At 40.1% G+C, this 72,089-nt stretch overlaps 2 protein-coding genes across 6 annotated transcripts in view; both read left to right on the top strand.

Moving 5' to 3' along the window:
• The first annotated feature begins 7,729 nt into the window (after window positions 1–7,729).
• On the top strand, window positions 7,730–20,207 carry UCHL1 (ubiquitin C-terminal hydrolase L1). Its single transcript, XM_042470347.1, has 9 exons — window positions 7,730–7,878; window positions 8,172–8,183; window positions 11,497–11,625; window positions 13,042–13,192; window positions 15,436–15,521; window positions 15,618–15,665; window positions 16,555–16,624; window positions 19,226–19,284; window positions 19,764–20,207. Exons 1-9 carry the CDS (start codon window positions 7,846–7,848, stop codon window positions 19,848–19,850), a joined length of 675 nt encoding a protein of 224 aa, XP_042326281.1. The 5' UTR covers window positions 7,730–7,845; the 3' UTR covers window positions 19,851–20,207.
• A 28,670-nt stretch (window positions 20,208–48,877) lies between these two features.
• Window positions 48,878–72,089, top strand: part of LIMCH1 (LIM and calponin homology domains 1) — a 258,524-nt gene continuing 235,312 nt past the window's right edge. For 3 of the 5 annotated variants that reach the window (XM_042468171.1, XM_042468172.1, XM_042468173.1), the window contains exon 1: window positions 48,879–49,253. In XM_042468171.1, the coding sequence (XP_042324105.1) occupies window positions 49,146–49,253 (108 nt within the window). In that variant the 5' untranslated portion in view covers window positions 48,879–49,145. Of the gene's footprint in view, window positions 49,254–72,089 lie in introns of all 5 variants that reach the window. The other 2 variants (XM_042468174.1, XM_042468175.1) reach the window with 2 other exon arrangements.

Here is a 72,089-nt window from a genome sequence, read left to right on the forward strand (position 1 = left end):
CTTTTCCCTTCTCCCCACCTCTGCCACCAATGTAAAAAACCTCCGTATGTACTATTGCTGCAAGCACCAGCTCTGGGAACTTTCTATATAATTTGATTTATGTTTCCTATATTGCTGCGGACCCATCACAAACACCTTGCTTGAGTCCATGTATAGTATGTATACAAACAGAAATAACATTTTATTAACAGATATTGAACATAACAAACAGATTATGTAATACATGTAAGACACATCTCACATCTTCTGACACACTCCACTCCTAGCTAATTCAGACTCTTAAACACCATTAATTAATTCTCCAACCTGACTGACTCTCTTAACCCCGATTTTCCATTCAGTCCCTCACTTCTCTCCCATCAAATGACTATATCAACTGGCATTCACCAATCTTATTCCAATCCCTTCAGACATTCCACCATCAACATCCCATTCCCTCACCTCCTCCCCACAACTCCTTACTTTATTACCTCTAATACACAGATATCCACTCGTATCAAAAAAATTACCTTAATAATCTCACTCTAAGTCCCATAAACAAAATCCTCTTTTTCTCTTTCCCTATTTACACTTATTTTCTTTTATGTCAATCTTTCCCTCTCAATTTTCACCTTGTTCTCTTCCTAGCGTCCTCTTTTACCTCGTTACACCGTCTAAATTCTATTCCCTAGTGTTCCCTTCTTTTTCCTTCGTTGTCTCTTCCTCCGTCTTTCTACAGCTCTTTTTCTAATAACTTTTATGGTTTTGGAAAGTTACTTTTATATCAGTCATTCTTATCTCGTTGTCTCCTCCCCTGTCCTTTTTCCGACGCAATATTTCTTCTTTCCTTTGGACTTTTAAAGAATTACTTTTGGATGTCTATTGCTCTTTGTCTCGTTGTCTCCTCCCCTGTCCTCTTTCCGGTGCAATCTTTCTTGTTTCATTGACTTTAAAACAGTGACTTTTTCATATCTATTGCTCTTTGTCTCGTCGTCTCCTCCCCTGTCCTTTTTCCGACGCAATCTTTCTTGTATTATATTTAATCTTTAAAGTTGAGGATTTGATTCCTTCTCCCAGTAGGTCGCTGTCGCACTCAGTCTCTCGCTGTCTCGTCCTCCTGTCCTCTTTCTGGCGTGGTCTTTCTTGTTAATCTTGAGAGTAACTACTATACTTTCTCTTACTTTTTATTCTTGTATATGCTACATCCCAGCCCTAAACCTTCACCCTAACCCTAAACCTAACTGTATCCCTAACCTGCAACCCCTAACTCTAACTGAAAACCCTAACCCTAACCTAACCTATAAACCCTAACCCTAAACCCTAAACCTTAACACTAACCTTGACCATTACCCTAACCGTTACACTAAACTCTAAACTGAACCATAACCCTAACCTTTTCCCTTAGCCTAAACCCTAACCCAACCCTAACCCAAAAGCCTAACCCTGAGCCCTAACCTCTAAACTTAACCCTAAACCTTAACCGTGTACCATATACTCTATACCTTAAATCCAAACCCCTAACCTAACCCTAAACCCTAACCCCAACCATCACTCTAAATCTTAAACTGTAAACCCTAACCCTAAATCCTAAACCTACCCTTAAACCCAACCTAACACTAGCCTAACCCTAAACACAGTACCCTAACCGCTAACACTAACCCTAAGCCAAAGATTAGACCCTAAACATAAACATAACACCAACCCTAAACGTAACCCTAACCTAAAAACCTAATCTGAACTTAACCGTACCCTTACCCTAACCCTAAAACTACGACCCTAACCCTAACTCTAAACCCTAACCCTAAACCTTAACCCTAATCCTAACGCTACACCCTAAACCTAAATTCCTAACCCTAAGCCTGGCCCCAACCATATGCATAACCCTAACCCCTAACACCAAAACCAACTATAACCCTAACTGAACCCCTACAGCCTTATCCCGAACCCGAACCCTCAAACTTGACACTAATCCTAACCCATAACCTAACTCTAAAGCTCAACCCTAACTCTGACCCTCCCTAAAGCAAAGCCTAGACCTAAGCCTAAAACCCTAAAGACTACCCTAAACCTAAGCTTAACCCTAAACCCTACACCCTAAACCTTAACCCTAACTCTAACTCTAATGCTGAACCCTACACCCCACACAACTAACCCCTGAACCCCTAAACCCTAATCCTAAACCCCTACTCTAACCCTCACCCCCCAGCCATGACCCAAACCCGAAATCCTAACCTAAAAATGACCTACCCTAAACTGATATGAAACCCCAACCCTTACCTTAAACCTATGGTAACCCTAAACCAACCCTAATCCTAAACCGTAACCCAACCCGAAACTTAACCCTAACCCGAAATGCTAACCTAATGATAAACCCCAACACTAACCCACTAACCCTAACCAGAATCCTAACCAAAAATAACCTACTTAACCAACTATAACTAAAAAAAACCTAACCCTAACCCACTACTTATAAACCCTAACCCTAATCCCCAAACCCTAATGTTAATGCTAACGCTAACCCCTAACCCCTAATTCTAAACCCTAACCCTAAACCATAACCTTAACCCTATCCGGAACCTGAACTCTAATCCCTAACCATATCCCTAACCCTAAAATTTAACCCTTAATCCAAACCCTAACCCTTAATGCTACAACATAAACCTAAAACCTAACCCTAAACCTAAGCCTAACCATAAGCCCTAACCCTGGACTTGACCCTAAACTGTAATCCTAACCTCTAAACCCTAATTGTAACCCTAAACCCTAACCCTAACCTAACCTATAAACCTTAACCCTAAACACTAACACTAAAAATTAACCCTAACCTTAACATTTAACAATACACCCTAAACCCTAACCCTAAACCCAAAATGCTAAACGTAACTCTGGCGGGGTACAGACCGCCGCCGCCAGTAGGTCCGCGGGGGAGCCGGAGCCTTCACACGGCCCGACTCCCGCGCGGACCGAAAAAGAAGCTCCAAAATGGAGCTTCTTTTAAAGTCACGTTTGCGACGTAGCGAGGCGCCATGTAGAAGGGGCGCCGCCATCTTGTACGTATACAATACGTACTAGGGTTAGGGGGGTGCGGAAGCACCGCCCCTTCCTAACCCTAGTACGTATTGTATACGTACTAAATGGCGGTGTGTATCCCGCCTCTAACTCTAACCCAAACGCCTGAACCCTAACCCTTAATCCTAACCTTAACTCTATCATTAACCCTAAATGCTAACCCTAACCCAACCCTAACGCTAAAACCTAACCCTAACCCTAACCTAAACCCTAACCCTAAACCTTCACAATAATCCTAACCCTAACTGTAACCCCTAATCCTAAACATGACCCTAAAAATGGGAAAAAGCAAACCTTGATTTTGCAATTTTATATATGGGATGCCATTTTACTAGACCCTTGTAATTAGTAGGACTTGAGCTTCCACAGATTTTGGTATCCACTAGGGTCCTAGAACCAAAGCCTAGGGCCCACTGTAAAAGAAACAAACACCAAAGCTTATCTGTTCCTAAAACCTTCCTCTTAAAGCTGAACCTTCTAAAATAAAAATTGAAGATAAAGCCACCTTTTCTCTTTTTGCATCTAGCTAATCAGTTAAAGAAAAAAAAATACTGTACAGCTTATCATTTCAAACATAGTTTGATTCTGGAATAACAACAACAGGAAAGGAGAAAATGCTTCTGTATCCAATTTTGTTTGGAGACTGAATGAGTGCCATTCTTAAATTAATTTGATCCATCTAATTTTATGAAGGCAAAGAGCAAGAAAATAAATATATTTTGAAAACCATTTTTGAAAACAATGTTGAGACTTAGCAATATGGAAAATTAAAATGTTAGGCAGTTTCCAAGGGTGCATCTTCTCTGTAGAAATAATGCTGTTGGACACCATTTTAATTGTTTGCATCCTACAGCATCCTGGGAGTTGTAGTTTTGTGAGACCCGAGCACTCTTTGGCAGAGAAGGTGAAAGACCTTGTAAAATTACTAACCCAGGATTCCATTGGATGGAGGTACAGCACTTAAAGTGATGTCAAGCCACATTATTTCTACAGTGTAGATGCACCCCAAGATATATCGGAGGTGGGGAGGGGGCACAATTCTAACAATGAAGGTTATCTCATAACACAAATTTGCAGATGACAAGTACGCAAAGGAATATTGTAGCCCAGCAGTTCCCAAACTGTGCTTTTAAAGGGATTTTGGACTTCAGCTCCCAGAATTCTAGACTATTAGCTAACATGGCTGAGGCTTCTGGGAGTTGAAGTCCAACATCTCTTAAAGGGCACATTTTGGGGACCAGTGTGCCCCTTCAAGGTTCACTTAAAGGTGCTACAGGATCCCTTTGCATCCTTATTTTTCAGTCTATCTTTGAATTCTACCAAACTGATGACAAAATACTTGGCAACACATGCATACCTGTTAGGTACTTGTTAAAAGCACAGGAGCCTTGCTAAGAAAAATAGCTGGCACCGCTCCACTCCCCATTCTTCCCCCACAAAAAACAGTGAGCTTTGCTGAATTTTAACTGTTTGTCTGGAACAAATTTCAAAATGCCTTCCATTTTGAGCATGACTAAGAAGCATGGATTGACTTTTATATGAGTGTTTTGCAACTGTTATTTGGTCATGTCCTACATTCTTCTTGACTGGCCTACATTTTGGTGGTGCCTTGTCCTCCTTTGTGGTGAGGAGGGCATCCTGGTTTTACAGAGTTGGTTGGCCTGATGCTGCACATATCTGGGGGAGTGGGGAGGCTGTTTTTAGGCATCATACTCTTATGGGATTAAAAACAAGCTTATTCCAGAATACTGCACCGATTGCTAATATTTGCTGTTGTTGTTAATCCCCCTTGAGTTGATCTGGATCCATGGCGACCCCATAAGTGAGACATCTCCAAGACACCTGTCCTCCATTGCTATGCTCTAGTCCTGCAAACTCCTGCTTGTGATCTCTTTAATAGAGTCCATGCATCTGGAACGTAGCCTTCCTCTCTTTCTACTTCCCTCCACCTTTCCTAGCATTATTGTCTTTTCCAATGAGTCGTGCCTTATGATGAGTCCAAAGTATGACAGTCTCAGTTTTGTCATCTTGGCTTCTAGGGATATTTCTAGCTTGATCTGCTCTAGGGTCTGTTTGTTGGTCCTTTTGGCTGTCCATGGGATCCTCAGCACTCTTCCCCAGCACCACATCTCAAATGAACTGATTTTCTTCCTATCTTTTCTTAACCATCCACCTCTCACATCCATACACGGTAATACGGAATACAATGGCTTGTATGCTTCTAGCATTTGTGCTCGGTTGTATATCTTTGCATTTATTTATTTATTTGGAGTATTTATACCCCACTCTTCAGCAACAAAGGCTCTCAGAACAGTTTACAAACTGTTATTTTGACATACCTACCTACATCTCTACCTCCATATGATCCTGTGGCTTCACAAAGGAAGGAGGCATGCTGGATTCCAAGGAAACATCTACTTTGAATTGGCCATTAAATTTCCTTGACTTTAAAAATCTCTCAATGACTGCATGGCCAAAGGAAGAAGTGCCAGCCTACAGATAGCCGTCCTTACCATCTGAACTAAGACCAGAAACAGAAAATGCAGGCCTAGCACTAACATCTTCAATTTTTTTCTCCTGTTTGTCTGATGAAGAAGCCAGTGTGACTTTGAAAGCTTGCAACATATAATTGTGCATTTTGCTTGGTCCAATAAAGGTATCATTGTTTGGACTTTAAATTTCTTGGACTTTGAAAATCTCCCTATTGCTGCATGGCCAGGAGGAGGAGGAACTGGCTGCACAAAATATATCCTCCCCAGTATACCATCTTTACTAAGGACTGAAACAACGTGCAGGCATTTAACTAACATCTCCAGTTGTTTTTTCTTCTCCTCCTGTTTGGTTTGTAACATCTTGCCTGATGAAGAAGCCCATGGAGCTTTGAAAGCTTGCAACAAGAATATTGTGCATTTCGGTTGGCCAATAACTGATGGATTTTTTGTTTGTATTGTTTGGGTGTTGTATGTATTTATTTATTTGACAATAAGTCGGCGTCATGTATAAGGGCAGGTTTTAGGACCAAAATTATGGATTTTGATATGACTCGTGGATAAGTTGAGAGTAGGACTTAGGGTTGCATAAAGAAGGAACTAAAGGTTGAAGCAAGGGAAGACAATGCCAAAGAACTGACAAAACTGCAGGAGGCATAATTGTGTCAATGCTGAACGATGGATGGATGAACGAAAGAGTGGAGAAAGGTCAGTGCTTCCAGGAGAGATTACACTCTTGCTTTTCACCAGGGGATGGCTTCTATTTTTATGAGAGTTAAGGTACAGTTTTTAATGAGAGTACAGTGGGACCTTGTTATACGCTGGGGTTTGGTTCCAGGGTGCCTCCTGGATAACAAAACTGTGGATGCTCAAGTCCCATGAAATATGGCATAGCAAAATGGTGCCGCTTATATCAAATGGGCACAATCAGGGTTTGCTTTTTGGAATTTATATTTGTGGCTTTGATATTTGTGAGTTTGATTATTCACAGATTTGATTAATACGTTCTGTCTAGGAATATCTAGGTCCTCCAGTGTAACTCTATGGTCAACTTTAACTAAAAGTTGCACTGAAAGACCTAGAGATTTCTAGGGAGAATACTCTACTAGGCCTTTGTAGCTTCTCCAGTGCAGTTCTATGGTCAGCGTCTGTCGGATGTTGACCACAGAGTTGCCCTGGAGGACCTAGAGATTCCTAGAGAGGTATCATCTCAGGTAGAAACATTGTGTTTTTGTTATTTGTGGTTTTCCCATATTCACGGGTGTCTTGTGCCCCTAGCCCTAGCGAATACATAGGGACAAGTCTATTTTCAGGCCGTAGATGCTTGAACCCATGCATTAAAAATCTGTGGCTAAGGAGGGCCAGCTGTATTTACATTGCCCTGTGGATTATAAATCAGCTCAGATTTTTTGGAGTCATTTTTTTTACTAAAACTTCTAGACTTATCCATTGATTATAAATTGGGAGAAAGGTGGGATATAAGAAAATAATAATAATTTCTAGACTAATACATGAGTATAAGTTGGGAGAAAGGCAGGATATAAGATAATAATAATAATAATAATAATAACAATAATGAGTATATGCAGTAATTTAACAGTTCCTTGCCCTCAGGGCTACAACCTAGAAAGACATGGCACCAAAAGAGAAGGGAGTGTCAATAGAGAAGGGGATCAAGCCCCCCATTTTAGGCTCTTTTCTATCTCTTTAATGCCTTCCCTTCCCTATGCTTAACCTTCTTCTGATTTCCTGGCTGTAGCCTTGCCATCATACTAATTAATAAATAATAACAATGCATCCCAGCCCTCCCTTCTTCCTCGAGTGTTGCTCTCAGCAACAGCATCTCCCTCAGGTTCATTTGCTGGCAACTTCCATACAACAGATCAGGAGACCTGAGGACTGTGCTAATCCTAAATTGAGGGGGGACTCCAAAGCCTCCTCTCCCCCCCCTTTTCCTCTTAATGGAAGGGGCCATCCAAAGGCGTTCAGGACTCTGCTAACGTCAAACTGAGGGGGACTCCAAAGCCCCCATTCTCCTAATGGAAGGGGCCACCCAAAGGCGTTAAAGAGCGTGAGGAGAGATACCATTAACAAAAGACAGGGGGGTGTGGGGGTCAACTGATTCCTCTCAGAATGGTTTTGCCTGCTCGGTGGTTACCCCCCTCCTTTGCAGTGGTTCCGCCCGGTGTGGCCCTATAAAAGGGTGGGCGGGCGGCCCCTTCTCTTCAGAGCGGGCGGGATCGCGCAGGTGGAAGGAGTGGCAATCATAACTGTGGTGGTTTTTTTCTTCGCAACTGAGAGGGAAACAATGGCGTGGCAAGCGATGGAGATCAACCCCGAGGTGAAGTTGGGCTTTTATTTGGAGGGGGAGAAAGAAAGAGGGAGAGAGAGAAAAGGCTATTCATATCCACACTGGAGAGATAACCCGGTTTGGTACCGCTTTAACTCTTTGTCTGATTCAAGGCTATGGAATTCTGGGAGTTGGAGTTTGTTGTGCGGACCCCACAACAAACTCCAACTCCCAGAATTCCATAGACCTGAACCAAAGACTTAAAGCGGTACCAAACCGGGTTATCTCTCCAGTGTGGATGCAACCCAAATTGTTGCTGACTGTCTTTATTTTTCCCTCCGCAGATGCTGAACAAAGTGAGTGTCCCTCCCTCAGGAGTTGGAAGAAGGAGAAGAGCCAGCGGCTGGGCGTTTTCCCCATCACTCTTGCCATTCATTCATTCATTCAAGAAAGGGTCGAGGGAGGAGGAGGAGGGGGGCGGCGTTGTGGAGTTCTTAGTGCCGCCGGCAGGGGTCGCCCTCGGCTCGCGCTTTGTGCTGTGTCACACTCAAGGACCTGGGTGGGGCTGGGCCTCCAGTAGCAGCAGCAGCAGCAAGAGTGGCCCTCTGCTGTTCAGTAGGCAGAAGGCTTGGCGAGAGAGAGAAAGCTTTGTCATAGGCTGCCTTTGAATTTGGGATGAGCATGGCTTAGTGGTTAAGACACCAGTTGGGAAGATGGGAAGGTTTGGCACTTCAAGGCCCAGGCACTGCATGATGGGGCATCTGTTTTTGGTTTTTATTTTTATTTAAATTATATTACTACTAATAATAATTTGCATTATTAATAATAATAGTAATAATAATATTTATTTATTTATACCCAGCTTTTCAGCCAAAAGGCTATCCGAGGGCTTACAAATTGTTAATTATAATGTTTATAATAATAATATTTAGTTATACCCTGCTCTTCAGCCAGAAGGCTATCAGAATGGCTTACAAATTGACAATTATATTATGTATAATAGTAATACTTATTTATTTATACCCTGCTCTTCAGCCAGAAGGCTATCACAGTGCCTTACAAATGGACAATTACAATATGTATAATAATAATATTTATTTATACCCTGCTCTTCTGCTAGAAGGCTATCACAGTGCCTTACAAATGGACAATTATAACATGTATAATAGTAATATTTATTTATACCTCACTCTTCTGCTAGAAGGCTATCAGAGCGGCTTACAGATTGTTTATTAGACATTTCCTTGCCCTCAGGTTTACAATCTAAAAAGACAAGACACAAAAGAAGAAGGGAATGGGGGTGGGAAAAGGGGATCAGGTCCGGCAGTTCTTCTCTGAGGCATGGACCCCAAGGCAGATAGTATTATTTTCATTAAGGCAAATGTCGTAGGTTTCAGCTAGATAACAGCTCTGCCATCCCCCCTTCCGACAGTTCCAAGAAGGTATCAAAAATGATTGGGGAGAAGGTGGCTTGAAGGGCCGAAAGGGGACCTGTTTTGGGGGAGATGGTAGCCTGAAGGGCCAAAATGGGACCTGTTTTGGGGAGAGGGTGGCTTGAAGGACCAAAAATAGCAACTGTTTGCAGGATGAGGAATGGGATGGCTTAGTGGTTAAAGATACCAGTTCTGACGATCAGAAGGTTGGCAGTTCAAGACCTGAGTGCCATATGATGGGGTGAGCCCCTGTCACTAGTCCCAGCTTCTGCCAACCTAGCAGTTCAAAAGCATTCAAATGCGAGGTACCACTTTCTCGTGGGAAGGTAACAGCGTTTGTACAATCATGCTGGCCTCATGACCACCTGAGCAGTCCTCGGACAACACTGTTTTTTTGGCTTAGAAACAGATGAGCACTGCTCCCTACAGGTGGTTACAACTAGACATTCATGTCAAGGGACTACCTTTACCTTTGTTGACCCTTCATAGAATTGTAGAGTTGGAAGAGACATCAAGGGCCATCCAGTCCAGCCCGATTCTGCCATGCAGGAACTCACAATGAAAGCATCCCCGATAGATGGCCATCCAGCCTCTGTTTAAAAACATCCAAAGAATGAGACTCCACTACTCTAAGAGGGAGTGTATTCCACTGTCGAACAGCCCTTACTGTAAAGAAGTTCCTCCTAGTGTTGAGGTGGAATCTCTTTCCCTGTAGTTTGCATCCATTGTTCCATGTTCTAGTCTCTGGAGTAGCAGAAAACAAGTTTGCCCCATCCTTAATGTGATACCCCTTCAAAGAATAATAATAAAACTTAAATTTAATAATACTTAGACAAGATTGTCATATCACCTCTTAATTGTCTCTTCTCCAGGCTAAACATACCCAGCTCCTTCAGTCTTTCCTCATAAGGCATGGTTTCCAGACCCTTCACCATTTTGGTGGCCCTCCACTGGACATGTGCCAGTTTTCCAACATCCTTTTTGAATCATGGTGCCCAGATCTAGACACATTATTCCAGTTGAGGCCTGACCAAAGCAGAATAGAATGGCTAATCTTCAAGCTAATCTTCCCCAAACAGGTGCAATTTTGTTCCTTCAGGCTATCATCATCCCCAGACAGGTCCCATTTTGTTCCTTAAAGCCACCTTCTCCCCAATCATTTTTGATACTTTTTTTGAAATTGTAGGAGGGGTCAAAGCTGTTAGCTAGCTGAAAGCCATGACATTTGCCTTAATAAAAATACTATTAAAAATAACAAAATGCCAAATGAGGTACCTAAAGAGATGGTTGCTTAAAGGATGATATATGCTAATCTTTTCCCAATTCTGAGGCAGACTATGAAAAAGTTCAGTTGCCCTTTGGCATATTAGAATGGCAGAGGTTTACTGTTCTATGCTGGCTGGATATCCCAAGAATAGTAAAGCATAGCTGTGCCCATGCCTCATAGTTTTACCTAGGTATTTTGTAAATGGGGGAGAAACTGCAAAGTCTCTAATAATGGTGATGAAAATAAATAGCAGAAAAAAATTGGAATGGAAATTACGCATGCTATATTCTCCTTGTCTTTAGCTGTACCATATGTGCAGACACAGATCTAAAGAGTCTAGGTTTTCCTTCTTCACAGTTTGTAATGCCAGTCATGAATGGTGGTGAAGTCTTTCCAAAATGTAGTACAGTGGTACCCCGGGATACGAAAGCACCGCGTTACGAAATTTCCGGGATACGAAAAAATTCCATAGGAAAAAACTGTTCCGGGTTACGTTTTTTTTTTCCGGCTTACGAAAAAAATTTTTGGTGCTTTTCAGCGCTTTTTCGCACGAAATCGCGGCTTCCAGTGCTAGCGCCTATGGCTTTTTCGGGTTGCGAAAGATTTCGGGTTACGAAGGGCGCCGCGGAACGAATTAATTTCGTAACCCGGGGTACCACTGTATACAAATCTTAATAAAATAATTTTACATGATACAGAACAGGAGTAGAGAGCCAGTGTTGTGTGGAGCTAAGATTGTCTTACCCACTGAGCCATTAAACCGTTAGTCACTTTTTCTTAGGCTTGCTCACCTTACGGTTATTGTGAAGATAAAACTGGGCAGAGACCCACGTACACCACCTTGAGCCCATTGAAGGAACAGCATTTATATCTTACAAATAATCTATGCCAGATGGAGAAAGTGTACATCACAAGGATGTTGTAGTTGTTGATGTGCTGTTGAATATTGTTTGTCTCTGAACCATGCAGGTGCTGTCTCGTTTAGGAGTTGCCCCTGGCTGGAGGTTTGTGGATGTGCTGGGGTTTGAGGAGGATTCCTTAAACGCGGTACCCAGTCCAGCTTGTGCTCTACTCCTGCTGTTTCCCCTTACTGCTCAGGTGAACATTAAAGTTAAACAAGCATGCAAAATGGGGATATTTACAACTTGGGAGGTCAAGTTCTGGGGGAAAATATTGTCTGTGCTCTAGTCCTTTCTCTGTTAGAATATATCTGGAAACCTAAGAATCTTAAGCCATGTTTTCATTATGAAGTCGAACAGATAGAATTAGGAATAAAGATTTACTGTCCAAATACTATTACTCAACTTTGTGTAGAACACCAAGCCTGCTTCTCTCTTCCTTTGGCTAATTGCCATCCAAGGGCCACTAGCCAAATGGTTTTGGTCCAAATTTCTTGTGCACAATTGGCATGAACCTGTTAGAAGAACCTGTTAGCTGCTGATTGCTAATATCAAGCCAGGCGTCTTGGAAATAAGTAGTAATAATTAAGATCTCATGTCTGCACTTTCATAAAGCAGCTGCCAAAAAGACCTCTGGCTTCAAATGACATCATCATTTGAGTCTGTAATGCAGTAGTCTCCCTAAACAAAGAATGCCAGTACAGTAGTCTCAAAAAATATCATAAACTGACTACCGCAAACCTTGGCAAATATTTAAAACCAAGTATGAAATAATCTTTCTTAAAACAACTATCTAGAAACTGGAGCTGTAGATTTCTACTTCTGAGCAATGCTAAAAGTGTTAACTTGAGAAATTAAAAAAATTATACCTTGCAATCTTCCTTCTCTGCTTAGGTGCTGTACCTATTAGGTAAGGCTTTTACAGCATTACTGGATCCATCAGCATTAGTGAGCAAAAATATTTAATAGAATTTTAATGTAAAAATAAGGTAACCAAAGAAGTTGATGATAAACAGTGCCTTCAGTCTGCGATCTTAATTTTTCTCATAACAACAAACTAACTCACTTGTACACCAAACAAGTCAAAGAACAGATGGGTATAGAATGGAATGCTGTGGGATATTACCATAGTTCTAAAGAAGCCTGCTGTTTTTAGGGGGAGAGCATAGAGAAAAAGAGCCAGTGTGGTATAGTGTTTTAAGCATTGAACTGCCACTCTGGAGATCCCCACTCAGCCATGAAAACTGACCAGATGACCTTTGACAAGTCACAGTCTCTCAAGAGGAAGGCAAAGGCAAATCCCCTCTGAACAAATCTTGCAAACTCCAGACAAGTTGTGTTTGAATATGATGGTATGTATACTGGAAGAGAGTTTATAGAACAAGCAGAATTTGGACTTTGCAGCTAGCTTAATTTTTTAATTTCTTAAGTTGCTTCCTCTTTGTTTTACATGGCTAGCTTTTCTGTGGGTATGGGTTATACATTCATTCTTCACATGCAAATGTTTTCCTAAACAAAAAAAGTAGTTGTCTGTCTGGCCTAAGGGACTAGTTCAGCTTGGTATGAAACACTGGAGGATTGCTTCCATCTAATGAATACATTTATACATGTGTAGCATGAAAACTTCAGAAAAAAACAGACTGAAGAACTGAAGGGTCAAGAAGTAAGCTCAAAAGTCTATTTTCTGAAGCAGACTGCCAGTAATTCATGTGGAACAATTGGCCTTATACACGCAGTTGCTAACAACCAAGATAAAATACTGTTTGGTAAGTACATGGGAAGAGTGTTACTACTATTAAAAATGTTCCAGGCCTTGCATGACCACATTAAAAAAAATATTCCTAGCTAAGGAGTCTAGGTCTAATTCCTATGAAAAGCAACAGAAATGGCTGCAAAATTGCTAGCTGGAACATATCAGATATGGTTTTAGGTCTCAAAGAATAAATTCCTTTGAAATTTGTACCTAAAGATACATTTCTACTTGTCTTCACTCAGGCAGATTGTGCATTGTAAATATAAACTGGATGTTCATGACCATAATTTTAATTACTTGGGACTGCCATACAGCAAACATTTTGAGTTCTGTTACTTGGGATTCTTTCCCCTTCTTGTAATAACCAGTTTGTTTTATTTTTATCACATCTGTTATGGACTTCTTGCATAACTAACACATTCATATTCTCATGGTTGCAATGATGTTGTCACACTTTTGTCCATAATGGACTGTGTCACTAAATGTTCTTTTCCCTTTTTTGAACTACAATTGTTAGAATCCTCTGTGCTGTTTTGGGAATTTTGAAAGTTGCCCAGAAATCTTTTTAAATTCTGAGGATTTTTTTAAATTACTACATTTGAAATACAAATGCATACAGAAACATACAAATTTCAACTTCCTACCACTCAGCTGTTGCCTAAATTCCTTATACAGTTGGCCCTTTGTCTCCAAGGATTCAAGCATTCATGGCTTGAAAATTTTTTTTTTTTAAAGTATACATTCCAAATAGCACAACTTGATTTTGCCATTTTATATAAGGGACACCACTTTACTATGCCAGTACTATGTATGTATTGCAACTTGAGCATTTTGATACCACTGATTTTGGTATCCAAAGGAGATCTTGGCACCAAACTCCTGTATACCAAGGGACCACTGGAGTAGTACTAGAAGTTTAATAAATAGTGGGACTGTAAAGTCTATCAAGTAAGATTTCAAGCAAGTAAGCTTATTTACTCCCTACCCCCCCTCCCGAAATGTTAGGTCTTTGTAAGGAACTTCTATAAATAAGACTTGCTTCCTTAATTCTAGGTGTGCGGAGGGAAGTTGTTAATTGCTTAATGGTGTGGGAAGCATTTTGTAGATATTAAGCATCACTTACCTCATAACATAAAGGCTCTGAGATCACCATTATAGCAAGGCCAGCAGCAGTTTCACAAGTTACTTTTCAGTTTAACACCAATGAGGAAGATTTCATTCCCAGAGTGAAAATTAATGAATGATTAAACTGCCATTGCAGCATCTATCAGTAGAAACTTTATCCCAGTAGCCTTTTTTATTTTTTCAATTGTTTTTAACAAATGGATTACAATTACAGTGGTACCCCGGGTTACGAATTTAATTCGTTCCGCAGCGCCGTTCGTAACCCGAAAGATTTCGCAACCCGAAAAAAGGCTTTCTGCTAGTGCTGGAAAGCCGCGGCTTTTAAATTTTGTGCCAAAAAGCGCCGGAACACACCGAAAAAAATTTCATAACCCGAAAAATCTTTCGTTACCCGGAACAGTTTTTTCCAAGCTAACTTTTTCGTACCCCGGAAATTTCGTAACGCGATCAATTCGTATCCCGGGGTACCACTGTACCATGCAGTTATATTAAAATACAGACAAAAAGGCATGCTACAAAGGGACTAGGGCAGGGGGTGGGGCTGTGGCCACTGGTGTGAGGAAGCAGAGGCTGGGACAGAAGCAGCACCATCAGTTTTGCAGAGCTGTGTGATGATTATCTCCAACACAAGATGTTTGCATGTGCTTGACTAACGGGGTTGTGGCACCTTACATGCTTGATTACCAAGTGTGATCCGAAAAGAAATAACAAAAAGTTATGAGTTTTAAGTGGAAATGTCCTCACAGATTTTATAGAAACAGCATACAGATTGCAGCAAATGTAGAAGCACAGCTCATTTTCTAGGAAGTCGGTGGAAAGCCTCTTCTGACATGACATCTCTGTTTTGGGACACTAAATGGAACATGCTTGCACTCAGAGCATTTAAAATCAATAAAATTATTTAAGCCACTAGCAGCTTTATATGCCATGTTCACAAAGCTACATGAAATACAATATTAAAAGAGAAATATGATTGGAAATAATGAACGTGAACTGGATCAAAGTTGTGCAATTTCTGGCTTAATACTTGATAAAAATTGACTGCATAGAGACTTGCAAATATTGCTGGTAGAAGGTATTGCCACTCTGCACTTAACTGTTTTGTTAGATCTTCATTTTTATTTCTTGCAGATGAGGGGTCTGCACTGAAAGAGTTCCTTAATGCAACAGCTGACCTCTCTCCAGATGAGAGGGCAAAACGTCTTGAAAACCATAAGGTATATGTTTAGACAGTAGGTGGAGGGATCTTAAATGGTGTGTGCCATAGGGTTTTTCTTTTTAAATGACTTGTTTGTTTCTTTATTCTTCTTCAGGCGATTCAGGATGCCCACAATGCAGTAGCACAAGAAGGCCAATGTCGGGTAAATGCATATTACATTTTTAGTTTTCCAGGAGTATAATGAAGGAAACAGGGCAGGCATGCATTTAGATTCTATGCTTTCTACGTATGTGTGCACACATACACACTCTCTCCATATAGTAAGATAAGACAAACGTTGAGAACAAAAGGCAAAAGTTGAGAACGAGACTATGAGAGTGTGCTTTTCAAGACAGTGAACTCAATCTATCTCCTTTAGCATAGCCAGTTTCAAAGATGGTGATAGTTGTAGTCCAAGAACACCTAGGGTCACCGGCTTCCTGCTCCTGCTTAGAACATGAAGCTATATTGAAAACATAGCCATTTCTGTCCTGGATCAAGCTTTTAGAAAATGATAGTGCTAATTAGTGATAGAAGCCAGATGTGCTTAGCATCTTAGAATAGCTTTGCCCTTGAAATAGTCTCTGAACACAGCATATATGCAGATAAAATTGTTGTCATCTTTGAAGCATAATGAAGAGGGGAAACAGTGTTGACTAAGCCAGAGCTTCCTGGTGGATGTCTAAACTTGCGCATGCTTGGATTTTCTGCACATCTTTGTTTCACCCTGAGCTGAGCAGTACATTAGATACTATTTTATTGAACTGCAGTTGTCTTCACCACTGGCTGGAGTGGCTAGAGCTATTAGCAGTTGCACTCCAGGCACACCTGTTGTTTCACATTTTACCCACTCCTGGTATTTGTATATATATTGCATATATTGGGACATAGAGGTGACTTAAAACAGTCTAGCAATGAAACATGAATTGCTGAAAAAGTTATTTAACATATTCTTATTTAAAAAGGGGCCAACACATAAAAGTACTATCTGACTGTATCATCCTTAATTGGTCTTGTAAGGTTTCTAATTTTTTTACTTTATTTAAACTTAGGTTGAAGATGATAAAGTGAACTTCCACTTCATTCTGTTTGCCAGTGTTGATGGGCAGCTCTATGAATTAGGTATGTGCGTTTGAAAATGTGAATTATACAAATGGACTGGGTGCTGGGTTCTTTGTTTAGAGTAAATCCTAGACATATGATACAACTCTCCAAATAACATTTACAGGCTATACAGTGTGCCCGTGCCATACCTGGGCACACCATATGCGGCTTTAATCATATGCTGAAGCCGCACAGCAATCAAATAAATGTTTTCAATGGGGTGTGAGCATACTCAGGATTTCCCTTCCAAGTAAGGGATGGGCCCACTGTACGTACTAGTGGTTTATGCTTACATTTAAAAAGGGAGAAACCACTCTTTATGGAACATAATGATTTTAAATTGTTAATTGGATTGCATTCCAAAAGCATACATCCTGGAAATGAAGAGATGTTCACGATGTAGCAGACACTTGCAAAGAGATGCAGGTATCCAAATATGGTATACCCATGTGCTAGGTCAATGTCCTTGGATACTACTACTTATGAGATACTTTTTCACCTTCACAGTTTACAGTAAACTGTACCAATAAAGCATGTGGATGTCCCATTTGTGATCATGCTGGTCTTTCCAGAGAAGGAAAAGGATCTGGTATCTTGCAACGGCAGACAAGAACATTATGCTTTCACTATCAGTGAGCTGTGGCAACAGCATTTGTAAGGAATGTATTTTTAGAATAGTGATCCAGGTTTGGGTTCTCTTGTCTGCTTTTGGAAGTGCAGATAGTTGAGCAGAGTTGGTAAATTGTCATGACCAGATGGCTGCTATTGATATTTTTTAAAACAATCCCTTGCTTATTTATTGTTGTATTATTGTTGTTATTGAGAATACTGCAGTGAGGGAGTATATACCTTCCCCAACAAAAGAAGGTTGGTTGAAATTGACTCTCTGATACAGAAAATACAGTCACTGTGGCCATTAGCTAATCTGAGGTGCCTATGCTATTGATTATTGCAAAAAGTATTTAAGTGGTTATTAGCAACAACTAAAAAATACACAGTGCTGTGAAGCTGGCTAGGAAGAAAATCTTAGGTCCTAAATCTGCCTTCCAAAACTTTCTAAGTAGATTGGACTGCAGCTCCCCAAATTTCTGACCATTGGCCATGAAGGCTGGTGCTCATGGGAGATGAAATTCACAACATCCAGAGGGATCATGATTGGAAAATGCTGACCTCAGTCTTTCATTAAATGTAATGCAAATAGTAAGAGTGTAAATAAAAACCAGGTAGCAGTTGGAACAGAGCTACCTAGCGAAAGTTTTAGGGTTTTCTTTGTTCTCTATTAAATGCTTTCAAGATAGAAGGAAAAAGCACATAACATACAAAATTAGGCCTGCGTTTCCATCTGAACTGTTTATAGACCAAAGTATTACAATGGATTTTGGACCTTTTAAATTGAGATTGAGCTATCCCTTATATAGAAATCTGAAATACTCCAAAATTGAAATTGTCCACAAGTGGCTGAGATAGTGACACCTTTGCTTTCTGGTAGTTCAGTATACACAAACTTTGTTTCATTCACAAAATTATTAGAAATATGTATAAAATTACTTTCAGGCTATGTGTATACAAAACATAATTGAATTGAGTGTTTAGATTTGGGCTTCATCGCCAAGATATCTCATTATGTACAGTATATGCAAATATTCCAAATTTCAAAAAAATCCAAAACATATCTGGTCCTAAGCATTTTGGATAAGGGAGACTCAACCTGCGGTCTCTGAAAGAAAATCTACAGTAAATATAAATAACTGATATAAAACTTAAATATGCTTCCATATCCAGTACCTTAATCTCTACATAATTGGGTATTGTTGTAGCTGTGTGCCTCCAAGTCATTTTTGATTTACAGTGTGACTCTAAGGCGAAACTATCATAGGGTTGTCTTGCCAAGTTTCTTCAGAGGGGCTTTGCCATAGCTGCCATCTGAGACTGAGAGAGTGTAACTTGCAAAAGTCATCCAGCACATATTCCTAAATAAGCTTTTTCTAGTCAGTTGTTAAGATGCAAATTCATACACAAATGCCAACCTTCTGAGTGTCACCAATAGAAAAAGGGAGTGCCAAAGATCAAACATAGTGCACACTTTAAAGTGTGAAATACTAGCACCTATCGGCTATTTCAGCTGTTGTTCATGAGGACAAAAAAGACTCTTGAGTAATAAACCTGTCAGGCTTCTCTGTGGTGATGAGCAAAGGTTGTTGGTGGCAGCCTCTGGAAGGAGAGTGTGGGTTACTAATGAAGAACTAGGTAGGTGCTGAGCAAAGAAGAGAGGCAGGCTTTTCCAATTCAACTCTACTCTAAAGTTAGAATAAATAATAGGCATATCCCACAAAAATGGTACTGTCCATCAGCTTGTTGGAAGAGATTGAGAGTGTTGACTTTCTTGGACTATAATTCTCAGAATCCCCTAGTTTGCATGGACAGTGGCTGGTTTCCCAAGCTCTGCTTGACTGCATTCTCAAGAGAATTCCAAGACACAGCCATGTTAGTCTGGGGTATCTTTAGTGCAAAGGGATCTTGTAACACCATTGAGACACTAAAAGAAAGAAGCTGGTAGCATGAGTTTTCACATACTTCAATCTACTGCCTCAGATAAATCCAAAATATCTTCTTTTACAGATGGCCGAATGCCCTTCCCTATAAATCATGGTGCTAGTTCAAGTGATACCCTGCTGAAGGTAAGCATCCTTCTATTTGATGATGGAGTCATTATTTTAACTCTTAATTAGATTCCTAGGTCACTATACATTGTACCTTCTGATAGATCAGTTCTATATTTTGTTCGTTGTAGCCTCTTTAAGTTAGTAGAAGATATCCTAGTTGGGAGCAAGAGTAGCTAAAAGGGGCTTCTGTTGCATTAATTGAAACATCAGCTGAGCAGTTTTAACTACTGGAAAGCATAAATGCCAAAGTTTTGCTTGTCCAACTGAATTGCAGCTACTAACTACATTGTGGAGGGCACATGCTTGATGAAATTGTGGTTTTTTCCCCTTGGCAGAAATGAGTCCTTTGGGTTTCATTTATCTAGCTTGCAGCTTTGTTGGGATAACTGAATGCCATGTTTCACCTTTTCTAGGGAGTGGATTTCCAAGTCTACAGTGGTTATACATTGTCTTATATTAAGAATACTAAGATGTCACAATGTTTTTTTCCTAAGGCTTCTGCCAAGGTCTGCCGGCAGTTCACAGAACGTGAGCAAGGAGAGGTTCGCTTTTCTGCTGTGGCACTATGCAAGTCTGCCTGAAGGTCAGAAGTTTAAAGCAGCCCTGTAGCATATCACAGAAAGCAGTTCAAGCCTGTAGTGCTTCAGTGCTTAAGTTTAAAAAAAGAGGAAACCCCCCACAGCTCTTCTTGGTCTTGAGTTTAAACTGTTGCTGAACCTGTTCTCCCCACGCCCTTACAGCAGCTTCAGCGATGCTTGTCCTAAAAGCAGAGCTCAGATTCTCCCAACACTTTAAATGTGTCAGATACTGGGACTCTTTATGACTGTAACTTGTTTCACTGTTTCATAGGGCTTTGACTTGTTCTTCCCAAGTTGTTTCTCAAACTGTTGTGACTTCATGTTAATCACAAGAATAAATATTTTGTTGCTATTCCAAAACCCATGCTTTCTGTTCTGTAGTGCTATATGAACCTCCAGGATTGAAATGGGATAGATGATAAAAACCAGAGCTTGTAGAAAAATACTTTTTGGACTTCAACTCCCAGAATTCATACAGGTGATGGGATTCTGGAGTTGTAAATTCTTCTAAGAGATGACTCAAGATGATCAAAAGAAATGGAAAAAGTCTGATTAAAACTAAAGCTGCACTTTAAATGCAGGTGTTTGAGTACATGCTCTGTTAGTTTTGTCAATATACAGACTTCATTTCTGAAGTCAATTTCACTTGAACAATTTGGTTTTAATCCACAAACAGTCCATAGCAGAGGTTTCATCAGATATGTGGATTGTGAGCTATCAAACCCAAAGGAGGTGGTGAATCAATCTACTACCTTGTTAAGTCTACAAAATGAATTTCTGAATTATATATCGAACTTCGTTATTTCTTTTACTTAAAGAAACTGTATATGAAGAGCAAAAACATGTAACTTAAAAAGGCATTATCCAAGATTTTAGGTACATAATGATAATGGTGCTTTCTGCACCGCCATTTGGGACGTCCTCCGGACGTCCCATTTTAAAAAAGGGGCGTCTCTTATAGACGCCCCTGGGCCAGATGGCGCCGGCCCTTCTACATGGCCGGCGCCATCTTTGCGTATCGGACGCTGAGCGTCCGTACGCGTTGCGCCGCTTGTGATGTAGCGAGCGCGCCCCTGACGCCTCGCTACGTCGCAAACGCGACGGAAAAAGAAGCTCCATTTTGGAGCTTTTTTTTTCGGTCCGCGCGGGACTCGGGCCGTGTGAAGGCTCCGACTCCCCCGCGGACCTACTGGCGGCGGCGGCAGACCGCCGCAAAGCAGCGGTCTGTACCCCGCCAATGAAAACATAGCAGGTATTAACAAAGTTATTCCAAAACCTGTTGCTCTCAGTTCAACTGGTATTTAATCAGGCCTGAGCTTCAAAGGAGAGCACTTTGTTAAGCTCTCATTACAAATTAATAGTTCTTTAGTTGATTGTAACTATATAGGCTGGTGCTCGCCCACAGAAAAGGCTTTGTTAATTGGGGGAAGATAGTTTGCTTGCATCTTTCAGCTGCATGGATCAAAGAACATGGCCTGAAAACTGCCTTGTCCTGTAAGCAATGTGTGTGGGAAAGGAGGTGAGAAGAATCTGGTCTAGAGCAGCAGAATAGCTTGTGAACCTCAGACGATACATTCAGACTCTCAGTGCAAGTCTTCATATGATCTCTCTCGGCTAAAGGACAACACAGATAAGCTGAACATGAGTCAACAGTGTGATGCGGCAGCTAAAAAGGCCAATGCAATTTTAGCCTGCATCAATAAAAGTATAGTGTCTAGATCAAGAGACGTAATTGTGCCATTGTATTCTGCTCTGGTCAGGCCCCACCTGGAATATTGTGTCCAGTTCTGGGCACCACAATTCAGAAAGGACATTGAGAAACGAGTGTGTCCAGAGGAGGGCGACTAAAATGGTGAAAGGTCTGGAAACCTTGCCCTATGAGGAATGACTCAGGGAACTGGGGATGTTTAGCCTGGAGAAGAGAAGGTTAAGAGGTGATATGATAGCCCTGTTTAAATATTTGAAAGGATGTCATATTGAGGAGAGGGAGCAAGCTTGTTTTCTGCTGCTCCAGATAACAGGACCCAGAACAATGGATGCAAGCTACAGGAAAAGAGATTCCACCTCAACATTAGGAAGAACTTCGTGACAGTAAGGGCTGTTCGACCGTGGAACACACTCCCTCGGAGTGTAGTGGAGTCTCCTTAGAGGTCTTTAAGCAGAGGATGGATGACCATCTGTTGGGGATGCTTTGATTTGGATTTCCTGCATGGCAGGGGGTTGGACTGGATGGCCCGTGTGGTCTCTTCCAACTCTATGATTCTATGACAGTTGGAACTGGTTACTAGGTAGACACTGCCAAGTTATCTTGATTAAAGCGATTCCACATTCTGAATATGTCACACATTTCCCTATAGTATTATGCAGCTAAGCAACAAGCTAAGGCATGAAAGCAGTGAGCATGTGTTGGAACAGAAGGTGTCTCAAAAAAAATCACAACTGATCTCTATAGACAAAGCCTAATCTTGGTTTTAATTAATGATACTTCATCTCTAAATCAAACCCTAGCCACTTGTTTATTATGATAAAGAGATGAAGCATGTCTGTTTTTATTTTGAATGTTGTCAAGAACTTTAAACTGACAGATTTCTCAAAATGCTTCACTCTTAGGGAAGTTTGTATGGTCTGTCAGGTACATTTTTAAACTATTATGAACAACATTTGGCACATTCCATTATTTTGTTGCCCTCAAGGACATCAAGGTACACGAATCCAGATACAGATTTTGTAGATTTAAAGAAAAGCACAGTTCTCAGTGGTTCCTAGTTATATGAGATAAAATTGTTGTGTGCCTTCCAGTTATTTCCAACTTGAGTTGAACCTAAGATGAATCTGTCATGGGGTTTTCTTGGCAAGATTTCTTAAGGAAGCTAAGGTGATCACTGCCTTCTGAGGCTGGGAGTGGGTGACTTGCCCAAGATCACACAGTGGATTTCCCAGAATCCTAGTCCAGTACTCAGATTTGTAAACCATACTGTGCCTCATAGGATAAAGTAGATAGGCACAAAATGGGCAAGACTACCAGACACAGGACACTTATTTTAATCAAATTTTCCCTGTAGTATTCCATTGCTCTCTTTGCTGCTCCTCCTCATGGAATAATGTTAATCCCCCCCAACCCCCCAAAAGCAGCATATGAATATTCAAATACATTCCATATTTCCTTATTATTACATCTGCATAAAAGTTAAACTATACATGCAGTTCCAGAGTTCGTTTTTGACAACTGATCAGCTGTTATTTTCTTAAGGAGGGGAAGTACTAGCTCAGACTATGATGGGAAAACTAGCAAACAGCCACCATCATACCATGAAGGGCAAAAAAGGACAGCAAAGATCCCTTCTAAAAGAGCATCTAGGGCAGGTATGTGATCCTCCTTTTGCATTCAGCTTATTGAAAACCCCAATGAGGATCATATGTGTTAGCAGGTTCTTTCTTCCACTCTGGCCTTGGGCAAGCTTCCTGTCACTGGAGGGCAGACTTCAGGTTTTGCCTATGCAGCATCTATTGCAAACAGTTCTGTATGAAAGAGTACTGTCAGGGCTGCCACATTTATGGGGGAAATTGCTGCACTGGCAAATTTGTGTTCTGTCTTTCAAGGAAAGGAATAGCACTGAAACTCAAAGGTTGAAAGCTGATTCTGATGGTAGGTCTATGCAGCTTTTTTACCTACTGGTTTGAATGCAGCCTGCCAGCTCCCTAGAGCAGTCCACCAGTTGGTTTCCACAGTACGGCAGAAATGGCAGTTTGTCAAGAATTTGGCAGGCCACAGTACATGACTTTATTTGCCTTTGCAAATCCAGGATTGTGTAGCTTTGCCTTAATGCTAGTATGAACAAGTGCATTTAAGCCTATAATGAAAATCTCTGCAATACCTGAGCATAGCAATTTGAAAAAAGCCTTGAAAAAATAGGTTTCAGCCTGAATTCATTTCACCTCATATACAGTGATTATCATTTTTATTTATAGCTACTAAAAGACTTGGGAGGTCCCTGAGCATGCCTTACATTTCCTTTTAGGAAGGGGTGGCAACTAGTTCATTAAGTTGGTCGCCCTATCAGGATCCATATCCAGCTGTGGCCATGAGCAGAGTGAAAGTGGGTACTGTTAACACAACTGCAAGCCTGGCATACATGAGATCCTATTGAATGTATTTGAGAAGGGATGGGGCACAATATGCCCTTTAATGCACCAAAATGCTTTGAAGTTCAAATCTTTTTGTAGGAATTACTGCAAAGCAGAAAAAAGGAAAATCTGCTTTTAGATTTATGGGACCTTTATCACACAAGCCTTGGTCTCACTGCAATTGCATTATTTAAAAGGAGCAGAAACATACCAGGTTGGGAGCTTTTATTATTAAACTTCAGTAGTGTGATGGGGCCAGTGACGGTCCTGCACCCTCTTTCCCCCCGAAATTATTTTATTTTGTAACACAATTCTGGAGTTAGGGGAGTAATAGTAATTTTAATTAGGGGAGAGAAAACAGGCTGATTGGAAATGGGGAGGGGGGAAAGAGACTGACACAACGTGACTGCTCAGGACAGCTTTGTTGTTTGACTATTTTGTACCATGCTATGTCTCTAGATGGCAGACTTGGGATATTTATTCTCGAGTATGAATTCAGACCCGACCAGCAGCCTCTTTTTCCAACTTTTACATGCTCATAGACGTAAAAAATTGAACAGCACATATCCTGAACTTCCAACTTTAAAGTGAAAACCATCATTGATCAGAGTTCTCCAGAGATAAAGAATGGTGCCATTCTAGCCCAGTTGTCTCTGTGGTGAAATTCCCATAATTTGCAGTGACAATTAGGGTGGCAAAAACTTTGACTCCATTCTGGAAGTGCCAATAAGGACTGAAGGAGGGCCGTACCAGCTAAGTTGTCATGTGGAAGCTTTCTAGCTGGTTGTGACAAGCAACACCTACTGAAATTTCTTCTACACAACCATTAAAGATAAGAGAGTTGTCTTCAGTTTTCTCTTTGGCAACTCTAGCCACCAACCTGTAAACTCTACGATACCCAAAGTTCTCTAGGCAATGCATCATACATTGAAAATATAAAAGACGAATAATGAAAACAGAATGATAAAACCAAGATAAAATCAGCAGTACATAGTAAGAAAAAACAACAGTCTAGCACCTGAAAGTCACAGGAAAATAGTGTGCTGTAAAGTCTAGCAAATGTAAAGTCTCTATACCACAATGGCATTAGAAGAGGTGGCTGATATTCACTGGAGTTGCTTGTTTTGGCACAGTTTATGAAGTGGAACAAAAAACATTTTTTTTTGACAAGGACCTCCACATGTTTCAGCTATCTCTATAAAGCTACACTGTTCCTCAGTGGTCAAGAGTGTTTTTTATCAACTTCATATGGTTCTCCATACATTTCTTTTCTGGATATGGATAATCCAGCCAAAGTGGCTCATGCTCTGATTGTCTCATGAATGGATTATTGTAATACACTGTACATCAAGCTACCATTGAAAATTATGCAAACGCTTCTGCTAGTGCAGAATGCAACAACCAGACTTGTAACTGGTACAGATAGATTCACATCACGCTGATATTAAAATAAATACAATGGCTTCCTATTTGCCCTTGAGGTCAATTCAAAGTGCTAGTGCTTACCATTAAAGCTTTAAATGGACTGGAATACAAATAGCTTAAGAAGGAGTACTTCTCTTTTGACCAGCTTGTTTGTTTGGGGTTGGTAGGTGGGGTTCCTAGTATTCCTGATTACATTATGAGAAGAAAAAAACACTTTCCCTATTGTAAAACACTCTCCTTATGGAGATGTAACTTACACCAACATTATATAATTTCTGTTGCCAAACCCTCTTTGCTTATGTATTTCTTTCTGGGTTCTGTTGGGCCAACTATATCTGAAAGCAGTGCCGGAAGAAACAATGGTGTGTGTGCCCATGGACTGCATGCGCTGCCGCTACACCGCACCACCGCGAGCACAAGCCCCATGACTTGACATGGGGCTCGAGCATATGCGCTATTTCTTTTACGCAGGGGGGGACGAAACGGATCCCCCATGTAATAAAAGGGCACACTGTATTTCAAATCCAACCACAATTTGAGTCCACACACACATTCACATATATTCAAACGCACGCACGCACGTACGTGTGTGTGTGTATATATATATATACATATATATATACCGTTTGTTCTCTCATTGTTCCCTCCTCTACTGAAAATACCACTATCCAAGGTGAAAAGGGTCTATCCCTTGGCAACAGCAGTTCCAACAATCTCTCTCTTTCTGAACTTAACCAGTAAATGCAAGCCCTTCCTTGGGTTTACCAACCCAATCAGGCCAAAACCAATAATTAACAGTGGTTACATTTGCACAGGCCTTGCCAACTGGTTTATAAAATACATAAAATAGCAATTTGTATATTTCATAAACAAAAGGAAATTGGGCTTAGGAACTTTGTACCTTTTTAAACAATATATGTATTGTAAATGTATATGTTATATCTATTTTGTACTTTTTACAGTGCTCTCATGCCGTACATAGGCTCGCCATATTCGGACTGGAGGTCACATGGATGACGAGCCCTAATATGGTGAATGGGGCACATGCCGGAGGGGCACACCCCATTCAAATCAATGGGGCTTGACTATATGCGGAATTTGCCTTATGGGGGGGGGGGGAGTTTCCATGGACCGTGGTTGCGAACCTGTGGCACACTTGTTTTCTCTGGCACACAAAGCCATCTCTGAGGGCACGCAGCCAAGGATGAAACTCTGGCACAGTAGAGAGGGAGACTTGAGAATGCAGATCCTTTTTTTTTGTGTGTATGGAAGCAGTGCGCTCTGGGTAATATAGTCAGTGGTAGTGATCCTCACTCTCATTTCACAGTGCACTCTGGGTAATGTAGGTGTGGGCCAGACCGGCGCTTTGTAGTCAGTGGAGAATGCATTATGAAATAGGACTAAGGAAATGGGAAGAGTATAAGGTGATACTATCATGGGGTTTTCTTGGCAAGTTTCATTAGAGGAGGGTTTGCTGTTGCTAGCCTGAGGCTGAGAGAGTATGCCTTGGGGGTGCCTTCACGTCGTTCTTGGCAATCCTAAGGTGAAACTATCATGGGGTTTTCTTCACAAGTATCATGGGGGGGTGGCTTGCTATTGCTAGCCTGAGGCTGAGAGAATGTGCCTTGGGGTTTTCCCTCCAGAAGTCCCACCACCAGACCACTGTGAGGGAACAGTCCTGAATTTGGGCACTCTGCATCTAAAAGGTTTGCCATCATTGCACTAGGACATTTCATTACATCTTGTAAACTACCCAGGGTAAATGAAGAGTGGTATATAAATATGTTAAATAAACAAAAGCAATAGTAAATACATATTTATCTATCACACTGGTTTGCTATTCCTAAGGCCTGAAAAAGAGATAGGATGAAAGTGAGGAGTGAGAAAAGGAAAGAATTACAAGGGCTCAGAGTTCCAAGCAATGTGGAAAGCCAATATCAAATGAAATGAGGCCAAGACACACAATACTCAAAAATGTTAGTGCTTTTTCTCTACATGCAGAATTCAATCTCAAGAACTCCAAGTTCCAGCATTCTTTATTTCCAGTCAACATATTTCCATATTTCCAGAGCATGTGTAGAAGTCAACATAGTGTGACACGCAAAAGAGGAATAGGCATCTCTTTTTTTTTAAAAAAAATGATAATGATCAATGGGAGCCATTGTTAGGATTTACAGGCCTCAGAATATATGTGAGTAAAAGAATGAAGCCTTTGGTTTTCAGAAGTGTACAGAAAAACTAATAGCAGATCCATGGGACAGAGCAATACATAAAAAGCTTATTAATAAACTAAGCAATCTTGGGTCAACCAAAACATCAGTAAAGTATCCATTTTTGTCATCTGATCTTCAGGCAAGATATTACAGCTATGGTTGGGAGGAAGCTGACAATATTGAAGTCATAATATCTGCATCATCAGTCTTGAGATGAAATAAGGGAAGGAAGTCTCTGCAGGTATTTGAACAAGACTCTCACAGGTGATGTGATGGTTTCAGGTTTCACCTGTCCTGCTGGGAACAAGAAAGGCAGAATAATTTGATCCCCTGTATTTGAAAACACAGCACCCAGAAGTTATTTAGAACTGCTGTCTCCTTTCTGGATGAAGCACACACCAGAGGAACGCAGAAAGAAACAAGATAGTCTTTATATAGACATAGTATTAGTTTTTAAAAAAACTTAGTAGTAGTCAGATAGAAAAATATTCATTAGTCACAGACCAGCATAATAACAATAGAATATGGTATACAAAATGCTATATGCAATAGCAAAACACATAAAAGAAGCATTTTGTATGCTGTATTCTGTTGATATTGTGCTGGTCTGTGACTGTAATGAATATCTAGTAGAAATCAAATTAGGCAGATTTGCTGAAATGAATGCGACAAACGCTTAGGGAATAAAATCCAGCCATCAGGTAGTATAACATCCTCATCCAATAGTGTAGTGTCCAGTGTTGAGTGGCTAAATTTGGTATCCACACAAAAAATAAAATAAAATAGAACACAAGTAGTTACGTTGGCAGTAAGAAAAACTCTGAAATTCTTTTTAGTGTAATATCTTTTAGAGGGCACCAACGATGACAAGGGAAAGATATCTGAATAGCTTTATCCATCATGAAGTTACACAAAAAAGATTGGAATGAAGTGGGGAGACAGAATCTCATGTTGAAGTCATGGGACACTTTCACACTATACAATTATAGCTGTGTGATTCCAGTTTAAAAGTTGTGGCAATATCCTATTGAATCCTGGGGGCAATTGGGGGGGGGGCATTTCAAATTCTTAGCCAGAGAGCCCTAATTCTCTCATTCCACAAAACCCCAGGATTTCATAGGATGTAGTCATGGCATCATAGTGCTGTACACTATGTGTGAAAGTGACCATTGTGTCAGTATCTCGGTATAATTAATATACATACATGTTATAAAAGCCAAGTCTTGCTGCAGATGCCATAAAATGCTATAAAAAACCATGCCTTCCTATAGATTATAGAGACCAAAGCTAGGCTGAATATTTCCTCCCTGCTATTTGCAGGACCATTTGTCACCAAAAATGCGGTGGGAAGGAATAGTCTGAGACTTTGTTGTGGGGAGGGGGAATTCTAAAAAACATTCAATGTATGTGAAGATCTTGCCTTTAAATTTGAGGCGGCTAAGAGGAATCCCTTCTCACCCCTGTCTCTCACTTCGGCTTCTTTCAGCAGCCAGTGACCTTTCTGGGACAGAATGTCCCATGAGAGTAATCCTACACCACAATGCATTGTTTGCTGCAGGGGAGTCCTCCTCTGTTTTCGTTTTCAGAGATCACACGGATACACAATGAAGTGTGCACAGTTTTTGAAAAGAGCAAGGTTTGTAATACAAAACAGATCATAACTGTACATGGTGGGTGAGAAGAATTAACAGGGTGCTTCTGTGGAAACCAAGGGAGAAGAGGGTGGTGGCATAATCACATTAAAACTATCTGTTTTTAAAAGGCCAATAAAATGGAAGAATACAAAGCAGCAAAAGGGCTAGGACATAGCACATTAATTTTCCAAAAGATCAAACACCCTTGAAATCACTGGAAATTGAACTTCGCCCAAAGAGAAAACCACATTAGATGTATCAGTTTAAATCACTCTGGTGCATTCCTCGGAAATGTACTTTTAAATATACATTAATCAAATACGGTTTACTCTTGGAAATGACAATTAATTTAAATTAAAGCTTTATGTTTATCAAAAAAGTATGTTTACATGAATATAAAGTACACTGAAAATGTTAACAATCCAATGCCTAAACAGAAGTGTGTTTAACTTTTTTCTAAATAATTATAATTATAACAATGATATAAATATGTATGAAGAAAAGATCAACTAAATTCTTAACATATTTATTCAAATAACTCAGTAAAAAGAATACAAAGATATGTGAGATTTGTGTCCTTTTCCCACTGAATTTTAACATGTTCTTGCCCAGAAACAGTCAATGTTTAAAATGTAGAGGATCTTCCTAAAAGAAGAATGAGCAACTTGTGGCCCTCCAGACATTGTTGGACCTAATTAAGATAGCAAAAGACATATAAAAAGAATAGTTGCACACAGTTTATAATACCATGCTTCTCATTATTAAAATATTAACTACACTTTTACATTGCACATAGACATACGCTTCATGTACCTATATCAGCCCAAATTCCACTGAGCCACGTCAGGGGAATTTATGTCCTCCAGATATTTGTGACTATCAACTCCCATAATCCCTTACTATGGGCATGCTGGCGGTGGATTCTGAAAGCTGAAGTCCAAAATGTGAAGAATCATAGCTTCCTCAGCCCTGCACTGGCTTATGCCTATGTCATTTTCTTAATCTTGTGAGATAAATCTTTATCACATTTTACAATTTAAATCCAATTACTAATCCCAACTAGAGCAGATTTATTGAATCAATTGCTGAATGGTAAATTAGCAGGTATGAAATACCCTTTGACTTGATACCCATTGACTTATTGGGATTAGCGACTGGATTTAGGCATGCATTTCCAGCATTGGACCACTCATGTCATGCAGCTGAGTGATGTTTAATATATGCCTATGTTAAGTACCTAGAAAGTGTTGTCCTTCCTTTTTTTACAGATTTTAGAGCCGGGGTTATTGGGATGATCTTTCATTCTTGAAATAAATGAGTAGCCCCATTGCTCTGTCCTATCTATATTATGGCATGGAAGAAACTACTTAGAGGATCAGATTAATGAAAGTGGATTATTGATAAGACAATGGTTTTACCTTTGTAAAAGTGGCTGAGTGTGGTGTATTGGTTTGAGCATTAGACAATGGCTCTAGAGACCAGGGTTCAATTTCCCTCTCGGCTATGGAAACCCAGTGAGTGATCCTGGGCAAGTCACATTCTCTCAGCCATAACCCCCCTCTGAACAAATCTCGCCAAGAAAACCCTGTGTTAGGTTTCCCTGAGGGTCACCATAACTCAGAATGACTTGAATACAGACAACAACAATAGGTTTATTAAATTTAGAATGGATAGGTTGGCCCAGAAACTTAGGAAGGAAGGTGCAAGCAATCATTTATTAGTCAGATGCGAAAGTGAAATCTTGTTTTAATGTAATGCGTTAGACTGGTACTTCTAAGCTGTAGGCCATCACTTAGAGGTGGGACTCAATATGTTCTGATTTTCCTCCTGCTTCCAACCCTTTACTTTGGGTGGGACAGCATATCATTACATCCATGCAGTCCATTGACAAAACAGCCTTCCTCCCTATATATTATGCTTAGGTTCTTTTGATATACTTTTCATATGCTTATATTAGCAGTAAGCACAAAACTACAGATACAGTTTTCTTGCCCACTTTGCTGTAGAGAAGGAAGTAACGCCTTGTTAAAATTGGTGTTATAAGTGAGCCCCAAAAGGCTGAAGAAATTTATAGGTTGGTCCCGCTTCAGAACATTTGATAAGTGCTGTGTAAACCATGCCAACACAACAGAAAATCATGAAGCAATCTTGCATCTCAATCCTACCACATCATTGACTGGGAAGCAAATATTATTAATTTCAGATGAATATAACTGCCCTCCCCTCCCAAAAAAATATTTTTCTGCAAATGTCTACTTCAGGTCACAAAGCATAGGGAATGTGTGCCCCTTCAGACTGGTAGATTGGTACTTGGGTTGCCCTCATCTCTAACCCTTCAATAGTTGGCTAGGGCTGCTCAAATCCAAACTACAACATCTACAGAGCTACATGTGCTCTGCTGACTTAGAACAGGGTGGATAAAGTGTAGCCATGGGGCTGCTTTCAAGCTTTGTGACCCTTAATGCCTAACAAATCAACAGATGCTTTTTTTTGTCCAAAAGAGATAGAGAAAAATTAGGAAACCTCCAGGAGCAGCAATTCTTCCCATGTCTCTGCAGTTTCTTATTTTTGATTTAGAAGAAGAAACCCTAGGAGTAATATATAACCCAGGAGTAAGCTTTTACTGTGAAGGCAGAAGCCTTTCTAATGCCAAGGGCTAATTGTTTGCTTGAATTTTGATCTGCAAACTAGTCATTATTACAGAATGTTGTCCTGGTGGATAATGTATGACTATTTCGATCAATTGTAGATGACAATTAAAGACCATTCAATTAAAGATCTAATTAGAAGCACAAATAACAGGCTTGCCCAATGGACAGATGCTGTTGTTAGCAGTCCACAGTCAAGCAGAAGCTATTTCATAGCTAATTAAAGTGTTTTGGAACATTATTGTGCGGCTTCCTTTCCGAGCTAAAACAAGCATTTCCTTTCCGAATTGGGATAATGGAAATAATTCCTAACAATTATTTCAAATAATTTCCACCTACCAGACTTTTTATTGGTGTTTCCAAATGCAATGCTTTTGCCAATTTATACTGAACGACAGGTATCTCATTTCACAGCTCATTTCAAATGGCAGCTAATTTGAAATATTGCCCTTAGAGACTACAGCTCCTTTGTAGGAAAAGCTGCGACACAATGGCCTAGATTTGAGATTGCATGTTATAATGGTTTTTCCCCTTACTCTCTCATGACCCAGAAGAGCAATTCTATCATAATTTAACAGGCTTTGGAAACAATAACAAAGAAACACAGATGGGCAGGTGCTGCATGCATCCATGACAATTCATATAATTCTCTCCTAATAGCTTAGAAAGCATACTATAGTATGTTTCTGTTGAATAATGCTGGAGTTGGATTTTAGGCTGTAACACTTGTCAAGGGATTTGGTCTTCAGTATCTATTGAGACAGAAATAAACTGTCACAAGGACTCAAAACTATGCAGCTTACAGTAAGCCTCAGTCCTTAGATATTTGTATTCCAACTAGAGCTAAAGCAGTGTGACTTGGAGTATAACGTAGTTAAGACTATTGTCCTTCACTAAATGTGACTGCTATGCTGTAGTGCTTTGGATCCCACGTTTCTGAATATTTTGTAGATTGCAGTCTATGTTATTGAGACACGTTGCTATATGTTCTTCTCTCAAGATCGTCTACTTCTACTATTTGTTATTAGGAGGTATAAAATGTAATTGCAGCACCTGCCCTAAACCATACTTTTTAAAACTGCAATTTAATTTTGAATATATTCAAGTGTCAGCCTTTGAAACTTGCACTGAATCTCTGGCCCCACCCCTGAAAGGAGCCGAACCTGAAATGCCACCCCTCTTTCTTGTGCTAGAATTATGTTCTTTGTATGTGATCCAAGGCACTGTTTGTTTTCTTAGTGAAACTTTGCCAACTGGTATGGAATGGGATATATGGCCAGAAGTGGGCAATTCTGTGGGAGCCAAGGACTACAGTAATTCCCCCTCCATTCCCCCAACAGTCTACCCTCCCCCAGAATAAGACCACATAGCTCCATTTTTCTCTGCAGTCCCTCTCAAAATGGTAACAGCAAGTGATAGAGCTATTTGGGAGTTAATTCTGGGGTGGTTGTAGGAGAGGGGTATTTCCATTTTTTTCACATTTCGGTGGGTTGTGTGGTTTGGAAGCACAAAATTGTCTAAAAATCCTGCGCGCGCATGAGCACACACGCGCACACACACACGCACACACAAGCTTTGAAAGTTTGCAACAAGTATATTGTGCATTTTGGTTGGCCAATAAAGGTATCATTGTTTGGTGGATTTTTGTTTGAATTTACTAAATGGCCAACACAGCTTACTCCTGCATGCTTTTTTAAAATCTTGCTGATTTCCCTTTTAAATGAAGGAGGTGCCATGGGCCACAAAAGTGGGTTGCAGGGAACGCATGTAGTTCACAGCTGCACTTTGCCCACCAATTTAGCCTCCAATTTCCCTTGAAGACGATTTTGTCAAAGCATGTCGCCTTGAAAGTAATCTGTTAAATTCTACTTAATATCCCCTCAGTTTTGCCTGTTGCAGTTCTCTTTGTTGGTGATGCTGCCATACTGCTTGTGATGGATCTAGGTACCAGTTCCACTTAAAGATGGAAACTGCATCATTTCATGAGTTCTGACTATCGGAGAGCTTTTCTTTGGTCTGAGGATGTAACTAATGCTCAGATCTTGGAAAAATTACTTTTCAGACCACACTTTGCACAATCTCGGGGATATAGTCCAAAAACGTAACTGGGAATTGTGGGTATCATTCAAAAGTAACCTTTCTAAACTCTGTTAAGACTTAATATTGTACCAGTATTTTTTTTTTTTTGGTTAATAGTTTTAAATTAATTAGTATTTTTGGATTCACTTCTGAGCTTCCCTACAGATATGTAAAGCTAAGCAATACTTTACATAATAATCCCACCTATCTAAAGCAGCGTGCTTTTCATTTTATGCACCCTTCCCATATTTGTATTTTTATTCAAATCCTTCTCAAACCCTATTCATTATCTGAATCATATAAGAGATTGTTCCCCAAACCCAGCAAGTGATACAACATTCTTTGGTATTCCTAAGAGGTTAAGAATGCAGAACAGTTTGTTATTCAGCAGGTATTTAAGGCTAAGGAAATAGAACCTAGTTTTAACTGGAATGTGTTGTTAGCCTTAAAAATGAAAGTTAGAAAGCCCTCCAAGCCCTTGTGACTTGACCATATACACTTGGTGAAGCTCCATATAGAAGCCAAAAAGCCTTTGAAACCAGGAACCACCCCAGCTACTATTTGCTGACCAAACACAGAAACAACAAGGAGAGGAATAATATTTTAAAATATGAGCCTAGTAAAATCCCCTCGGGTGAATTTTCTTTGTCATTTTAACTTGTACAGAGCAATCCCAATGTCAGTGACAGTAGGTGGACCCACAGCTATGTGAGGGGGTGCGTGTCAACTCTATCCTGGATTTATTGCTACTCTCCTTCAGTGGCTCCAAGTTAAATGGGATCCTTGCCAATAATAGACCACAGATGGGCATCAAAGGTGTTCTGGTTCATCTCAGAGCAGCTGAGAGAGGAGGGCAATTGGTGAAATCCAGAGTGGATTCACAGGATCTGGAGCAAAGGGTCTACCAGTTGCCACAGTGGCATACTGTTCCACCACAAAAAAATTGTGCTACTAACAATTGTATTTCAACTGAGCCTGGGGAAATCTGTTCTCTTAATCTTAATTATGTATGTGTTGGGGCAGACGGTATTTAGCTGTTTACCCAAAGCAAACAGCTGGTAAGGAAAGCATAAAAAAGAGAAGATAAGAAAGATATAGGCTTGTTGTTATTGTGAACCTTCAAGTAGTTTCTGACTTATGATAACCCTAAGGTGAACTTACTACAGGGTTTTCTGAAGCTGAGTGTGTGTGACCCATCCACAGTTACTCACTGCGTTTCCATGGCCAAGCATGGAATTGAACCTTGATCTACAGAGTTGTAGTCCTATGCTCAAACCACTACACCATGCTGGTTCCCAAGAAGTAAGCTACAAACCAGTATATATGGAAAAGCTAGATTATATGCATATTTAGAAGAAAGAATATGTATTTTAGAAGAAATATTATATGTGTGTGTGTGTGATAATAAATATTTTTCTTCAACTAATTTTTTTCTACGTTTAGTAGCAAGCCTTGTGATTGCATTTCAGTGGAAGAAAGTGCATAACCTATCATTAAGCCTTTAAAAATAAAAATTACAACTACTTGCCCTTACAGGAAAAGCTCAGAAGTCTGATTAGACACTTTGAAAAGGAAAAACCTAAGTTACTTTATCTCAACCAACTGGCCTCCTTTTAGTGGTTATATTATTCAAAACAAAGACACAATGATAGCTCAGCATTCTCATACTGATGTTTGGAATGGCATCTTATCATAGACTAAATGCATCTGAGGAAGTAGACTGAAGTCTACGAAAGCTCATGCTGCCAACATCTTTATTTAAATTAGTCTCAAAGGTGCTACAAGATCTGTCTACATACTTATCTACTTCATATAATTTACTACAGTATAACTCATTACCTTTATATAGGGATGTAATTGGTACAAATAACTTGGTTGTGTGATGAGCAATTGCTTTCATTTTGTATTTTGGTTTTGTTTGTTGGTGGCAATATATATACTGTTCATATTGTATTTTATAATTTACAGTGGACCCTTGTTATACGCTGGAGTTTTGTTCCAAGATCCCTTGTGGATAACAAAATCTGTGGATGCTCAAGTCCCATTAAATATAATGGAATAGCAAAATGATGTCCCTTATAAAAATGGAAAATCAAGGTTTGATGTTTGAAATTTATACTTTTTTTGGACATTTTCAAACCGTGGATGCTTGAATACATGTATAAAAAATCTGTGTATAAGAAGGGCTGACTGTATTTTAAAACAGCAAAGATGTGGTAAGAATAGGATAACTTCACCAGGGGCACACTGTCTGCGCCAAGTCTACTGTTAGTTGGTGAGCAACTTGCTTCAGGCAGAAGATGCTGGCCAACAGCAGCAAGGAGATATCTGTGTGGCAGGAAGCTTGCCATAAGATTATCTGCTGCCTTTAGGTATGGTGAAATAGTTGTTGAAATAGATGTGAACTCCCAGTCTGGCAAACTTCTATTTATGAAATGGAGGAAGATCATTTACTCCAGGCAGCAAAATTTCTTGGGCTGCCCCTGCCCATCATTTCAGATACTGTTTGTTTGTGAAAATATTACATTCTTCCTAAAAGACAAACACAAATATCCTCTTGGTGACAACTAAATTCTTTCTCCTTTAAGCATGACCACTGCTAAATGGATCCAGATATCTGTGCATGCAGAATATGCTAGATCTAACAGGAGCATAGCACAGGATGACAAAAATGCAAAATACTGAAGGACTGCAGGACAGAGGCATTTCTGCCTAACTGGTATCATGCAGATGATTGGATTTTTATTTAGACACCCTTTTTAGTGTGCAAAGTACTTGCCAATAAATACCTCATTCCTCTCCATCACAGATATGTGTGATGGTTCATTAATATTCACAGAACAAGGCCAAGATGTGGTGATTTACTCAAGGTTATTCAGGCTTCCAGATCCACACACTGAAAAGTTTCAAACTACAAGACTGTAGGTTCATTCTGGTTTTCTTCCTAGGTCCAAAACACACTGCAGAAATAATCCAGTTTGAGACGGCTTTAACTGCCCTGGCTCAGTGCTAGGGAATTCTGTGAATTATAGTTTATTGTGGCACCAGAGCTCTCTCACAGAGAAGGCTAGTCTTACAAAACTACAGCTCCCTGAATTCTCTAGCATTGAGCCAGGGCAGTTAAGCAGTCTCAAACAAACTGGATTATTTCTGCAGTGTGTTTTGGACACTAGACTGTTTTTGTGTAATTACCCATAGCTTTTCACAAGCATGCACCTACCACCTTCACAAATTTGCCCCAAATTTATGCCACTGGGAAGGGGAGAACAATGACATTTTACACCATTGGTCTCCCCCTCCCAAACGTAAATGTGGTTTTTCAAAATACACATGAGTATGGTATGCAGGTAAATGAGCCAAACTAAAATGTGAGGTCTCAGTATACGAAAAAAGATCTTGGTTTTTAATATATGGCCCCTTATGTTCTTTTCTCTTGTTGCTTCTGCTAATTTTGCTGCTCTCCCCTTATACAGTACTTCTGCGTTTTACTCCATCTTTTCTTACATTTATTGGTTTCCTGTCTCATTTCCTTATCTTGAATTAATACCACATTCCATCACGTTTTGATGTTTTGTAGTGTGACAACAACTTTCTGGCATAAACCCAAGTCTGAATTCCTGCTTGAGTTCTTTTTATTTTCCATTAACATCTAGTCAGAAATCCCCAAAGAACATGGATTATTATTCACTAACCCCTCCTAATATTTTTGCTGAAAAGGAAAGGCTGCTGGGTATCAGTGGTTATGTTGTAGCCACGTGGTTTTCCTCAGCATTCCTGGGCAGTTTTCCAACAAGTCATCATGTTTACACGAGTAAGCACTTTGTAAAGCAGTGATTCTAAAGCAGTTTTCCAGCAACATGTAAAATACACAGATAATGTGGGCATGGAATGTGGATAAAGGAGGCTTCACTGTGCTTCTATCACATTGATCCTAAGTTCCTACAGGATCAAGAGCTGGGTGATGAATAGCAGACCTTAAATAGATGCTCATATTAGTATGGAGAGGAGAGGTCCTGTTTGGCAATGGTCTGTTTTGCTTTTCATGAATAACTGCTTTCTAAATGTTGCTTATATTTGTTCTAGGTATAACATATATTCACAATTTAGCTGGAGGTACCTGTCTACCTGAGCCTCATTCCTAAAAACATGTTCAGCCCTGTTACAAAGCTTATTAGGCCCCATTTTGGTGGATGGTGTGCATTCTCAGGTATGTGAATTTAGGACCACCGCATTATTGTCAGTAAGAGTGTTTTATATTTGTGTATTGATTATTTATGGGACCAGGGTTGCTGGCCATTGAAGGAACTTCTATAAACCTTTAATGTCTCTTTGTTCTGCAACAATTCACAAAGGATAGTGCTTTCTCCACTATGCCCAGAAAATACCACTTGCTAATTCTTGCATATAAAACTGCTGTTGAAAGCACAAGAACATGGCAGCACACCAGAGACAGAGGGAATCGACAACCCAGGCTGCTCCCTTTTGCCAACCCTTATCCTTTAACAGCAACCTAGCAAGCAGAAATGAAAGAAGATAAAGATTTACTCCTCACTGTGCTGACAAAATTTAATTTGTTTAAGTTCTGTGTGTAATGCCAAATACAAGACTAAGGATGAATATCAGGCATACAACAGTCACTCATCAAAGATAGTGTAACTATGGGCCTATACAGACAGGACAAAATAAAGCTGCTCTGGGTCACTTTGGAGGTATGACACACACATCTTAAGAGACCAGACGTTGCACCAAAGCTGCACTCCAGTCCTTAGGACTGGAGCATGGCTTTGGTGCAGCTTCCTGACTCTTAGGACACATGTGTCATTTAAACAGCATACCTCCAAAGTGACCTGAAGCAGCTTTATTTTGGCCTGTCTGTACAGGGCCAAAGATGAGCAATCAGGTGATAAAACTATCTGCAAAAACCAGCTTTAAATCTTACTTGATATTGTGTGGGATGCCAGCATTGTTGTGGGAGCATTTCTTTTCCTTTAACTGGCAAGCTTTAAGCCTTTCTAGAAATCCCCCAAGAAGGTAGCTTCAGGATTTAAAAACAACAACCCCAAACCCTTGAATTTCTACATTCAGAAATATGTAATGATTAAAGACAAAAAGAAATCTTCCCAGAAAAGGTAGCAGTTTTAGTACAGAAAGATCAAGCGCCCAGCCACATTCTTCAGATTAATATTCTGACTAGGTTTGGAATATCCAGGATTACTTTAAACTACACCCCCTTCTTACTCACAATACTCAATGCAAGGAACTTATTAATTAATTACCATGTTATTGTAGTTTTATCAAAAGATTTATCAAGAGAATTTATCTGTTAGAAATTCCTATTGTCAAAAGAACTACTCTTCACAGGCTTGCCCAGTTTGAAGAAACAAGTGTAACTGCAACAAGATATTGCATTGTTCCTGTTTAAGTTTCCAAAGGCTTCATTCCATCCTCCAGGGTTTTCCATTCCCCACTGATTCCCCTTGAACAATTCAGAATTACATGCCCCCTAATATTTTCCATCTCCTTTATTGCATAGGCGGACATAGTGCAGCATTAGATGATGCTGAACTGCAGCACCCATCTCCCTCAGATTATGGTGATTTGAGTTGATGGGAAATGGAGCCCAACAACACCTGGGACGTTATCACATGGGAGAAATGTTTCTCAATTTCGAAAGAAAAGAAAGTAGGGCCATTTCGGAAATGAACACAAGTATGTGGATAGTTTATCACACTACAGAAAAACACAGCACCCATTCCAAATCCAAAGTAGTGTGAATGCGGAAAAAAATTATCATATGAGTATGTAGCCTTCCTAGTCTAAAATTCAAATCAGCATCCCTGCACATGCGCAGTGAGGACAGAATTGGATTGTGACCTTTTTACACTTCCCGCAGGGCTTGCTTCCAGTTCCCGTGGTTTTGCCTTGTTTCACGTTATTTGTTCATTCATTACCCTTTATTTCACGTTATTTAGGCAATTCACCAATTCAAAATCAGTCCAAAGCAGCCTTTGAGCATTGTACTATGACTCTAGAAGGCAGTGATCGAATCCCACTGGGTGACCTGGTGCAAGTCACACTCTCTCAGCCTCCTCAGAAATTGCAATGGCAACCCCTTCTGAATAAACCTGCCAAGAAAACTCTGTGACAGGGTCACCAGAGAGAAAGAGAGAGCCCTGGCTAATCCCTTCCCTCCAGTTGGAGGGGACAAGTTTGCAAAGGGAAAGAGCAAGAAAGAGCTGAGAGGAGGAGGGAGGGAGGCTGTGTGTGTGTGTGTGTGTGTCTATGGGGAGGGAGGGCTGCTTCATCCCCAAAACAGCTCTAGAAGTATTCCGAGAGGCTGAGAGAAAAGCCCCTCACACCCCTCTGGGAGGGAGGGAGGGAGGAAAAAATTACAGCCAGCAAAGGAGCTTGGGAATTATAGTCTGATTTGAAGACAATCCAAGAGCGACCGAGACATGTGTTCCATACCTGCCAAATTCAAATTGAACGTAACTTTGGAGTGGAACAGGATTTATAAATTCTGTATTTCCTCGAATTTATACATCTCTCGGTTGACCCTGGATTGGGTTCAAATTGATAATAATAAAATAAAACTTTTATTTATACCCCACTTATTTGTAAGAAACAATCAAAGCTGCTTCCAACAATTAAATTTATACAGATGTACAGAGATAACAATAATACAAATATATACAACCCCCTTAAAAAGGAATTAAACAATTTTAAAAAGAATTGACCTAGCATTGACTTTGATTACATGTGACAACCTCTCTCGCAACAACGTGAAACCCCATGATTGCATCCGGGATCACATTGCCTTGACGTTCTAATCCCACCCCCCCGTTTCCCCCGTGTGATAACGTCCCTGGAGAAGATTTGTCCTCCCTTGCCTCAGGATGTGCTTCCCCCCTATGTTTTGGGGTGGGGATGTTCTGCAAATTTTAGGGGTCTCCCAAGCCTCTTGATATCCCCCTTTTGAATGTAGATGGTGCTCTCTTGCCTATAACAGGGCTGACAATTAAAGTATTGAGTTTGGTAATAACATGTATAATATTATTAAACCAAAGGAAAGCCTAACACCGCTTACAGTTGGTTGTCAGCTGCTCCTGTGATTTCAGCTACAATGTTATCTGCATAAATTGGAGGTAAAGTATTTCACAGATTGGAAATAAATCACTTGCTAATGCCTGCAAATCATAGGAGAGGGGCCAGTAAAAATGTCAGCAAGTGGGAATGTATAATGAGTTGTTTTAAACTTGCTCAAATGTTTTTAAAGGGTGCACAGGAGAGGCAATTCCTACTCCAAAACTGGCAGCGGTTGAAAGCAAGGTAGCAGTGGCATTCTGTGAATTCACAGTCTACATCCCAGGACCCAAATAAGATGGGGGATGATGGTGAAGGGAACAGACTGCTAAGCTATTCAAAGGAAGGAAATCTTGGAAAAACATTGCAAATCTGAAAGCAGGTTCAAGGAAGTGCTGCTAGACTGTCTGGATCGGTTCCAGTTGGATTCAAAACAAGGATAAGGCCGGTTGTTGTCTTTGCACTGAACAATTAGCTGGAGCAAGCCTGGATGCCATTTTATAGCACGTACACTGAACTCTACATTTGCTCTATACTGATAATACATCTCTTAGACTAGCTTATCAGTCTGTTTATCAGACAACAATATCTTTTAAAAAATATGCTTGCCTTCCTGTGTCATTCTTCAGATTTAACAAGCTGTTTAAAAAGCGTTTTAACAAAACTAACATTTTTAAAATATTGTGTCCATCCGCTGAGACGTGCCCTCCAGTCTTCTCCTTCACCAGTTCACCTCATTTAATGTGTTTTCAGAAAAACATCTTTTACCAGTCAAAAGATATTGCAAAACTATTCCCTCTTTTCCTCCTTAAGGGAATTTCTGTGGAAAGAAAAATAAAGGTGAAACAGTGGGAAAACACAGGAGGGTTACAAAAGGAAGAGAATGCTGCTTGGATCATCTGTAAAATTCTGTGAATGAGGCAGAACCATTGCAAATTAAAATCCATGTCTGGAAACTACACTTGTGTTACTATCTGTTTTTTTCTTTCCAGGTTTCCTATGCAGCTGTAGTCCAGTAAAGATAGCATCAGACTTTTAAATAATTGCAAAAGAAGTTATTGTTGGAAGGAAAAAACAGCCCAATGCCCTTCCTGGCTACAATCCTACAAACACATAGTTAGAAATAAGACCCAACACAGGGTTGCCTTACTGGATTCAGGACAAAAACTGCCAGCACTTTGATCTTTAAGAGATTTTGGAGCAGAATAACATACTGAACCATAGACCCCCCTGGCCAGTGAGACAAATGTACTTGTTCTTTCTCACTTTCCAAACCCCAACTTTCAGCCACAGCCCTGCCCTCCCAGCAAGTCTATTGCCTTTCTGTAGGATTGCTGTGTGGGTGATGTGGAGGAGTGCTGAAGAACGATAATAGAGATGGGTGCTCCTTCGTACCTCCTCTAACTGTGAAGCAACAGCCTCAACACTTGTGTTGTACTTCCAAATATGCAAGTATGCTATTCAGTGAGTCCCACTCCTGGCTGCTGAAGGCTCCTCTTGGACTCTGGGATTGAACATAATATGAAAACAGTTCACTTCTTGTTGCATTGCAACATGGACCCTCTTCTTCTAAGATCTTCTAATGGAAGAGGCTTCACAGTCACATGGCATCTTTGAAGACCTACAATAAGATGATCTACAGTACCAAGAATAGTCACCCCATCTGTTCTGTAATAAGGCCAGCTCAACAGCCAGGGATGAAACATTCAATTTTGCATTGTTGCACAAAGTAATTTTTAACACGTTGCTTCTTATACTTGCCTGATTAATATTATCTCAACAAGATTTTTTCTTTCATCATTATTTTAAACATGTATTTTTCACTATTTTTACTGGACTACTGCCTCATTGCAGATTATATAGTAGGTTATACTTTCTTCACCAGTGGTTACCAAGTGACCAGAGAAAATTGTCACCTGCTATAGCACCATTAACAGCATAGATGATTTATAGAAATCAGTGATCAAAGTTTTTAATAGTAGGATGATGATCAGTAATGTAAATTATCTGCTAATATGTGCACAACAGGTTAAAAGGGTAAGTTTAGTAGCTGATTGGAGACCTATATCATTTTATATATAGTTTTATATATAGATTTTTTTCCTGTCATGCAGGTGATACAGACATAAGTCGTATCACAAAAATAGGAAACCTGTTAGCCGTTTAGATTACATCAGAAAAATGCATTTTCCCAATTGTAATGCTACAAAAGGTGGCCAAGAACTGCCGTTTCGGTCTACCACTCCACACTTTATAGCTTTGAGACTATTTTTATACTTGGAAGAATGAACCAGTAGAGCTTGTGGAATGCCTCTTGTACACCAGCCTGAGCTCATTGGGACTAATGTGGCATGCAACTATGGTAAATAAAAGGAAAAAAAACATTTCTATACCAATAGCACTTGATGTCTAAAAAGTCTAGCCAGAATACATATTTGGGCTGACACATATAGCGAAAGACCTTTGAACTATATTTTCACTATGTGAAATGTCAGCATGGGTAAATGTCATCACCACCATCACCCCCATCATCATCTTTATTTATATCCTGTCTCTTCCCTTCAAAACCAGGATTCAAGACAACTTACATTTTAAATTCAATAGAGATGTGAATTTGGATTTCCACAGTTTATATTGAAAACTTCACATCAGGTCATGGCTCGATTCTGTGCAGCTGTCATTGCTACATGCAGACAAATCACTAAGGACCAGAATTACTGTTAAAAGTTGGAAATGGGATGCTAGAAGATAGGTCCTTCCATCCTGGTGTGAGGTGCTACCTGTCAATATGCACATTTGTTTTTTAACTGATTTTATGTAGATGTATTGGTATATTTTAAGTTTGATGTTTTTGTGGAATGAGCAGTGTTCAGTGAGTAGTTCCAAACAACAAAAGCAGGGGAGACGAGACAGTCTATTTTGAATTACACAGCTTGCTGATGCCAAGTTTGGTGATATGCTATCAAGAATTAATGATCTAGCAAGATGTGTGACTGGTAGAAGGCTGCATGACAGAAACAAACAAACAGGTGCTTCAAGACGAATACTTTAGCCCATGTGCACCTACAGCAGGTGTCTATTAAATACTGTACAGTGCAAAGTTGCAGCATTTATCTGGATGACTGAAGATGAGGTTATGAGGAAGGGTCATTGCTCAGTGAGAAAGCTATGCATACAGCAGATTCCAGGCCTAATTCATGACATCTCCTGTTAAAAAGATCAAGGCAATGGTGATGGAAAAGACCAGAGAAGAGATGGGAAGACTTCAGTATTTTCACAGCTGAGTTCATTTTAATATCCAGATAAGCTGCTAGCCTATTTATTCCTTAAGATCATTACTGTTTGTGCCTAAATAATTCACTTTACCTCAGAAACATTTGTGGTTTCTAACATTTGTTGTTTCTGCTTTCCTCCCTCCCTTTCTTTATCAGATGGCAAAAAAACTAAGGGGAATATATTTAGGTACCCTAGTGTGCAGACATTTGCTTTTTAATTAGTGTATATCCACGTTTTTCCTTTTATAAAATGTAATTAGTTTTTCAAATGGGTAAATTTAAAAATAATGCAAATACAGAAATAACAATTTTACATAGAACTACATAATGCATTAATCATTCTGTGTTGCTAAAGCATTAAAATAAGTTTAGGTTTGATATTTTAAAAAATATAGCATATGTTCCAATTTTCCACTGAATTTCCAGTTCCCTGCCCCCTTTCCCAAGGCTTCAAAGTTTCTGGAAATTTTATATCCAAGTCGATGGAAAGCCGCCATGAGAACAGACAACAATAGACAAGATAAAAAAAATTGTCTGACTTAGTATAAAACAACCTCAGTATGAATTAAGATTGAAACAATTCTCAGATGAGATTATTGGACACTGTCCTGTCCTGCATGTATGTTGTTTTATTGGTGGGGCTACTAAAAACCAAGCAGAAAGAAATGCTGTCTGCCTACACAAAACATTTGTAAAGCACTGTATAAGAGCAGCATATGAAGAGTACTAATAATGGTATGTGTGTATTTGTGTACAGTGGTTGCTCCACATTCGCTGGGGTTCGGGGTGAAGGACCCTCGTGAATGTGGAAAAACTGCATCTAAAAGAAAATACTGTTCTTTTTACCTGAGAAACACTTCTCTAGAAATTTCCAGATCCTCCAGTGCAACTCTGTGGTCAATATCTGCCAGAGGTTGATCATATAATCATACTGGAGGACATACAAATGCCTAGAGAGGTGTTTTCTCTAGGAATTTCTAGGTTCTCCAGCACAACTCTATGGACTTTTATCACATGGGGAAAATTGGGGGTTTAAAACAGCAATTACTTGATGAAAATTGCACAATTGCAATTACATTTTCACACACATCGCAAATAAAGAGCCATTATCCCGGGAATAAACAAACAATAATCAGCAACAAATCATTGATGGAATTTCCCCGTAAATGATCTATTGTTGTTTATTGCCTATTTATTGCCCAGCATAATGGTGCTTTAATCGCAACGTCGTGTGAAAATGTTAATCACGATTGTGCTATTTTCATGGATAATCACTGTTTAAACCCCCGATTTTCCCCGTGTGATGAAGTCCTATGATCAACTTGTGGCAGAGCTGTGTTGGAAGACCTAGAAATTCCTAGAGAGAAGGTATTAATCAAAACCGCAAATAATCAAATCCGCAAACGTCAGAGGGGCAAAAGTGGAGGGACGATTGTATATGGTTTCCTACATCCTTGAGGAAGACAACAACAGTGTATTTTTTGTCTAAATGACAAATCTCATTAACAAAGAAAAGCAACAATGGGACTTGTGGCACCTTGAAGACCAAAGTATGTATTGGCATAAACAGCTTTTGTGGCTGTAATCCACTTCATTTTGGGGGGGATTTTTTGTTTGTTTGTTTTTTGCAACAGATGGACATGACTATGACCATTTCAGGCTGCTGCGGAGCTATTTAGTGACACCATCCTGGACTTGGTCCTTGTTGCAGCATCCCTGTCAACATTCTGGCACCGGAGTTTGCCAGACAGGAAAAAGGAAGGGAGAAAAGAGAGCCAATCTCCCCGCCTCCACCTTTTCCAAGGAATGCGTGCATTTCTCTTGCCACCTGTGAGGAAGAGGAAAACCCTATTGTGTCCAAGCTTAGGGAAAGCTGTGCAAAGTCATAGGCAGATGGCGGTTTGGGGGGTGAGGGGAAGACCACAGCAGCCGGCAGGCAGCAACCGTAGCTTGGGCTAGAGCTAGGCCCATTTCCATAGCAACAGGAAAGCAGAGTGGCTCTCCTCTGACAGGGAAACAGGTTCAGCTTTGGCTTAACTATATACTGACTATTTCTGAAATCCTTGCACTGGATATATGCACTAAAGGGATCTGAGAGCCGGGTCTTTTTCAATGCAATGCAATTTCATCCCTTGTTCTGAAAAGATTTTAAACCTTCTCATGGCCACCCCAGAGTCAAACAGGATGATACAGAAACTAAATGAGTGTTGTTCAGTGATCAATAATTCACAAGTTTGTTTTATTGGTAGGTATCTACTCAAGGAAGGATATCTTTCTTTCTCTTAAATATTCATATATGACTTTTAAGGGTGCATGCTGCCCAGTAGCTTTCCCTCACCATAGCCAGTAGAAGATGAAGGAAAAATGCGAATAAAATGTGTTTTATGAAGTCGATGGCTTTCACAGCTGGCATCCATAATTTTGTTTTTTTGTGCGTGGGTTTTTCGGGCTATGCGGCCATATTCTAGAAGAGTTTATTCCTGACGTTTCGCCATCACCTGTGGCTGGCATCTTCAGAGATACTGGAGAAACATCAGGAATAAACTCTTCTAGACTATTGCCAGATAGCCCGAAAAACCCACAAAAAACTATTCATATGCGACTTTTAAGGGTGCATGCTCCCAACAACTGACATGAAGTCTGCACCACACACACACACACACACACACACACACAGACTTCTGTGAAGAGGGACCCATTATAACAGAGCATTTGTGGCTACAAGCTGTGTCAGGCCATTTCTCCTCGCAAATGCACGATCTTCCGTTATTCAAAAAATGGCTTCTCCACGAGCGCTTTGATAACAGGAGAGAAGCAGGACACCTCAATGATGTTTTAGAAGCGTGACACGCTATCACACCTTCGCACTTCAGAAACACTTCAGGAACGTTTTGCCCACAGTAAGGCTCTGCGTGATAAGGTCATAAGATGTGGACTTTCACTGTTCTATGAATGGCTGTGTTTGAGCCATTTGGCAAATGAATTGAGCCTTTAGTAAATGAAATTTTTATCCAGTAAATGGGCTGGATACTGAAACCAGAAAGCCAGTGTTAACCTCTAACAGGACAGTTATAATTTGCTGTCCAAGCTGAGTACTTGTTCTGTTCAAAGAAGAACTGGTGGCATGTAGCCCTGGCCATTGGAGCATCAGGTGTAACTGACCCATGAAGGTACCGGGGCCTAATGTTTGCTATTCCTCACCTGAAAGGCAGCTTTGAGTTGTTGCTTTTTTAAGAGAAAGAAAGCAAAGCAAGAGACTGCCAGGAGGTGTGTGTGGAAGGAATGAGAGCCAAGGAGATACATGTGACTGTGTGTCATCTGAGCAAAGGCTTTACTCCAGTTACAGTGTATTATGGAGGTTTTCCCACAAATCTCACAAGCAGGCGCAGCTCACTTTAGATCCAGAGGAGCTCAACCCTCTCCACCGAAAAGGTACCAGTTCAGATCTGGCAACTGTCGGCCAGAGGACTTTTTCTTCAGTCGCCCCAAGACTGTGGAACACCTGCTGGAAGAAATTCATCAGCTGAACACACTGTCTGAATTTAAAGCAGCATTGAAGGCCGGTCTCAGTGGCTTCTCCACATGATTTTAAAATTGTGGATTTTGAATGATAAATATGGATTAATATGTGTATATCTTGCCCTTTTTACATTGTATAGAATAGATGTCCTTTTAATGTGTATTTTACTCGCTGAGTTTGAAGTGAAGTGATGTGAAGGTTAATTGTTGTTGCTGTCCTCCCTCCTTCCAATAATAATAATAATATTGTAGTGGTGTGCTTCTAAGTCATTTTTGACTTCGTGGCATGATCTATCATAGGTTTTTAAAAAATAATAATAAAAGAAAATATTCTAAGAATTAATAATAATAATAATAATATTAAAAGAAAACCCTATGATAGGGTCACCATGAAGTAAAAAATGACTTGGAAGCACACCACTGCAACATTATTTATATAATAATAATAATAATAATAATAATAATAATAATAATAGAAAACCCTATGATAGAGTAGCCATGATGTAGTCAAAAGTGATTTGGAAGCACACCACTGCAACATTATTTATTATTATTATTATTATTATTATTATTATTAGAAAACCCTATAATAAGATGGCCATGAAGTCAACAGTGACTTGGAAGCAGACCACCTCAACAAGAAGGAAACCCTGTGAAAAACCCACATTCCTGAGGGCTCCATCCCAGAAAGGCACCTTCCCAGGAAGAGGCAGAAACTCGAGGCTGCATCCGCACGGCAGAAATGATGCGCTTCGACACCGCTACGGGGATCACGGCTGTGGGACCCTGGAAAAGCTCCCTTCCCTCTCCTCCTTGAGCCAGAGGCAGTTCCAAGGGGTGCCAAAGCGCGTGGAGCCTTGCAACGGCAACCAGAGGGAGGCGAGCAGCTGGGGTCCAGCCCTTGCTGGGGGTCTCTTGGCTGGGCTCTGGCTGTCCTTGGGGCGGGCCTTGGCAGCAGGGTCCGAAGCCTCCCCCATCATCATCAGCATCAGCATCATCATCATCATCAGCAGCAGCAGCAGCATCTCCTCCCTCTTCCCCTCGTCTCCTCTCTCTCTGGCTCTTGCTGCTGCTGCTGCTGCTTTATTTTTAGCTGGTGCAGCCTCCGCTGGGCTGGGATCCCATTGCAAGAGAGGAGGAGGAGGAGGAGGAAGGGGAGGAAGGCTGGGAGAGCAGCTGGGCATCCCTCCTTCTCCTCCTTCTTCTCCCTGGAAGAGGAAGCAGGGGCCACCGACTGACTGGGGCTGCTGGGCGCCCTGCCTCCTCCTCGCTGCGGCAGTGGCAGGCCCTTGTGCCCATGGCCAGCCCTCCTCCTCCCCTGCTGCTGCTGCTGCCCTGGCCCAAGAAGAGCCCTGCCAGGACCCCAGGACCGCCCCCCCAGGCAGAAGCCCAGCACTGGATCCAGGTAGCTGGCAAGCCCCCCCCCACAACACCGGTCCCCCCTTCCTCCTTCCCCCTCCCTGCCTCTCCCTTCTTCTGCAGATCCCTGCTGTTGATCTGCCAATAGTTTGCTAGCCTCTCTCATCCCATAAAGCCAGCACTGGATCCAGGTGAGCAGAAAGGTACTCCCCCCCCCCAAATAAACCCTGTCCCCCTTTCCTCCTTTCCCCCTGCCTGCCTTCTCCCTCTCTTGCAGATCCCTGTTTAGATCTACTATGGTTTACTCACACTTCCCTCAGCCCATAAGCCCCAGCATTGGATCCAAGTGAGCAGCAAGAGTCCCCCCCTCCAAATACCAATAAACCCAGTCCCCCCATCCCCCTTTTGTCCCACCTGCTTTCTCCTTCTTCTGCAGATCCGTGCTTTAGATCTGCCATGGTTACTCACACCCCTGCTCTCCTTCATCCAATAAGCCCGCATTGGATCCAGGTGGGCAGCAAGGTCCCCCCCCCCAATGAACCCCTTCCCCCCTTTCCTCCTTTTTGCCCATCTGCCTGCCTCTGCAGTCTCTTGGAGGAGCCCTGCTTGGGATCTGCCATGGTTGGGGGCCACTACCCTGGCAGATCTCCGGCCCCCTCCACATAAGTCCCTGCACAGCATGCCCCCCACCCCAGCCCCCAAGAGGTGGCAGAGTGTTGTTGTTGTTTGTTGTTGTTGTTATTATTATTATAATTATTGGGAGCTCCATGGAGCCTGGTTTCAGGTGTGGTGTTGGACAGGAATCCTCCATACTACATGGTCCACCTCATCACTGCCAAGGATAGAGGACCATGGAGAAAAGGAGGACAGGACCAGAAAGCTAGAGGATGGAGGACCCTGTCCGGGAAAAGGAGGCTATGTGATTTCATACACACACCCCTTGGGTAGCTAAGAGAAGAGAGAGAGAGAGAGAGAGAGAAGAAATGGCTTTCCCTCCCTCTTGCCTCCTTCTTCTCTTTCTTCCTGGTGGCTCCCCTTGATAATCCCTAATCGCATTTATGCCCTTCTCTCTCTCTCTCTCAATCTCAGAAGCAGAAGGCAATGAAAGGAGAGAGGTAAAACAAAGGACAGCAGAGAGAGAAAGAGAGAAAGAGAGAGAGCTGCCATCCTCTCTTAGGGACCGCAGGACAAGAAGGGGCTCCCCAGGTGGGGCAGCTGTGGCAAGGTCCCCTCTGGAGTTTATCCACGAAGGAGATTGGGAGTTTATCCCAAATGTCCCAGAAAAATCACGTAATAAACGTAACAGTTTCACCACAAAACCTGCCATTAAACTAGTCACAAGAAGCATGTAACGTGCATCTTTTTACTTTTGGGATCTCAGTGACAATGCATTTCCGATATCACTTTATTGCACCATTGTGTGTGATCACACTCTCGCAATTACTCGCTGTTTCCACTTCATTTGCAGGATGCTTTAAATGGCACTTTAATCTCTCTTCATGTCGAAATCGGCCCTATTGTGATAAACCCCTCTCAGCAGGTTTCAAGGGCTGCTTTGGTGGAGGCAGAGAAGGATGGGCCCAGGAGGACCAGGGCCCTGATCCACCTGAGGATGGCTGGGAGAGAGCCCTGGTCCCCTTCCTGGTATGGTTTGGTTTGTCAAGTAACTGCTGTGGTTCTCTTGAAAGGCTCCCTCCAACTGGCAACCCGTCTTAGGCCTCTTTCTCATTGGACTCCTCTACTTGTCCAGGAGTGTACTTTTGGCCTGCTAGATCAATAGGACTATACAACATGGGCCTTATCAACGGGAGGGACCCATGCAAATACAAGTTTAAAGTGAAAAAAGCCCTCAAAAGCTGATTTATATCAGATGACATCCAGGTAAACCAGTGTTACCCTGGACAAAAAGTAGAAAAGACACGCAAAAGCACAAATGATTTCAGACGCCGCCACTGTTAAGGTGCATTAAAGCGACATTATCTGGTTAGAAGTAGACAAAACACAATTCTTTTTACTTCCAGAATCCCAAAGGAAAAAAGATTGCGTTTTGTTGACTTTCTAGCCAGTTTAATGTTGTGTTAACCCCGATGTGTCTGAAAATTAATTGCACTTTTGTGGTGTCTTCTTAGGTTTTTTTCAGGTTTTAAATCCACTTTTAAACCCGTTTCTGCACAGGTTGCCCTGTGTGAAAACTCCCGTGCAAAGCATGGATAGCAAAGGAAACTATATTGGAGCATATGCAAATAGCTACAAAGATTTTGTTGTCTCCTCCTCCGTCCTTTTCCAGTGTTGTTGTTAACTGCCTTCAAGCTGACTTCAGCATGCGGGCCCTGTGGATGAGACATCTCCAAGGCCCCCTGTCCTCAACCTTTCTGCCCAGGTTTGCAGGGCCAGGCTTGTGTTTTCTTGACAATAAGAGCGGTTTGACAGTGGAATATGCTCCCTGTGATGATGGAATCTTCCTTCATTGGAGGTTTTTAAACAGAGGCTGCATGGCAATCGTCGAGGGTTCTTGATTGTGTATTCAACACTATGTATTCCATGGTTCTGTGGATGAAGTCTAATTATCTGGCATGTGGTCTTCCTCTCTTTCCACTGCCTTCCACCTTTCCTAGCATCACTGTCTTTTCTAAGTTTCATTTCCTTTTCCTCATGATGTGACAAAAGTACAACAGCCCAATTTAATAATCTTGGCTCCGGAGAGAATTCATGCTTGATCTGTTCTTGAACTCATTTGTATGTCTCTTGGTCGTCCACATATTCTCAGACTTCTAAACAGCACACATCCAAATGAATTGATTTCTTCCTGTCGGCAAAGCTTATGTCCTACTGAACTTTTTATGTACACAAAAACTCATATTCTGCTCTTTGGGTGCTTCACAAACTTGGGTGTGACCACAAAAACTATGGGCTACAAGATACAATAAAAGCTCTCCAGTACAGGAGAGTAAGAACGAGGGACAGCTAGAAGATAAAATATGAGGGTAAGATAAGTCGACTAAGCAAGCCTGCCTAACAAATAAAGTCCCTTGTACTGCCAAAAAGACAAATGAATGGACCCTAGATCAATCAAACCTCTCCCTGGAAGCCAGAAGGCTATACTGAGACAGTTGTACTTTGGACACCTTATCACATGGGAGGGAAGCCACCCAAATCCCGATAAATTGTTTTTAAATCAGATGACGTCAGGCTAATTGAGCATTAACGCAACATTAACCTTTGCAAAATCCCAAACATCCCAAAAGTAAAAACTGGCATATTTTGCCCATTTTCTGAACAGGTTAATGTCAGTTAATGCTCAATTAGCACAACATGTCTGAAAACAATCCTGCTTTTGGGGATATACTGAGGATCTAAACCCAATTTATCCACAGAATTTGCATTACTTTGCCTCACGTGTGATAAGGTCCATATGAGAAGATATGACTCACTAGAAAGGACAATGATGGTTGTAAGGTAGAAGGCAGTAGGAGAAGAGGAAGACTACATTACAGATGGAAGACTCATCAAGGAAGCCATGGCCCCTGATCTGCAAGACCTGAGTAGGGCTCAGGAAGTCCCTTGGAGTTTCTAATTCATAGGTTGAAGTTGACTTAATGGCAGTTAACATCAACTTATGACAAAGCATCATAGTGTGGAATTGTTTTTGTTTTCTTTGCATACTTAAAAACCTACATACAACACTTTCTTTGGCAAACTGAAGCTGCACAACTTCTGAATCACAACCAGCTGGTTATGTCGCAGACTGTATTGATTGGCAGAAGTACAACAGTAAACCCGATAGAATCTGAGACTAGAAGGGGTTAATACTGGTGTTGTGATTAGGCTGAGGAAAGGCTTTCCTCTTCAAGCAGAATGGGATAATTCCTGAGTCTATAGGATGTTTTGTGTAGAGCCTGGTTAAGTCTTCTGTTTATGTCGTCTCTCTACCATGTGAGTTCAGAAGAAGAATAAGTTGTTTGTCTATATCAGGCTTGAGAAGGATCTGATAGTTCTGGTCTAAATAAGGAAAGATTTCTCACCCACACTTCCAGTGCATTTATTTGTCATATTTATAAAATAATTTCGAAGTTTGCTTTCAGCCCAAAAGAGTCTGCAAGGCAATTTAATTAATTTTTTTAATGAGAAAATTTAAGATTTTCTTGCTAATCTTGGTTATTGTGTTTTGTGGTTGCCGTATTTACATTCATTCATTCTCAAAGGGGTGTGTGTGAAAGGAGCACACCCACACTTTTCCTCCCCATACTTTCTCCACAATCGGGCTCAATTCCGGTACTGGAGTCCCACACCAGGGGGAGAGTGGCTGGAGCAGTGGAGGCTAGGGTGCTAAAATGGGAGGGTTCTTGCACAGCCTTTTTCATGTGAATAAGATTAAAGATATAAACATTCTGCAGTGTATAGGTGAATGGGGAAAACACATGTTTATCTACCTGCCTGTTGGCATCTAATTTGGTCCTTGTCTTGATTCCAGAGTATAGGTCTTTTGCATTGTTTCCATTCAGGACTCCTGGATTCTTTATGCCCAAGTAATAGTCTTGTTATGGTATACAGTAATTGTATTAATTGTGCAATTGATTTAAGGTATCTGTCAACCAGGTCTGAAATGGGTGTGTGTGTGTGTGTAATGTTTGTGGGTGTTTTTTTTCTGTTTTCTTTTGTCACCAGCTGATAAGATGATAAAGAGGAGTTTACAGGAAGAGCATCTTTCCCGGACTCCTCACAGAAGCTTCAGTGCTGTGAGCGGATGCTTCAGTCGAAATCTTACTGGGATACAAGCCTGTACTCCAGCTACATGTCTTTCTGTGTAAAATAGACTGTCAGTTTAAACCTGATTTGGGTACCTCCTTTTTTTGGTAAAATGGTGATCTTGTAAACTAGAGTTTGGCATTATAAGGATGAGTTGCACTAGTTTCAGGCTTAGTATGAACCCTTGTCTCCTTTGGGCCAGATGTGAGGAGGAGTTGAGAAGATTTTGTTTAGATTAACTGCAGCTTCTGTGATGTCCCAGGCCCAAACCAACTGTGGCTAACTGCAACAGTGATTTGTGAAAGCAAGCCAGTTTCATATCCATGGTTTTGAAGTTGGCTGGTTTCACCAATTCAGCAAGCCATAGCTAAGAATACCACAGTTTCCTATCAGCAGACAGCACAACAGGTTGCTATGGTTAATCTAACACTGAAAAGCTTCTGATGGTCTCTTCATTACGGTCTTGGGAAGAGGTGAGAATAATTGTGGGGCGTACTGTAGTTTGTCTCACAATATTAAACCATGACTTAACATTGGATTTGTATTTTATATGAGGGACACCATTTTACTATACCATCATATAATAAGATTTGAGCATTCATAGATGTTGGTATCCATAAGAGGGCCACTGGGGTTACCAGTAATTCTACGTACCAGCGGTAAGACCGAATTTACAACAAGACTTGCTTTCATGTGTGTGAGCTATTCCTATATGTGATTGCTAAGGATGACACGGAAAGAAAGGTAAAATCAGGCTTAAGAGAGTGTGAATTAGAAACATTAGGGCCTGAGGATATGGAGCAGAGGAACGAATAGGGAATTTCAGCACAGAATAAGTAAGAGATAGTAGAGGAACACCTATTAATCTAAATGAATTAAGTCTCCAGGACCAGATGAACTCCATCCAAGGGTATTAAAGAAATGGCAAATGTAATATCGAGAGCATTGGCATAACTTTGAAACCCTGGAACAGGAGAGATCCCAGCAGACTGGCGGAGGGCAACCGTTGTCCCCTCTTCAAAAGGGGAAAAAAGAGGATCCCAACAATTAATCGTCCAGTTAGTCTGACATCAGTACTAGGAAGATTCGGAGCAGATCATTAAACAGAGAGTCTGTGAACATCTAGAAGGCAATGCCATAATCACAAAAAGGCCAACATGGGTTTCAGAGAAACAAGTCATGCCAGACAAACCTAATCTCTTTCTTTGATAAAATTACCAGCTTGGGAATGAAGGGAATGCTTGATATAGTATCTTGATTTCAGAAGGCCTTTGACAAGGTTTCCCATGACATACTTGCAAACAAGCTGGTAAAATGTGGGCTAGACAAAGGAACTTTACATGGATCTGTAAAGGGTGCCAACATGGTCCTTTTCAACCTGGAGAGAAGTGACCAGTGGGTCCCCACGGCTCTGTCTGGGCCAGTGCTATTCAACATCTTTATCAATGACCTGGATGACAGAATTAGGAGCATACTTACAATTTGCAGAGTGACACCAATTAGGGGAATAGCTAATACCCAGAGGACAGGATCAAGATTCAAAATGACCTGAATAGACTAGAAAGCTGGGCCAAAGCTAACAAAATGAAATTCAACACAAGAGAAATGTAAGGTATTGCACTTAGGGCGGAAAAATAAAATGCACAGATATAGGATGGGTGACACTGGCTGAATGAAACACGTGTGAAAGGATCTAGGAGCCAAGTAGACCACAAGTTTGAACATGAGTGATAGTGTGATGCGGCAGCTAAAAGGCCAAGGCTATTTTAGTCTGCATCAATAGAAATATAGTGTCTAGATCAAGAGAAGATAGTGCCACTGTATCTGCTCTGGTCAGGCCCCACCTAAATTGTGTCCAGTTTCGGGCACCACAATTCAGAAAGGACATGAGAAACGAGCGTGTCCAAAGGAGGGGGCGACAAAAAGGTGAAGGGTCTGGAAACCATGCCCTATGAGGAACGACTTAGGGAGCTGGGGATGTTTAGCCTGGAGAAAAGAAGGTTAGAGGTGATAGTAGCCTGTTTAAATATTTGAAAGGAGGTCATATGAGGAGGGAGCAAGCTTGTTTTCTGCGCTCCAGAGAACAGGACCCGGAACAATGGATGCAAGCTACAGGAAAAGAGATTCCACCTGAACATTAGGAGGAACTTCCTGACAGTAAGGGCTGTTCGCCAGTGGAATGCACTCCCTCGGAGGTGATAGAGTCTCCTTCCTTGGAGGTCTTTAACACAGAGGCTGGATGGCCATCTGTCAGGGATGCTTTGATTTGGATTTCCTGCATGGCAGGGGGTTGGACTGGATGGCCCTAGTGGCTCTTCCAACTAACGATTCTATGATTCTATGATTCAGATTCTTGAGTTTTGCTTCTGTGCTTTATTACATATAGATCTGGAGAGCTAGACAGCTTTACTTTTTTCAAAAAGTGCAGTAGAAAGTGCAGCAAGATTTCAAAATGTCAAGTATTCCTTAAGGGTTGCATGTCACTCCCCACCCTGGTTTGGACTATGCAAGTTGAAACATAATAGTTGGCTGACTGGACTAGCCTTAAAATAGATATTAATCTAATAACCATTGCCAAGTTGTCTGTCTTTATGAGTATATATATAGAATCTTTTACTGCACCTACAAGAATGGTTCAATGGGTGTTGTGTAGATCCTGGACCCAGGTTCACATTGGAGTTTAGTTATGGATTTGCTAGAAGTCATTACATCTAAAGGAGACACCCCCCCCCCCCCCCCCCCCCACCTCAATGTGTAAAATGTTTTTGCTGCTCATGTACCTTCTGGTAGGCGTCTCTTAGGATATTGCATTTTCTTAGTACTCAAAATTGCAGTATTTTTTGCATGTTAACCAGGGTTGCTTACTTATGGGGTACTGTCTAAACATTTTATATGATGTGATTATTTCAGCCTCTTACATGGTCTCATTATTATGTGAACTCTTTATTTTATTGCAACACTCTTCCTCTCCCACATCTAATAAGATGTTTTATTTAGGGTCTGGATAAATGGCAGCAAAGCAAAATGACTCCCATCTGTTATACATGCCTAGGATATCATAGTGTTATTGAAGAGAAACTGCGCATATTACAATAGGAAGACTTATCAACAGATTATATGGAAAAGCTGTTAGGACTTATTCCTCTAGTATATAGCATATTCTATGATAAAATTTCTTCATTCTGCTACTGCATACAGTAATGATATCCACATACACACATGCAAGTATATAGTCATGTCTGTTTGGTCATTGTGCTTGGCTTGCTACTTACTTTTGCTTCCATCCAGTGTAGGCGGAATTGCTTCAAACAAGGAGAACAGTACTCAGCAAAATGCAGTGAGATTGCAAACAGATGAGATTACTAGTGATTTGGGGATCCAATTGGCTGAAAATATTAAATGTTAAAAACCAAAACACCTATTGGAAATATTTCACTGCCATTTGGAACTGAGGTTAGAAAACTGGCTTTCAGGGATTAAGGTTTTGGCAGAATGTGATCAATATCTTTAGACATGAAATACTGATTATACTTGTGTATAAGTCAAACTCATGTATAAGTCAAGGGAAGGTTTGGGGGCCAAAATCATGGATTTTTATATGACTTGTGGATACGATGAGAGTAAAACTTAGAGGCATGTAACAAAGGCAGTAAAGGACAATGAAAAGAAAAACGATGGTAAAGAATTTAAAAAGTTCCAGCAAGGATAATTGTTTGACTAAGAAAATGCACACATGTCTACTCTCTTGGTGCTCCTTTGAGGGAAGGTTGCTGCCGTTGACGTCATTTTCCCACTCAGGCATTTAAAATGGCCGGAGGTGACACCATGGTGGAGAGAGGGGAGGGAGTCAAATCTTCTTTTAGATTCCCCCAGTATGGACTAATCTCTTGCCTTTCACAATTCTACTTGAAGAAGGAAATGGTTCGTTTTTTATATGAATTAAGGTACAGTCCTTACGTTGGCCTGTGGATAAGTCACCCCAGGTTTTTTGTACTGTTTTTTTTTACTAACATTTCTAGGTTTATACATGAATATATACAATACAGTACTGTGTGTGTGTGTGTGTGAGAGAGAGAGAGAGAGAGAGAGGGGGGGCGAGAGAGTATTTTGTGAATGAGCCTAAATGTGCAAGTTGACCTGTGAGTAGTCGATGATTAAGTGAGGAGCAGCAGTACTTTGATGGGACAGCTTAAAATTGAAGTAGCCTGGAAAGTGAGTGTCTTTTGAATGGGGAAAGTATATGGAGAAGGCTTTTTTTGATAGAAAAGTGGGATATAAGTTTAATCAATCTGTGAGGTATTAAGGATATAATCAGATAATGGTACATGTGGAGGTGAGTGTCTGGAGAGACACAGGAATTATGTGGCCTCTCTTTCTTTACTAATACTTAAAAACCCTCCAAAAATATGGCAGATTTTATTCTGTGACCACAGGAGAATTTTTGGGGTTAAAAAAAATTAACCATTAAAAAAATCAGCCATTTTTAAAATACCTGGGGACCACAAAATAGCCCTGAAGTCCATGTGTGGCTTATGGAATGTACTTTGCCTATCCCTGATGTAAATAGTACATCAAGGAAATGTCTTTTTTTAAGGATTATGTCTCTTGAGTATATGGCTTAACAATTGAAGTGGGATACTTGTACTCTTCCCAGGAATGTGTGATATTATCTGGTCTATCCTGTCTTCTTGCATTGTAGGGCTTGTAGATATAGCTGTAGCTTGTAAATGTGGTTCTGTGGGGAGTCTAGAGAGATACCATTTGCATCCCCTGCCCATGGCCACCTTAACAATTTGATGTAATAGGTTCATTTTTGAGTGGCCATTTCATTAACAAATAAGCACAACATGTTACCTTTTTATAATATTGTGAATCAGGAAACTACGATAGAAGCCAGGATGTTGCTGCAGTGGTAGAATGTTATTTTCATTTGTCTATTAAGCCTGCATTAGAAAACTGTTAACAGGAAACAGTAAATCATTTAAGCTCTGGGGGTGACAAAGGCAACCACACTGTTATGGCTTTAGCAATATGTGCACTTTGCTGCTAAATACACTAAAAGGTGGCGGTGGTTTCATCTTTTTTGAAACAAGAGAGCTTTAAAATAAGTATGCACATGCTGAAGCCTTTCTATTGATGCAGCCTGCATTATTGAAAGGACCGTATGTATCTTCTTTCAATGAATGCATCTCAGTTTCACAGAAAGAATATATTAACAGTGTAGAAGTATAGCTGGGCTGTTTCAGTAAAATCACTAATCTTTTGCAATGGGGCATGACCCACCAGGTGGAAAGTAGGGGTAGAAACTTCTGTAACCCTCAAACCCGTATGCCAGCTTTGTGCTGGGGCCTGGTGTTTCATGGTAAGCTGACACCTTCCGAAGTAACTCTTCCTACTCATTGTTCCTCCAGTGTGCAGTTTACTTTCAGCAGCAACAATACCACACACATGAGTGTGTGTGTGTGGGTCCAGGTGAGCTGAAGTCTAATTTATATACATAAGCTTTAGAAGGTCTTAGTTTATTTTTGACATACAGTACTGCAGTATGATCAACAGAAAGCCAGAACGAGAAGGACTGGTAAATGCACAAATTTTCATCAGAGGTTGAACTACAAGTTTTAGAATCCCACCAGTCACCCCAGTTGTTTGAAGAGTCTTGTACTGTACTTTTATGCCCCAATGGCCTAGGAACTAAATACTTGAACGATGGTCTGCTCCCTTATGAGTTTGCATGATGGTGAAAATCTTCCATAGAGTCTCTCTTGCATTTCATGCATATTTCTGATTTGTAGTGGCAGGACAGAGGAAGAAGACCTATGTTCTCTCTAGGTCTAGGAGGGCTTGTATTAACTTCCTTACTGATGACTTTTTGCAGCTATTTGAAAACTTCCCTGTTTAGAGTTGTAATGCAAATCTTTGCTTATTTCAGCCTTGCATGGAAGATTCTCATTTTATTAACTTTCCTTCTTTATTGGTTTTATTCTTTCAGTCTTTCTTTGATAGTATTTTTATTATTTTAACTGTTTGTTAACATTGTTTTCAATTGCTTTGGCCATCATCATGGATGGAGAAGACCCAAATGTTTTAAATAAACAATTCAGTCTGTGTATGAGAAAAGGGATAGATAGATTGTACCTATTATAAAAGCTTTTTATACAGTATTTTAAAGTCTATACAATGTGCAATTATAAATACTGAATTATCAAACAATGTATTCAAGAACATTAAAAGTTCACTAAAAGAGGCTTCTAAAAAAATTATAGAGTGAACCCCCCCCCTAAAATGTATTTGCTTTCCTCCTAAAAATGCTTAAATTCAGGCAAGATATGGCCTTCCCTGGAAGTGAATTTAATGGATTGGGGGCCATTGCAGACAGGGAACTTCCCCAACCACAGATGTTACTTGCAGGTCAAGGAAAATTGGAACAAGGCTTTGCCCTACAGGGAGCTGATATGGGAGTGGCTCCTCCGAAGGCAGGCTGGGCTCAGTCCATGCAGTGCAGCCTTCTGTATTGTTTGAAACATTAATATTGGCAGAATGAAGTTTTTTCTTCTTGTTCTATGAGAATAATACATGACTCAGAAGAGCATCTGGAGAAACAATTATTTGTACTGGAGATTTATAAGAAGATAAAATAGCAATAAAATTACATTTGGTGCCTGATTAATTCTTGTTTGCATTGTTATTCCACACTTCCTATTTTTGCTTTTATTGTCATGCTGTATCCTTGTTGCTGGAACTTTTGTTATGATCTTGTTAACCTAAGGAACGCTTTCAGATGGATTTGTATTCTTTAAAAGCATTGCCTGTTGATAAGAATACTTCTTTAATAGCTTGAAGGCAATAGTAAACAGCACAGCCTTCCTTTTGCTTTCACACTCTGCATTTAGGGCTTCTTTTGCTAAGGATATATATAAGCAGCAATGCTTATAAGGCAGAATCCACATGCATTTTTCTCGAGCTTGCTGGCACTTAAGCAAAAAAGTTTCCACTTTTGGATTTGGTATGCGGATTAGCATCTGTATTGTAAATAAAAACTGATTCAAACTTGAAAATTTTCATTTGGAGATACTGCCTTTGTGGGGGTGGCATGCAAACTACACATAGATCACCTTGTCTGGAAATTTTGGCCAAGATCCAGTTCATTGCCAGCTCACAGTGGTCATATTCTGGCTGTGTTGTAGTAGCCATTTTAGTCTGTTCAGGTGGATGTGCCAGCGGCCATCCTGGATCATGAAGGTGGAACTATGCCCATAAACCTCACAGAGGGCTGCTTGTATTAGGGAGCACTGCATATGTCCTTATGTAAATGTATAAAAAGTCCAACCACAAGCATAATCCGGAATTGCACTGTTGTAATGCCCCATTATGATTCTTGACTTCATGTGTATTTCTTGCTTCAGAGAGAAGCCCTTTCCAATCATGACTTTCTACCATGTGAGAATTAATTGAAAAACCATGTGTGATCGACCACAGGATCACAGAGTTGGGAGGGGTCTCAAAGGCCATCAATCCAACCCCCCCCCACTCAATGCAGGAAATCCAGCTAGTGGAGGTTCTCAGACTGTGGGGAGGACCCCCAGGGGTGTGCGAGAGTTGCTCAAGGGGAATGCAAGACTTGGAATCATTGATTCCACACCATCTCCCCCCAAAACCTTTTCTGTCCTGGAGGAAAAGAGAAAGGCGAGGAGGGTTCTTGGAGCAGCCATCTCTGCCCAAGGGAGGAGGAGAAGGGGGAAACTTCTTGGATTATGGTTTCTGGCAGGGCCCATCCCAAGCCACTGCTCCTTGTTCCCTCACCAGCCCCATCAGTGCCCCGGTTCTCAGAACAAGACACTGCTACAGTGCACCTCCAGTGCAGCCCCTCAGTCCAGTGTGCCTTAGGTGCATGGCAGCCAAAGGGGAGGAAGTGTCTACAATGGCTCTTGGCAGAAGAGGAGGCTAGCAGTGCCTATTGCCCAGGGACACCATCTCACCTGGATCTGGCTGGGCCTCCTGAGAGGCAGAGGAGAAGCAGCTCTGTGTGGTAGAGGAAATTATCAGATGGAGGGACAAAGGATGGGAGCAAAGCAGATCACTCCCCTCCTTATCCTGTCCATATCATGCGATCATGCAACAGAATATCACACACGTCACACTTATCTCGTCATTAACCTGTCAATGAAGTGGAATTGTCCTGTCACTTTTGAATAACAGAAACGTCCACTAATGAAAAATGACTGGACAATTCTGCTTCATTGATGGGACAATGACCGGATAAGTCCAGTGTATGTGAACTCCACTTCAATGACAGGATCATGACCAGATAAGTATGACGTCGTCTGATAATCTTCGTGTGATCACATGATATGTGTTAATCTCCACAATGTGAAACAGAAATGTTAAATATTGAATTTATGTAAATAAACCTGTTCTAATTTGAATGATGTTACGTAATTCTTTATAAAAAGTTAAAATATGAATATACATGAATGTGTGTGTGTGTGGGGGGGAAATATGCACACTAAACAAAGTATTTTTGTTAATATATTATGTTGAGTGGGAGTGTGTTATTTTATGCAGATGTTAAGGGGGTCACAAGGATAAAAAGTTTGAGAACCTCTGAGCTAGAGCATTCTCAGCAGGTAGCTGCCCAGCCTCTTTTTGAAGATATCCAGAGAAAGAGACCCTGCCACCGTGCTAGGTAAATGGTTCCACTGCCAAACTGCATTTACCATGAAGAAGTTCCTTCTAATGTTCAATTGAAATCTGCTGTCTTGTAAGTTAAAGCGATTAGATACGGTCCTATCTTCTGGGGCAGCAGAGAACAAATCTGTACCCTCCTCTCGGTAGCAGCTCTTTAGAAATTTAAAGAGGCCAGTCATGTCACACCTCAGTCTTCTCTTCACTAGGCTGAATATATTTGACTTTCCTCATACGTTTTGTTCTCTATATCTCTTTATCCTTCTTGCTACCCTTCTCTTAACCTTCTACAACTTCACCATGTCCTTCTTAAAATGCATAGCCCAGAACTGACTAGTGCAGAATATAAAGAGATTATTACTTCCCTTAACTTGGAGGGTATGGTTCTGTTAATGCAGCCTAAAATATTACAGTACAGTATTTACCTCCTTTGTTGAAGCAGCATGCTGCTGAGTCATGTTCAATGTATGATCATCAATAATTGCAAGGTATGTTTCACATGTTCCGATGGTAAGCCCAACATCTCCCACCCTGTACCTGTGTATTTGATTTTTTGTTGTCTAAATTTAGAGTTTTGCATTTCTTTCTGTTGAATTTCATTCTACTAATTTCAGCCCAATGTTACAGTTTATCAAAGTTCTTTTGAATTCTCTTCCCATTTTCTAATGTGTTAGCTATTCTACTTGTCTTTTGCCTATACACAGTCATCCTGTAAAAAATGGCAGGATATGGGATTTCAGTCTTTCTTTCATTGTGTGATGGTTACCAGAAATCTAAATATTCAAAGGTATTGATGGATCTATCTTTCCCTCACTCTTGCGGGCTGATACAGTTTGCTTGAGGCTAACCAATATCCAGTAATAGTAAAAAGGTCTTGTTTATAAAGACGTGGCCTCACCTGTGGTAAAGAGTAGTGAGATTTATTAGTCTGATACATTCTGCAGAGTGACTTGCTTTGGTTTTCAATTATTTATGCACTTGATTCAAACTGTTTCAGAAATATAAAGGTATAGTATATGCACATCTTCTCTTTTCTGCTATACAGTTGGCCTTTTATATCCATGGATTTTTTTATCCACGGTCAAGCATCCACTGCTTCAAAATAATCAGAAAATATATAAATTACAAAAAGCACACCTTGATTTTGCTATTTTCTATAAGGGACACCATTTTACTATGCCATTGTATTGGGACTTGAGCATCCACTGATTTTGGTATCCATGGGGGCTCCTGGAAGCAAAACCCAGCAGATACCAAGGGCCCATTATATTTATTCTTCAGGATTTGTTTATTTTTTAAAAAATAAAAATCTACAACTTGTTTTGGATGTTGTTATTTTTTGTTCAGCCACTGCACCTAATACTGAAGAGACTACAATAATTCATAAATAATAATCAATTTAATAGTAAATACTCAGTTTCATAGAAAATACATAGATAAACATAATATTTTTAAACATTTAAGTGTTAAGCATGATTCTTACTAATCTTCCAAAAATGTTGTAAGATAGACCTGTATCATTGTTCCCATCTTGCTTGTGGAAAGTTATGACTGAGTATATGTTTTGTCTGTGACCAGTTAGTGTGATCCTGTCTGAGGTTAGATTTAAATACAAACTTTCAACCTCAGAACTGTCTTAACCTATGGAATACCTGAGCTCTTGTCATGTCGGATGTCACTGCATAATTTTTCAAGTACTGTATGACACAGAATTTCTCTCTCTCTCTCTCTCTCTCTTTCTCTCTCTCTGTTTCTCCAGATAGATCTAATAAATCATTATGGCTACACCTGTAGTTCAGTAAGCCAGTACATATTTAGATAAATGTTTTGGTTAGTACTTAGTAATATGGAATTTGTAAACTAAAAGCAAAATTAGACTTTGGTTTAAACATTAGAATATCTAGCAAGATTAAAAGCTTCAGTTGAGTAACTAGATAGCATCAATAGTGTCAACTTTGCCTTCTCTTCTTTCCTTTTTCTTTTCATGCTCCATGCCAATGAATGTATTTTTTCTCAATTGGCTTTTATGAAGGAAATCAATTTTTCATGGATTCTTTGCTTACATTTAAGGTGGTTGTCAAAGGATACAGAAATAGTTTTGGTGTTGCCACTGTGGTGTTTGGGAAGCACTTTCAGTATTGTAATGGGAAAATATTTGTGGTCCAAAGATCATATAGAATCTAAATAGGCAACAAAGAGATCCTCACAGAAGAGGGAAAAATCAGTTCTGTCAAGAAATCAGTTTAATGTTTGTAAAGCTGGGGTTAGATTATTCAGTGTGTGGCATGATTTATCAAAAGAAAATCTTGACTAAGTAATTCTGAGACAAGTCATCTTGGACAAGTCATACTCTCTCAGTCTCAGGAGAAGGTAATGGTAAAGCTCCTCTGAACAAATCTTGCCAGGAAAACCCCATCATGGGCTCTCCTTAGGGTCACCACGACTTGAAGGCACAAGAAACTATGTTTCACTATTATATTCTCTTTAAAAACAGAACATGGTTTCCCAAATGTTTAAAACCCTATAATACAACAGTAATAGTACATAATGCCACATAATGCAGCAATGTGATAAAATAATATAAGTGTTTCTGTTCAGCCATATCTACAGTGAATATATCTTTTACTCATTAGAATAGGTACTTTTAAAAAATCTTTGTATACTCGCTATTAGTTGCTTTAATTAAGGTACATCATAGTCTCATGGAAGTTGTCTTCTGGATCTCTATATTTTGCATCTCTACATGCGGTTCTCTTTTGTCTAGCTTTTTTGGTTGTGTAGACAAAGCTAATATATATTTAGTTGGATATGTATTTAGTTCACATTAACAGACAGAACCTGAACTAACTCATTTCAAATGTGATGTCTTTTAGTTGGGAAAAAGAGGACCTCCTGAGATAGGTTTTAACACTGCAATAGGAGTGGTAGTAGGGTTGATCTTCCCAAATGTTGGCATGGCTGAGAAGGGCATCACTGCTTTGGGAAGAGGGAGGAAGATGGTTAGTACCTCTTTTGCATATGAGTGAGACTAAATCTCAGAAAGATGATAAGGTATCAGTTTTGCACAGCATGCAAATAAAGAAAAGGGCAGCTAAAAACCAGCAATGACTAGTTTCTTGACTAGTGAGACTTGGCTATGGAGTGAGACATCTGAACTTGCAGTGTAACTGCTATTGCACAGGTGTCTTGGACCACTCGAAAGACCATTTTCATTTCTGATTCTATGTTGCTCAAGAAGTAGGGAATTCATCTCTAAAGTATCTTTGGAAAAAAAACCCACTACTGCTTGCATAGTTAGCTTTTAATATGGAGTTCTGTTGTGTTAGGGACATTAAACAGGTGTTGGTAAAAAATAGTGTCCATACTAAAGAACTCAGTGTTTTTTTTCCCTCTTCAGTGTTCTAACATGGCTTTCTCTTTTGAAATGGTTACAAAGTTTACTGGTGACTATGGAAAAAAATTCAGTTTATTTTATTGGGCTGGGAATCATGGGCCACAATCCAATGCTGGGTTAAGCACCTTTAAGCCTGTCTGACTTCAGTGGGACTTTGTACGTAATTCTCACTGGATCGTGGTAATGTTATTTGTGTTGGGGTGGGGAAGAGAGATTAACCATACTACTAACTTAGACAATAGAGTCACAAGTGACTTTGGAAAGATTCTATTTTCAAACACTGGCACAAACGCTGCAGAATCCCTACATGAATAAAGCTATTTTTTTCTTTCTGTGTTTTCTGACCCATTGTAGGAATTGGAGGAAGTTGTTGCAGTTTTGTTTGGGGCATTTTCTAGGAAATTGCTCACTTCCTATCAGGATTAATAAAAATCAATGTTTTTAAAAATAAAAAATAGATAAAAAAACAAAAAAGAAATACAAAATTTAAAAAGCAAAAAATTAATTTAAAAATCAGCCCCAGTAACTATCTTTGTTTATTTATTTATAGTCCTGCCCTGCCCTTCCTTCAAAGCAGAAGGAAAGAATGGCTTATGAATATTAACATAAATAACAATAAAACAATAAAATAATTTTACTCAAACAAATAAAAACATGAAGCATAAGAACCACAAACTTAACAAAAAAGCAGATTACTTGATTTAAAATCAAATCTGAAAGCAGTGCAAGCATACTGTTTCTTAAAACTTAGAAAGAATTGGCTTGTAAAGAAATAAACTGTGTAAAATAATCTTCATCAGCCATTGTACAGCACAGTTGTTCATGTCCTTCTATTCTGGTTTGATTCTAGGGGACAGGGATTGGAAGGTCACTGCAAATGCCACTCATTGAATCCAGTTTGTCCCTCTTTTGTCCTTACTAATCATCTCTAAAAATTGCTCAGTCAAACATGTCTTTATGGTTATAGCAATCATATTTATTAAGGAATTATAGATGATGGAAAATTTAAATCTAAATCTAAGTGATTTTAATTGATCCTTTTTCCCCTGTGACTGTAATCACAACATACTGTTTAGTATACTAAGTATAACATTACAGCCATCCCTTGTGTTTCTGGCCTGTGGACATTTACTAAAAGAGGTAAGATATATGATTGGAAACCTTGCAGTATTGATAAAGGGTTCGAGAACAGTTCTTTAGTTGCAGATATGTAGGAATGTATCTCTTAGCTTTGTAAGAAAATTGGCACCCACTGAATCTCTTTAGTAGCTTGTTCATTTAACTGGACTCTTTATGTCTCAGGCCATATGCAGGCATAATAATTAACTATGGTTAGCTCTAGTCATAATTTGTTGCCTAATTAAGTCTCAGCTGTACAAAAATACAGCAGCTGCCTTCAGTGTTTTCACACTTCACTACATGCTAAAGGTTTAGTATGGAACTCAAACATAGATACAGTACTTGTTTTAACTCATATATACAGTTACGTGGTGGTGTAGTGGTTTGAACACTGGATTATGACTACAGACCAGGGCTCAAATCCCAGTTCGGCTGGATGACCTTGGGCCAGTCACAGTCTCTCAGCCTCACAGTATGACAATGACATACGGTACTCCCTCTGAAGAAACATGCCAAGAAAACTTCACTATAGGTTTGCCTTAGGATCCATAAGTTGGAAACAACTTGAAGACACACAGCAACACTACAGTTATATGAGAGCCAGCATAATGCCATGGTCTGCGTATTGGACTAGGATTGTGTGAGATCATGATTCAAGTCCCTGCTAGGCCATGATATCCAGTGGGTTACCTTGGTCAAGTCGCACTCTCTAAGCCTCAGAGGAAGGCAATGGCAAGCCTCGTCTGACTAAATCCTAGAAAACCTTATGATAGGTTTGCCTTAGGGTCTCCATAAACTGGAAGTGACTTGAAGGCATACACCATCACTAAAAACAACAGCACAGTTATGAGTAAGCTGTGTAAAGCTATGATTGATCTTTCTGCACAGAAAGTTTTCATGGTCTATAAATTGGAAATATACATTATCTACCTCGTGCATTGTATAATATGCAATAGATGTACAGTAAATATCTGTTAGATCTTTGTTTTTGTTTTTATAATAATTAGCATTAAGTCTGTTAACAAACTGTTAATCAAGCAATCTAGCCCACAAAGTTGTTTTGGGGTGAGAATCACTTTGTGAACCCTGCTGGTTAGGAATGCAGGTCAAAAGTTTAGAAATATATGGTCTGAATGTTTTATGTTTTGTTAACAAAAATTCAATTGAAAAAAAAGATAATGATAATGCGAACAGATGAAGATTGTTTGCTGATTACATACTAAGAGAAACTAACGATACTTGGATTTGAATTATAATCTCAAAATAGAAAATAGTCACACACACACAAAGAAATATAGAGATAATGTAAGACATTGCTTTCTGAACAGCCATCTAAGGGTAACTCCAGAGAATCCTATGTTGTATGTCAGCCTATTGTTTTGGTGTTTCTGTTTGTCTTGAAGTAATGTATGAAGAAGAGTTTCTGAGGGTATAACCACAGTATGCAGTTACATTGGTTTGATTTCACTATAAGTGTTACAATTCCATTCTCTAGAAACCTGGGATTTGTACTTTGCTGAGGTACGTAGCATTCTCTGCAGTCAGGCACAAGAGCTCTCCAGTGGAGAATTCTAAGTAGTCCAGCAGATTCCGGATTCCAGGGTTTCATAGAATGAAGCCATGACTGTTAAAGTGGTATGAAATGGATATATCTGTGTAGTACAGACATACCCTGGAACTCAATTTATATGTGAGGAACGGTATGGCTGCTCTTGTAGCAATGACTGCTTCCTTTGCTCCTTGCAATGTATAAAGTAAATGATGCAAGGGAAAGCTTAGATATTTTTATGTGCTATTCTAGCCTGTAGTTCTGTGACACTGACATGATCAGTATCTAGATTCATGGTGCTACACCTACAATCAGTTCCTTAAAAGTACGAGCAGAGCATGGAAAAATTCCTTTAGGGAAGACCACGGCTCTCAGAATGTCTCAGCCAATATGGCCCAGATACTGAGTGATTCTGGCAGTGATGATCTCAAAAATTAACTTTTCCAAGATGTGTTTTTAATATATCATTGGAATTTTGTTTTTAGCTTTTGGGGTTTCCCCCACTCCATTAAGGGTGTGTGGTATTATTGGTCTCTGTCCTCTTGTGATAATCCAGAAAACTAGAGGTTGAGCTTTGGAAATAAGTTTATATGTACAGTATATACCGTGCATTTATCCTAAACCCTGAGGATTAAGTTGAATAATAAAACAATAATTCAGTGCAATGATGTATGTGTGTGTCTTCTCCCTTAAGAATGTGAAAAGGAGGAAAAAAGCTCCATTAATGATTGTAGACAAGGGCAGGTGGCTAGAAAATGCCAGCTGTGTAATTCTGCCTATAATAACTGTCCAGTGGAGATGAACCACACCTCCAAAGGAAAATAATCCTTTCCTTCTTAATATGGTCACTTTCCAGGGTACTTTCTTTTTTGAGATGCTGTGGTTTTCCCAGGTGAACTATGAAATGCTAATTTAATCTGCTCAGTGACCTTGCCCTCTTTCTACCATTGACTCTGCCTGTTGTTGGTGATGGAACATGACAAGCCCTGCCCAAACAAGTTCAATTTTCTGTGTGTGTTTGTTGTGGGGACGATTGTAATGTGAGCATCTCTGTCAACACCTGGAAAGTTCCCAAAGTGTCCTTTGGTTACAGCGAATCCATAGGACTGAAAACAAATTATGCAGCCAACTATTATTTGTAACTTTTAAAATGAATATTTAAATATCTTTCAGTTTAGCTTATATCAACTGAATTTTTATTGTCTTTATTCTATAAACTGCCAATTTGGTAGCATCCAACTATTTTTGAAAAGAGTCCTGAGTTGTTAAGACACCAGAGTCTTTACTACTGATAAGTGGTCTTTATCACAATTTTCAATAGATAAAATTAACTGTTGACTTCATATACCGTAATTGTCACAGGCTGATATTCTGCGTTTAAAATATAGAGGATTTCATGCTCTTGTCTAATAAATATACATGTATGGTCTATTGAAAATGTCCTGCTAGCAAGAAATGGAAATGTACACTAATACCTATCAACATATTTTGCCTCCCTCTAGTTGTGACTAATGTGTATTAATGATATCAGGACTTAAATCAGAGTAAGGCACAAGACTTGAACTCAGAGTAAGGTACATGGAACTCAGTGAAATGTAGTTCAGAACATGTTGTTCTGAATGTATGCATGGAAATAGGATGCATATAACAAATATAACTCTGTAGGATCTGAGGAGCGAGCATGGTGTAGTAGTTCGATCATTGGACTACAATGCTGGAGAACAGGGTTTGAATCCCTGCTCAGCCATGGAAACCCCTTTTGGGAAGTCATACTCTTATCAATCTCAGAGGAAGACAAAGGTAAACCTGCTTTGAACAAATTTTGCAAAGAAAACCTCGTGGTAGGTTTGCCTCTGAGGGTCTCCACAAGTTGGAAACCACCTGAAGGCACATAACAACAGTAACAGAATCTGAGGCCTTTAGGTTGTGTTGAGCATCAGATACAAGTACTGTCTTATTTCAGGAGTTACCCCCACCAGACAGACATAGGGCATGGTCACAAAGAAGTGTCCATGTTATATATGAATGCTACCATCAATAAGGACATCTTTGTGCTTTTATGCAACCCCTTAAAAGATTGGCATTTGGTTGTGTCCAGTATGTAAATACATATTTCAGCAGTTCCTCTGAATAAAAAACCATTTGACTAAACATTTTGCTCTACAGTATTCTCAATTAACTTTGTAAATTATGTAAATAATTATGAATTTGAAACATACAAGTATTGGGCTAAATCTCATGCTTGGTGGACATCTGTAATATGACACTTTTAAGTCAGATGTGATTAACAAGTCCCATTCATTCTAGTGGGTTTAATTTAGATAGGATTAATGTTTGACTTAACCAACTTCCAGGAAATACTTAGGTAGATTCCCTTATAAAACGTTTTTGTTTTATCATGTATTCTTGTCATTTTCTTTTTTGTTATCAAATCATTGTAATTTAATTTAAAACAATATACTGTATGTCGAACTCTTTCCCCAAAAGAAAAGTTATTAGGCATCAGAAAGTTCTTAATCAAAACAGTTTGTATAGAATATATTTGTGTTGAAGTTTGCATAAAGGTCTCCAAAGTGCTCATATATGTTAACTGTTTGCTATTATTTGAAATAATAAAAATGCTAAATATAATGTTTAATTTAGAAGGAGGGGGAGATATGTCAGTGTATTAGAGTCCAAAGAGAAAGGTGTCTGTGCCTTCTACCTGTGACAGCAAATCATCTTGGTCATGTGGTCCATTTGAGACTATTTTTAAAATAACATTTCTGTACTTGTCACCAGAAGCTAAAGAAGGTATGAATAGAAAGGCTAATCGTCCTCCTTGAAACTGAAATATTTTTTAAAAATTCTATATGTGTTTTGTTTATTTGTGTTCTTAATAGCGATGGCTTGCATCCTGGTGATTATACCCACACAGAGTAGACTTATTCAGTCAGTTGTTGAATGGTGAGTTGACATGTAGATAAATCTCACTGATTGAACAAGTCTAATCTAATCAGGACTAACATCAGGATTAGGTCTAAATTCTAAAATTAGCTTTAATATCATAGCTAGATTAATCATAATTGAAAACTTTTGGTTTTGGTATATTTTTTTACCTATGTCTCTTTTAACTGTTGTAAGCTGTCTTGATACCCAGACTGGGGGATTTTCACTGACTTTCAAATTCAGGTTGTGTGTTATTTTAAAATAAAATGTTAAAATTTGGTGATTACTTAAGCAAGCAGTCAGACTGTGAAGAGAGCAGGGGAAGGGCAGCGACAGTTGCACTCATTTCCTCTTTGTGGGCTTCATAGAAAGTGTCTATTACAGTACCTTCTTCCTTGGTCAGTTAGTCTCTGGCCTCAGTTAGGATTGAGTTAAAATAGTTACCTGTGTACACCAGTTTACAA

The sequence above is a fragment of the Sceloporus undulatus genome, chromosome 5 (genome assembly GCF_019175285.1).
Source record: "Sceloporus undulatus isolate JIND9_A2432 ecotype Alabama chromosome 5, SceUnd_v1.1, whole genome shotgun sequence".
Classification (NCBI taxonomy): Eukaryota; Metazoa; Chordata; class Lepidosauria; order Squamata; family Phrynosomatidae; genus Sceloporus; species Sceloporus undulatus.

What these genes read in the sequence shown, in the direction of transcription:
- UCHL1 (XM_042470347.1), top strand. Translation starts at nt 7,846, where the DNA reads ATGGCGTGGCAAGCGATGGAGATCAACCCCGAG. An exon ending in CCAAGATAAAATACTGTTTG is followed by an intron (nt 13,193 to 15,435) that starts GTAAGTACATGG and finishes TATTTCTTGCAG; the next exon opens with ATGAGGGGTCTGCACTGAAA. An exon ending in CACAAGAAGGCCAATGTCGG is followed by an intron (nt 15,666 to 16,554) that starts GTAAATGCATAT and finishes ATTTAAACTTAG; the next exon opens with GTTGAAGATGATAAAGTGAA.